Raw genomic sequence first — 72,089 nt, forward strand, 5'->3', positions numbered from 1 at the left:
ATATATACATTTTTATTTACAAAAAGAAAACCCTGTCCAAAAACATATGATAAGCATGGTACCACTCTAGAGAATTCCTAGGGCCAGAACTCTATTGTCCTTATTCTCTGTTGATTGATTTCCTGTTCTCTTAATTCTCGGGGAGTATGATCTGGATCTCCTGTACACCAGTTTAATAAAACTCCACTCTTTCACCAAGAAATGTCTCTAGTCTTGTGCTTTGGGGATCCTTTCTGTAACAGGGGCTCCTGAGGCGGAGATGTGAGTGAGTCCTGTGGGGGAAGCATGGTGGGTGTTCTGAATTGGGATACGAGCTCCTACAAGTTAGATGTGAGTGAAAGTTATCGAGTGCCGTGGTGACTATGAGAGGGAAATGTAGGGGATTGTGACAGGGACATATGGGGGTCCCCAAGGGGGATAGTAATGTTTCTATAGGGGATACATGATGGGTCCAGAGGGAGAGACATTGGCGGTTTTGAGCGGGATAATTTTGGGGCTGGGGGGTCCTGAGTTACAGAATCATAAGAAATCATTGAATCATATTGTATGCTACAATATCCTACTCAACTTTTCCTGGCTAGGTTTTGGATATAATAGTTATAAATGAACAGCTTTCCATACTCTGCATCTTTTATAGTAACATCTGACGAATGGATTCTTGTGCACCAATGTTTAAAAAAAGCTAAGCCTCACATGAGATGCAACACTGGGCAGAGGGGTGTGTATCTTTTTGGGAGGCAGAAGCTAGGGTTACAGAAGCTTCCTTTCCAGTAAAAGTTTATTCTTACCTTCATCATTTGTACTTGAAATGTAAGTGCAGGAAACTTAACTAGAGTCACGCTAGCTTTCTCGGAGTTACTGGAAACAGGTTTGATTTTTGGTTCTCCAGATCCAGAAACAGCTAATGCTAAAAAGCTTCTGGGCCCTGATGTGTAAATATCTGGGTTCAAACCTCCGATTCTCATCTACCAGGTAGAGCTTCAGAACCAGTGATGCATGTCTGTAAGTGTCTCCTTTATCTGTCTCTCTCTCTCTCTGGCTCCAACTCCCTTTTTCCTCTCCACCCATTTGAAATAGACATGGCTCAACAATAAAAAACTATTACATTGGTTCTGGCATTGTTCCTATGAAGAGACTGGGTGTAGGTTGTTTTTATTATTTATTTGACACGAGGGTTACCACGAGGACTGTGCCTGCACTCTAAATCCAGAACTCTCTGTGGACGTTTTCTCCTTTTCACAGACAATGATAGGACAGAGAGAATGTCAGTGCAGAGAGGGGGACAGCAAAAGTGAATAGCAAACATCTGCAGACCTGCTTCACGAATAAATTTTCTCTGCAGGTTCCAGATTACCCCTCCAGAGAAGATGTCTCCATGTGCCAGCCCTGGTGGGGAGCATGGAGAGGAGAGATCCCCGGTCCCAGAGAAGCTGTGCCTCCCTACTATTGACCATCGAAACGTTAGGGCCCCACTCACGCAACAGGCAAGCAGAAGAAGCACACAGAGCCCAATTGGTGTCATTGACATTTTATTTGATCACAGGGGCTGGGCCCCGAGGGGCCATAGCAGTCTAGAATGACAGTAGTGGCAGAAAATATCACAGATGCAAGAAAATCCACACAGAAGGGGGATCTCAGTTGCCGCCGACTCCTTAGATCAGAGTCTGTATCAATCTCGGGATCTCACTGTTCCGAGGGGCTGGTGTCTGCTTAGAGGAAGGAAGGAAACTTGAATAGATGTGACCAAGGCAGGTTGGTTGTCCAGGGGTTCCACTCTTCTGGAATGTGGTCATCCTTCAGTTGTGGGAGGCTACAGTGCAGCTGCCCTGTGGGCTCAGTTCTGGCAGAGCCTTGGTCCTGGGTTGTAGATGTGCTGATGCATGGAGGATGGTGCTGGAGTGCAAACACCCATGGAGGAACTGAGGAAGAGAGAAGAGTGGCAGGAAACATCAGTCAGACATCACCCACATACTTTCTCAGTGCCCACTTGCTCCCTCCCCAGGTGGCCCCATGCACCATGTCTCTTTGAGCCAGGCCAGGAGCAGGGCCCTGAGGATACTACAGGGGCCACCTGGCTGAGGCAGAAGGAGGACCCAGGAAACCCGAAAAGAGCTTCCAGGATTTGTTGGAAGCAGAGGAAGCAATGGGCAGGCACAGAGCCCAGCTCTGCCTGCTAAGGGAGTGTGGATGCTAGGCCAGCTGCTGCCTCAGTAGGATGACAGTGCAAGCCCCAGTGACAGAGAAGATACCAACCTGAGAAGATGTGGATGCTGCTTTGTTGCAGGAGTCTGTCCAGGGCATCTTGACAGGGGCAGCTCCACGGCTGTCTCCGGGGCTTGTGCTTGGGCTGCTGGGTGTCTCGGCCCAGGCCCTTCACATGGATGAGCATGTGCTCACACTGCAAGGAGCTCTTCAGGATGCCTCTGCCCCTGAGCCACTGGCTGATGGTTTTGGCTGATTTCCAGTGCCTGCTTCTCAGCTCTTCATTGGCTAACAACACCCACTCATAACAGAAGCTCAGAATCTCCAGGTCTGTCCAGGAGACAAGAGGGTGCCCTGCAAGGAGAGGGGACAGGGAGCAATTTTCGTCAGTCACATGAACAAGAGCATTTTCTGAGCCCCTCCCGGGACGCATTGGGCCAATGTAGAATATCCGCAGTGCTAGAGAGCTCAGAGACCCTGACCAGAGAAGTTGAGGGCTTCGGCGGCCTTAACTAGAGACCTGCCTCCAACACACAGTCTCTCTGGACAGTGAGGAAGCATTTCAGTCTGGACTCTGCTCCAGTTCCATGACTGGCATTGCAGACATCCTGACTGAGAGCTCACTTGTGCTTCCTCTTTTCTGGGAGGACTCTCCTTGTAGGCTTTTTCCATCTCAAGGCCAAGAGCCTTATACCCTGTGCTCATGTCCCCTGGTATGTGGGCAGTGACTGAGAGCTCCCAAGGCACTGAAGGTACACAGTGACCCGTAGAATATTCACTATATGGTTAAACCTTCCTGAAAAACATACAGGACTTAGAAGATAAATACCTGAATAATATTGCTGTCCCCGGAGTTCCTTTCTCATGCTGTTATTCTGCCAGGAAGTAATTTGAAAACTCACCGACATTTTCTAAAATAAATAAGTAAATGAATAAATCAATAAATAATAAAATCAAAGACCAACCATCTTTCAATTGAAGATGCAAATCACACTGAATTCTTCAAAACTCATCTAGAACATATGGAGTCGCATCTGCGTGTGCATGTGTTTCTCTCTCCAAGGAATTTTAAAACAATCCACCAGAGTGCCACCTTCTGTCAGCCCTGCAGGGACAAGAATTACACAGACAGAGAAAGTGACCCAGAGTGATCAAGCCTGGGCAGCAGGAGCTCAGAGGAGTGTGTGAATGTCTGAAGCCTCCGCTCAGGGTCCGCAGAGAGTGGTATTGGTCTGTATGCCTGCAAGCTCTTGCTGGTTCCCATTACTCACAGCAGTTGAAAAGCAATACCACAGAAATGTCTAAGAGTCTGGGTCTCCAGAGAGAAAATGCTAGATTCTGTTTCCTGTCTCAAAACCCAAATGTGATCCCTCCTCCCAGAATTCCCAGTGTGGATCTCCTAGTCTTTCTCTGAGTGCAGGATATCAAGCCAAACCTATCAGATCCTAAAAGGATTTCCCAGTGTGGAGAGGTCAGCGCTGTTTGTAGAGCCTTGTTTTCATGACGATCCAAAGTTTTATCCAGTCCACAGATGGCTGAGAAAAAGTCAACCTCCCCAGCAAACACAATCCCACTACTCACCAATAGCTTGGTTTTTGACTTTTTCATCATTAAAAGATTCTGATCAAGGATTGTCACACTGGATCTCTTTCCTTGCTGGAGGTGAGGCAGTCACGCGGTCCCAGAGTTGCTATATGCTCCTAGGAGGATTTGAGATCCCAGGCACCTCCTCCACCTTATAAAGGAGTTGACGATGGTGGGTTTCACACACCCTCCACACCCTCTTTTGTAATTACGTCTAGTAATCACATCAGTGACTCTGAGCAGGCTTCCTAATCCCATCTTTGCAGCCTCTGGAACCGGGTGTGATTGACAACCTTTAGCATGGTCCACCCTACTTTTAGTCCATGCTTCTCTGCCTCCTGCTCATTAGATCAAAGTCAGAGTTTCTTCTGCCTCTTTTTTTTTTAAGAAGTTGAAGCAAGACATTTATTCTTTTGCAAAAGAGCCGTGCTGCCAACAGTGGCTGTCAGGCAGTAGCATGAACCCTTCACCTGCATCCCGTCTTGTTTTTGTTTTTGTTTTTTTTTTTAATTTTGTTTATTGGGGAATTAATGTTTTACTTTCAACTGTAAATACAATATTTTGCACATGAAAAACATTTCTTCCGTTAATAATAATGATCCCAGAAGCCCTTTGGTTCCCTTTCTTGCCTGTAGGCAAAGGGAGCCTGAGGGCTTTTAAACTATAGGTAGGCTACTTAGCTTAATCCCTCAATCCTGAGCAAGAGATACAGCAGGGTAGGGGAGAGATCATACAGTGCTTATGCAAAGAGACTCTCATGCCCCAAGCATCCAAAGCTCCCGGATCAACTCAGCTTCTCTGCCAAGCCAGGCAACATTGGTGGCCCTGTGAGTTTCTAAACAATCCAGTTTATAGTCTGTAGATTCTGGAAGAGCTATCCACTATGTTCTCATCAGCAGAACAACGTGGAAAGGCTTCCACCACACAACAATACCAGTAGGACACCAAGGTGTAGATCTTCTCTTGAGTTTCCAGGTCAGTTCCCTGTCCCATGATGTCAGCACAGGGCCTCCAACCTGGTGCCCCTGCCTCTGAGCGCAGTAACAATGGAGACTCACATTTGTAATAGTTGAGTCTTAGGGGAGTCCTCTCTTCCCTTCGGCAGACTTTTTGTTTGTAAATCAGACTGGAGGTGGTGCCTCGACCAGTAATCTGCCAGAGAGTTAACAGCCACTAAATCTCTCAATTGAATTTCCTAGCCAGGGCGTCAAGTACCATGGCTAGGTAGGGTTTCAACACTTGTTTCCTGTAATAAAGGATCAATATCATTCTAGACAATCACTAGAGAATGCCAGAATTCAGGAGAAGTCCAGAAGATTCAATATGTTGCCTTCACCTCTATTTACAATGTTTTACACAAAGGTCACTTCTTCAGTACATGATTCAATGAGTGTAGCTGACTCAGTTACCCCAGCCGTTAGGAGAGGGGCAATGGGGACCCAGAACACTCTGAGTCCAGTCAGCTCTATAGACTCGAGGATCCAGTGCTTCTGGGGTGATGCTTCCCGAGGATGAGGCCCATAGAAGGCCATGCATAGATAGCTATGGAGGTTGGGACATGCCTTTCCTCTTTTGTATTTACTTGAATTCTGGATTTGCTTGTTTATACCTATCTACTTATTTCCTACGCATACAGACAGAAATTGAAAGGGAAGGGTAGATGGAGAAAGATAGAAAGACACTTGTAAGATTTCTGGAGGTGGGGCTACTAAGTAGCAGCAGCTGTCTTACTCACCACTCCCCAGTGGAGTAGGAATAGCAAAGAAGATCACCTGAGAATGCAACAAGACATGCCTAGGACAACTTTGGGAACTCACCAAGTCACAAGTGATTGCAAACGCGTGAGTCATGGACAGAAAGGGGCTACCTGTTATTCCAGAGGATAAAAGCCTGTATCTTCTTGGCAGTGACTGGTAACACTCCTACAACTTACTAGTAGAGTTGCCACCTCCAGTTTGAGTTTTATCAACAAAAATACTGCTGAAGGGAGAAGAGGATCCCTTAAGCTTCATCAAATGGATCTGTTAATCTCCATTGCCACTGTCCCATGGAGGCTAGAGTATCATCCAGGATCCCCTATGCTGACAGCAGGAGAAGAGAACAGACCAGGAAAATAAGCAGAAGATATACATTCCCAGTGGACTGGAAGTGTGGCTGTATACTAGAAGTTTCCACAATGTTTTGTTGAACTGGAAGACACACTGAATAAATCTCTCAGAATCCACAGAGTACAAAGAAGATTTTTTTCTCTCCATTTTTTATTCATTTATTTATTTATTTATTTTTATGGAATCTGTCAGGGGCAATGTGTGCTGCCTGCCCTGACTCTAGCGCCTATCAGAGTAGCTAAACTGGGCATGTGGCTTTGGAGCCTCAGGGTGTGGGGTCTCTTTGTATAACTACCATGCTATCTCTCCCCCACTCTGTTTTATCTCTTGGTGAACTGTGGGCTATTAAGCTGTACCCCTACTTAGAGTTAAAGAGCTGTCAGGCTCTCACAGCCTACAGGGAAGAAAAAGAACTTCAGAGGCTTTAACAGCCCTCTGTGTTTCAATGAAGCGATTGAGATAACATTGAAACAACTGTTACTTTCGGCAATTGTGAAGTGATTAAGTGCCTTACTTGACACAAGTCAGCCCAGGCAAGAGTGGATTGAAAAGCACTGACAGAGAGACCTCACAGGACATTATAGGCCATGGTTAAACCAAGGTGAATGATTGGAGAAATGAACCACAACAAGAGCCCAGCTAAATGTCCCCAGAAGGTAGAAACACATGAGAAAGAGGACCCCATCTAAACACTAGTTGAGTCGTTCGTCACAGGAATGAGGAAAGCATTACAAGTAAAATCATCAGAAATGGGTAAATAGCAAATGAGACTCTGAAAGAAAACACTCACTATTCCGAGGTAATTAGAGAGCAGAAAGCTGAAATAGCTGAGCTAAGTGCGCAACTGGCTGACAAAGCTAATACAGTATTAGAAGAGTGTAACAAAACAGCTGAGCTACAGAAAACCAAAGAGGAGTGCGGGAATAGAATAAATGAAACAGTTAGAACAGAATTGGCCTGAATGAGGTTGAATTAGACGGAACTAAGAACACAGTGTAAGAGATGTGAAAAAGACATTAAAAGATACTGAAATCAACAGAAGAGATATATGAGATGACTTCAAAGGACATAATTGATGCAGTATCGGCTTCCCGAAAAATGAAAGAGAATTATAAATCACACAGTAGTAAGAACTTTCACACTCTAGACAATATACAAGACATCAAACTAGGAGGCAGGTTGTGGTGCACCTGGTTTGTGCACATATTATGGTGCACAATTACCTGGGTTTGAGCTTTCAGTCTCCCACTGCTGGGAAAAGCTTTGCAAGTGGTGAGGCAGTGCTGCAGATGTCTCTCGGTCTCTCTCACTGTCTATCTCCCCTACTCCTCCTAGTTTCTGAATGCCTCTATGCAATCAATAAATAAATGTAATTTTAAAAAATATGTAAAAGCTATAAAACTTGAAGAAGTATTTGAATTGACCCAGGCATAAACATATCAATACACTTCCAGCCAAGAAGAGATCTGAAACACTGGAAAACATATGAAAAAAAATGCTCCAAGTCATTGATTGCCATAGAAATGTAACTAAAGACAAAATGAGATAACACTTCACTCCTGTGAGAATATGAAACATAAGCAAAGATAGCAGAACCAAACACAGGAGAGGTTGTGGGCACAAAGGAACACTCCTGCACTGCTGGTGGGAATGTCAATTGATTGGTCCTACTCCTGTGGAGAGCTTTCTGAAGAAATCTCATGAGCTTAGAAGTGAACCTACCCTGTAAGCCTACAAATTCCTCTCCTGGTGATATATATTCTAAGGAACCCAACACATCCATCCCAAAATATTTGTGTATATCTGTTTTCATAGCAACACAGTTTGTAATAGCCAAAATCTGGAAGCAACCTAGGTGTGCAACAACAGATGAGTGGCTGAGCAAGGTCTGGTCTCTGTACACAATGGAATTCTACTCAGCTTTTTAAAAACAGTCATGTCACTGTTTTCAGCACATCCAGGATGGAGCCTGAAGGACTCATGTTAAATGAGGTAAATCAGAAACAGAAGATGCATATGGGATGGTCCCACTCATAGACAAAATTTGAAAAACAAGAACAGGAGAGAAAACACTAATCAGACCTTGGACTGGAGTTGGTGTAGTGCACCAGAGTAAAAGTTTCAAAGGTGACCGGGGGGGGGGGGGGAGGGGGAAAGTCCTGAAACATGAACACAGAGGAGGACCTAGTGGTGGCTAAAACTGGGAATTTTTATGCATGTACAAACTCTTGTATTTACTGTCATCTACAAACCATTAACAGCCATTAAAGAAATTAAAAATAGACACTGGGAGCACTGTTCCACAGCTTGTGAAGCTTAGCCCCTGTGGGTGAGAACCAGGGGTTCAACCCAGATCTTTGTGCTCTGTAGTGTGTGAGCTCCACCAGGTGTGCCACCACAAGGACGCTTACTTCATATATATACATTTTTATTTACAAAAAGGAAACCCTGTCCAAAAACATATGATAAGCATGGTACCACTCTAGAGAATTCCTAGCGCCAGAACTCTATTGTCCTTATTCTCTGTTGATTGATTTCCTGTTCTCTTAATTCTCGGGGTGTATGATCTGGATCTCCTGTACACCAGTGTAATAAAACTCCTCTCTTTCACCAAGAAATGTCTCTAGTCTTGTGCTTTGGGGATCCTTTCTGTAACAGGGGCTCCTGAGGCGGAGATGTGAGTGAGTCCTGTGGGGGAAGCATGGTGGGTGTTCTGAATTGGGATACGAGCTCCTACAAGTTAGATGTGAGTGAAAGTTATCGAGTGCCGTGGTGGCTATGAGAGGGAAATGTAGGGGATTGTGACAGGGACATATGGGGGTCCCCAAGGGGGATAGTAATGTTTCTATAGGGGATACATTATGGGTCCAGAGGGAGAGACATTGGCGGTTTTGAGCGGGATAATTTTGGGGCTGGGGGGTCCTGAGTTACAGAATATAAGAAATCATTGAATCACATTGTATGCTACAATATCCTACTCAACTTTTCCTGGCTAGGTTTTGGATATAATAGTTATAAATGAACAGCTTTCCATACTCTGCATCTTTTATAGTAACATCTGACGATTGGATTCTTGTGCACCAATGTTTAAAAAAAAGCTAAGCCTCACATGAGATGCAACACTGGGCAGAGGGGTGTGTATCTATCTGGGAGGCAGAAGCTAGGGTTACAGAAGCTTCCTTTCCAGTAAAAGTTTATTCTTACCTTCATCATTTCTACTTGAAATGTAAGTGCAGGAAACTTAACTAGAGTCACGCTAGCTTTCTCGGAGTTACTGGAAACAGGTTTGATTTTTGGTTCTCCAGATCCAGAAACAGCTAATGCTAAAAAGCTTCTGGGCCCTGATGTGTAAATATCTGGGTTCAAGCCTCCGATTCTCATCTACCAGGTAAAGCTTCAGAACCAGTGATGCATGTCTGTAAGTGTCTCCTTTATCTGTCTCTCTCTCTCTCTGGCTCCAAATCCCTTTTTTCTCTCCACCCATTTGAAATAGACATGGCTCAACAATAAAAAACTATTACATTGGTTCTGGCATTGTTCCTATGAAGAGACTGGGTGTAGGTTGTTTTTATTATTTATTTGACACGAGGGTTACCACGAGGACTGTGCCTGCACTCTAAATCCAGAACTCTCTGTGGACGTTTTCTCCTTTTCACAGACAATGCTAGGACAGAGAGAATTTCAGTGCAGAGAGGGGGACAGCAAAAGTGAATAGGAAACATCTGCAGACCTGCTTCACGAATAAATTTTCTCTGCAGGTTCCAGATTACCCCTCCAGAGAAGATGTCTCCATGTGACAGCCCTGGTGGGGAGCATGGAGAGGAGAGATCCCCGGTCCCAGAGAAGCTGTGCCTCCCAACTGTTGACCATCGAAACGTTCGGGCCCCACTCATGCAACAGGCAAGCAGAAGAAGCACACAGAGCCCAATTGGTGTCATTGACATTTTATTTGATCACAGGGGCTGGGCCCCGAGGGGCCATAGCTGTCTAGAATGACAGTAGTGGCAGAAAATATCACAGATGCAAGAAAATCCACACCGAAGGGGGATCTCAGTTGCCGCCGACTCCTTAGATCAGAGTCTGTATCAATCTCGGGATCTCACTGTTCCGAGGGGCTGGTGTCTGCTTAGAGGAAGGAAGGAAACTTGAATAGATGTGACCAAGGCAGGTTGGTTGTCCAGGGGTTCCACTCTTCTGGAATGTGGTCATCCTTCAGTTGTGGGAGGCTACAGTGCAGCTGCCCTGTGGGCTCAGTTCTGGCAGAGCCTTGGTCCTGGGTTGTAGATGTGCTGATGCATGGAGGATGGTGCTGGAGTGCAAACACCCATGGAGGAACTGAGGAAGAGAGAAGAGTGGCAGGAAACATCAGTCAGACATCACCCACATCCTTTCTCATTGCCCACTTGCTCCCTCCCCAGGTGGCCCCATGCACCATGTCTCTTTGAGCCAGGCCAGGAGCAGGGCCCTGAGGATACTACAGGGGCCACCTGGCTGAGGCAGAGGGAGGACCCAGGAAACCCGAAAAGAGCTTCCAGGATTTGTTGGAAGCAGAGGAAGCAATGGGCAGGCACAGAGCCCAGCTCTGCCTGCTAAGGGAGTGTGGATGCTAGGCCAGCTGCTGCCTCAGTAGGATGACAGTGCAAGCCCCAGTGACAGAGAAGATACCAACCTGAGAAGATGTGGATGCTGCTTTGTTGCAGGAGTCTGTCCAGGGCATCTTGACAGGGGCAGCTCCACGGCTGTCTCCGGGGCTTGTGCTTGGGCTGCTGGGTGTCTCGGCCCAGGCCCTTCACATGGATGAGCATGTGCTCACACTGCAAGGAGCTCTTCAGGATGCCTCTGCCCCTGAGCCGCTGGCTGATGGTTTTGGCTGATTTCCAGTGCCTGCTTCTCAGCTCTTCATTGGCTAACAACACCCACTCATAACAGAAGCTCAGAATCTCCAGGTCTGTCCAGGAGACAAGAGGGTGCCCTGCAAGGAGAGGGGACAGGGAGCAATTTTCGTCAGTCACATGAACAAGAGCATTTTCTGAGCCCCTCCCGGGACGCATTGGGCCAATGTAGAATATCCGCAGTGCTAGAGAGCTCAGAGACCCTGACCAGAGAAGTTGAGGGCTTCGGCGGCCTTAACTAGAGACCTGCCTCCAACACACAGTCTCTCTGGACAGTGAGGAAGCATTTCAGTCTGGACTCTGCTCCAGTTCCATGACTGGCATTGCAGACATCCTGACTGAGAGCTCACTTGTGCTTCCTCTTTTCTGGGAGGACTCTCCTTGTAGGCTTTTTCCATCTCAAGGCCAAGAGCCTTATACCCTGTGCTCATGTCCCCTGGTATGTGGGCAGTGACTGAGAGCTCCCAAGGCACTGAAGGTACACAGTGACCCGTAGAATATTCACTATATGGTTAAACCTTCCTGAAAAACATACAGGACTTAGAAGATAAATACCTGAATAATATTGCTGTCCCCGGAGTTCCTTTCTCATGCTGTTATTCTGCCAGGAAGTAATTTGAAAACTCACCGACATTTTCTAAAATAAATAAGTAAATGAATAAATCAATAAATAATAAAATCAAAGACCAACCATCTTTCAATTGAAGATGCAAATCACACTGAATTCTTCAAAACTCATCTAGAACATATGGAGTCGCATCTGCGTGTGCATGTGTTTCTCTCTCCAAGGAATTTTAAAACAATCCACCAGAGTGCCACCTTCTGTCAGCCCTGCAGGGACAAGAATTACACAGACAGAGAAAGTGACCCAGAGTGATCAAGCCTGGGCAGCAGGAGCTCAGAGGAGTGTGTGAATGTCTGAAGCCTCCGCTCAGGGTCCGCAGAGAGTGGTATTGGTCTGTATGCCTGCAAGCTCTTGCTGGTTCCCATTACTCACAGCAGTTGAAAAGCAATACCACAGAAATGTCTAAGAGTCTGGGTCTCCAGAGAGAAAATGCTAGATTCTGTTTCCTGTCTCAAAACCCAAATGTGATCCCTCCTCCCAGAATTCCCAGTGTGGATCTCCTAGTCTTTCTCTGAGTGCAGGATATCAAGCCAAACCTATCAGATCCTAAAAGGATTTCCCAGTGTGGAGAGGTCAGCGCTGTTTGTAGAGCCTTGTTTTCATGACGATCCAAAGTTTTATCCAGTCCACAGATGGCTGAGAAAAAGTCAACCTCCCCAGCAAACACAATCCCACTACTCACCAATAGCTTGGTTTTTGACTTTTTCATCATTAAAAGATTCTGATCAAGGATTGTCACACTGGATCTCTTTCCTTGCTGGAGGTGAGGCAGTCACGCGGTCCCAGAGTTGCTATATGCTCCTAGGAGGATTTGAGATCCCAGGCACCTCCTCCACCTTATAAAGGAGTTGACGATGGTGGGTTTCACACACCCTCCACACCCTCTTTTGTAATTACGTCTAGTAATCACATCAGTGACTCTGAGCAGGCTTCCTAATCCCATCTTTGCAGCCTCTGGAACCGGGTGTGATTGACAACCTTTAGCATGGTCCACCCTACTTTTAGTCCATGCTTCTCTGCCTCCTGCTCATTAGATCAAAGTCAGAGTTTCTTCTGCCTCTTTTTTTTTTAAGAAGTTGAAGCAAGACATTTATTCTTTTGCAAAAGAGCCGTGCTGCCAACAGTGGCTGTCAGGCAGTAGCATGAACCCTTCACCTGCATCCCGTCTTGTTTTTGTTTTTGTTTTTTTTTTTAATTTTGTTTATTGGGGAATTAATGTTTTACTTTCAACTGTAAATACAATATTTTGCACATGAAAAACATTTCTTCCGTTAATAATAATGATCCCAGAAGCCCTTTGGTTCCCTTTCTTGCCTGTAGGCAAAGGGAGCCTGAGGGCTTTTAAACTATAGGTAGGCTACTTAGCTTAATCCCTCAATCCTGAGCAAGAGATACAGCAGGGTAGGGGAGAGATCATACAGTGCTTATGCAAAGAGACTCTCATGCCCCAAGCATCCAAAGCTCCCGGATCAACTCAGCTTCTCTGCCAAGCCAGGCAACATTGGTGGCCCTGTGAGTTTCTAAACAATCCAGTTTATAGTCTGTAGATTCTGGAAGAGCTATCCACTATGTTCTCATCAGCAGAACAACGTGGAAAGGCTTCCACCACACAACAATACCAGTAGGACACCAAGGTGTAGATCTTCTCTTGAGTTTCCAGGTCAGTTCCCTGTCCCATGATGTCAGCACAGGGCCTCCAACCTGGTGCCCCTGCCTCTGAGCGCAGTAACAATGGAGACTCACATTTGTAATAGTTGAGTCTTAGGGGAGTCCTCTCTTCCCTTCGGCAGACTTTTTGTTTGTAAATCAGACTGGAGGTGGTGCCTCGACCAGTAATCTGCCAGAGAGTTAACAGCCACTAAATCTCTCAATTGAATTTCCTAGCCAGGGCGTCAAGTACCATGGCTAGGTAGGGTTTCAACACTTGTTTCCTGTAATAAAGGATCAATATCATTCTAGACAATCACTAGAGAATGCCAGAATTCAGGAGAAGTCCAGAAGATTCAATATGTTGCCTTCACCTCTATTTACAATGTTTTACACAAAGGTCACTTCTTCAGTACATGATTCAATGAGTGTAGCTGACTCAGTTACCCCAGCCGTTAGGAGAGGGGCAATGGGGACCCAGAACACTCTGAGTCCAGTCAGCTCTATAGACTCGAGGATCCAGTGCTTCTGGGGTGATGCTTCCCGAGGATGAGGCCCATAGAAGGCCATGCATAGATAGCTATGGAGGTTGGGACATGCCTTTCCTCTTTTGTATTTACTTGAATTCTGGACTTGCTTGTTTATACCTATCTACTTATTTCCTACGCATACAGACAGAAATTGAAAGGGAAGGGTAGATGGAGAAAGATAGAAAGACACTTGTAAGATTTCTGGAGGTGGGGCTACTAAGTAGCAGCAGCTGTCTTACTCACCACTCCCCAGTGGAGTAGGAATAGCAAAGAAGATCACCTGAGAATGCAACAAGACATGCCTAGGACAACTTTGGGAACTCACCAAGTCACAAGTGATTGCAAACGCGTGAGTCATGGACAGAAAGGGGCTACCTGTTATTCCAGAGGATAAAAGCCTGTATCTTCTTGGCAGTGACTGGTAACACTCCTACAACTTACTAGTAGAGTTGCCACCTCCAGTTTGAGTTTTATCAACAAAAATACTGCTGAAGGGAGAAGAGGATCCCTTAAGCTTCATCAAATGGATCTGTTAATCTCCATTGCCACTGTCCCATGGAGGCTAGAGTATCATCCAGGATCCCCTATGCTGACAGCAGGAGAAGAGAACAGACCAGGAAAATAAGCAGAAGATATACATTCCCAGTGGACTGGAAGTGTGGCTGTATACTAGAAGTTTCCACAATGTTTTGTTGAACTGGAAGACACACTGAATAAATCTCTCAGAATCCACAGAGTACAAAGAAGATTTTTTTCTCTCCATTTTTTATTCATTTATTTATTTATTTATTTTTATGGAATCTGTCAGGGGCAATGTGTGCTGCCTGCCCTGACTCTAGCGCCTATCAGAGTAGCTAAACTGGGCATGTGGCTTTGGAGCCTCAGGGTGTGGGGTCTCTTTGTATAACTACCATGCTATCTCTCCCCCACTCTGTTTTATCTCTTGGTGAACTGTGGGCTATTAAGCTGTACCCCTACTTAGAGTTAAAGAGCTGTCAGGCTCTCACAGCCTACAGGGAAGAAAAAGAACTTCAGAGGCTTTAACAGCCCTCTGTGTTTCAATGAAGCGATTGAGATAACATTGAAACAACTGTTACTTTCGGCAATTGTGAAGTGATTAAGTGCCTTACTTGACACAAGTCAGCCCAGGCAAGAGTGGATTGAAAAGCACTGACAGAGAGACCTCACAGGACATTATAGGCCATGGTTAAACCAAGGTGAATGATTGGAGAAATGAACCACAACAAGAGCCCAGCTAAATGTCCCCAGAAGGTAGAAACACATGAGAAAGAGGACCCCATCTAAACACTAGTTGAGTCGTTCGTCACAGGAATGAGGAAAGCATTACAAGTAAAATCATCAGAAATGGGTAAATAGCAAATGAGACTCTGAAAGAAAACACTCACTATTCCGAGGTAATTAGAGAGCAGAAAGCTGAAATAGCTGAGCTAAGTGCGCAACTGGCTGACAAAGCTAATACAGTATTAGAAGAGTGTAACAAAACAGCTGAGCTACAGAAAACCAAAGAGGAGTGCGGGAATAGAATAAATGAAACAGTTAGAACAGAATTGGCCTGAATGAGGTTGAATTAGACGGAACTAAGAACACAGTGTAAGAGATGTGAAAAAGACATTAAAAGATACTGAAATCAACAGAAGAGATATATGAGATGACTTCAAAGGACATAATTGATGCAGTATCGGCTTCCCGAAAAATGAAAGAGAATTATAAATCACACAGTAGTAAGAACTTTCACACTCTAGACAATATACAAGACATCAAACTAGGAGGCAGGTTGTGGTGCACCTGGTTTGTGCACATATTATGGTGCACAATTACCTGGGTTTGAGCTTTCAGTCTCCCACTGCTGGGAAAAGCTTTGCAAGTGGTGAGGCAGTGCTGCAGATGTCTCTCGGTCTCTCTCACTGTCTATCTCCCCTACTCCTCCTAGTTTCTGAATGCCTCTATGCAATCAATAAATAAATGTAATTTTAAAAAATATGTAAAAGCTATAAAACTTGAAGAAGTATTTGAATTGACCCAGGCATAAACATATCAATACACTTCCAGCCAAGAAGAGATCTGAAACACTGGAAAACATATGAAAAAAAATGCTCCAAGTCATTGATTGCCATAGAAATGTAACTAAAGACAAAATGAGATAACACTTCACTCCTGTGAGAATATGAAACATAAGCAAAGATAGCAGAACCAAACACAGGAGAGGTTGTGGGCACAAAGGAACACTCCTGCACTGCTGGTGGGAATGTCAATTGATTGGTCCTACTCCTGTGGAGAGCTTTCTGAAGAAATCTCATGAGCTTAGAAGTGAACCTACCCTGTAAGCCTACAAATTCCTCTCCTGGTGATATATATTCTAAGGAACCCAACACATCCATCCCAAAATATTTGTGTATATCTGTTTTCATAGCAACACAGTTTGTAATAGCCAAAATCTGGAAGCAACCTAGGTGTGCAACAACAGATGAGTGGCTGAGCAAGGTCTGGTCTCTGTACACAATGGAATTCTACTCAGCTTTTTAAAAACAGTCATGTCACTGTTTTCAGCACATCCAGGATGGAGCCTGAAGGACTCATGTTAAATGAGGTAAATCAGAAACAGAAGATGCATATGGGATGGTCCCACTCATAGACAAAATTTGAAAAACAAGAACAGGAGAGAAAACACTAATCAGACCTTGGACTGGAGTTGGTGTAGTGCACCAGAGTAAAAGTTTCAAAGGTGACCGGGGGGGGGGGGGGAGGGGGAAAGTCCTGAAACATGAACACAGAGGAGGACCTAGTGGTGGCTAAAACTGGGAATTTTTATGCATGTACAAACTCTTGTATTTACTGTCATCTACAAACCATTAACAGCCATTAAAGAAATTAAAAATAGACACTGGGAGCACTGTTCCACAGCTTGTGAAGCTTAGCCCCTGTGGGTGAGAACCAGGGGTTCAACCCAGATCTTTGTGCTCTGTAGTGTGTGAGCTCCACCAGGTGTGCCACCACAAGGACGCTTACTTCATATATATACATTTTTATTTACAAAAAGGAAACCCTGTCCAAAAACATATGATAAGCATGGTACCACTCTAGAGAATTCCTAGCGCCAGAACTCTATTGTCCTTATTCTCTGTTGATTGATTTCCTGTTCTCTTAATTCTCGGGGTGTATGATCTGGATCTCCTGTACACCAGTGTAATAAAACTCCTCTCTTTCACCAAGAAATGTCTCTAGTCTTGTGCTTTGGGGATCCTTTCTGTAACAGGGGCTCCTGAGGCGGAGATGTGAGTGAGTCCTGTGGGGGAAGCATGGTGGGTGTTCTGAATTGGGATACGAGCTCCTACAAGTTAGATGTGAGTGAAAGTTATCGAGTGCCGTGGTGGCTATGAGAGGGAAATGTAGGGGATTGTGACAGGGACATATGGGGGTCCCCAAGGGGGATAGTAATGTTTCTATAGGGGATACATTATGGGTCCAGAGGGAGAGACATTGGCGGTTTTGAGCGGGATAATTTTGGGGCTGGGGGGTCCTGAGTTACAGAATATAAGAAATCATTGAATCACATTGTATGCTACAATATCCTACTCAACTTTTCCTGGCTAGGTTTTGGATATAATAGTTATAAATGAACAGCTTTCCATACTCTGCATCTTTTATAGTAACATCTGACGATTGGATTCTTGTGCACCAATGTTTAAAAAAAAGCTAAGCCTCACATGAGATGCAACACTGGGCAGAGGGGTGTGTATCTATCTGGGAGGCAGAAGCTAGGGTTACAGAAGCTTCCTTTCCAGTAAAAGTTTATTCTTACCTTCATCATTTCTACTTGAAATGTAAGTGCAGGAAACTTAACTAGAGTCACGCTAGCTTTCTCGGAGTTACTGGAAACAGGTTTGATTTTTGGTTCTCCAGATCCAGAAACAGCTAATGCTAAAAAGCTTCTGGGCCCTGATGTGTAAATATCTGGGTTCAAGCCTCCGATTCTCATCTACCAGGTAAAGCTTCAGAACCAGTGATGCATGTCTGTAAGTGTCTCCTTTATCTGTCTCTCTCTCTCTCTGGCTCCAAATCCCTTTTTTCTCTCCACCCATTTGAAATAGACATGGCTCAACAATAAAAAACTATTACATTGGTTCTGGCATTGTTCCTATGAAGAGACTGGGTGTAGGTTGTTTTTATTATTTATTTGACACGAGGGTTACCACGAGGACTGTGCCTGCACTCTAAATCCAGAACTCTCTGTGGACGTTTTCTCCTTTTCACAGACAATGCTAGGACAGAGAGAATTTCAGTGCAGAGAGGGGGACAGCAAAAGTGAATAGGAAACATCTGCAGACCTGCTTCACGAATAAATTTTCTCTGCAGGTTCCAGATTACCCCTCCAGAGAAGATGTCTCCATGTGACAGCCCTGGTGGGGAGCATGGAGAGGAGAGATCCCCGGTCCCAGAGAAGCTGTGCCTCCCAACTGTTGACCATCGAAACGTTCGGGCCCCACTCATGCAACAGGCAAGCAGAAGAAGCACACAGAGCCCAATTGGTGTCATTGACATTTTATTTGATCACAGGGGCTGGGCCCCGAGGGGCCATAGCTGTCTAGAATGACAGTAGTGGCAGAAAATATCACAGATGCAAGAAAATCCACACCGAAGGGGGATCTCAGTTGCCGCCGACTCCTTAGATCAGAGTCTGTATCAATCTCGGGATCTCACTGTTCCGAGGGGCTGGTGTCTGCTTAGAGGAAGGAAGGAAACTTGAATAGATGTGACCAAGGCAGGTTGGTTGTCCAGGGGTTCCATTCTTCTGGAATGTGGTCATCCTTCAGTTGTGGGAGGCTACAGTGCAGCTGCCCTGTGGGCTCAGTTCTGGCAGAGCCTTGGTCCTGGGTTGTAGATGTGCTGATGCATGGAGGATGGTGCTAGAGTGCAAACGCCCATGGAGGAACTGAGGAAGAGAGAAGAGTGGCAGGAAACATCAGTCAGACATCACGCACATCCTTTCTCAGTGCCCACTTGCTCCCTCCCCAGGTGGCCCCATGCGCCATGTCTCTTTGAGCCAGGCCAGGAGCAGGGCCCTGAGGATACTACAGGGGCCACCTGGCTGAGGCAGAAGGAGGACCCAGGAAACCCGAAAAGAGCTTCCAGGATTTGTTGGAAGTAGAGGAAGCAATGGGCAGGCACAGAGCCCAGCTCTGCCTGCTAAGGGAGTGTGGATGCTAGGCCAGCTGCTGCCTCAGTAGGACGACAGTGCAAGCCCCAGTGACAGAGAAGATACCAACCTGAGAAGATGTGGATGCTGCATTTCCCAGTGTGGAGAGATCAGAGCTGTTGGTAAAACCTATGTATTCATGACTATCTTAATTTTTGTCATGTCCATTGATGGCTGAGAAAAAGTCAACCTCCCCAGGAAATACACTCCCACTACTCACCAACATCTTGTTTTTTTACTTTTTCTTCATTAAATTATTCTTTTAGTCCATGCTTCTCTGGCTCCTGCTCATTAGATCAATGTCAGAGTTTCTTCTGGCTCTTTTTTTAAGAAATTGAAGCAAGACATTTACTCTTTTGCAAATGGGCCATGCTGCCAACAGTGGCTGTCAGGCAGTAGCACACACCCTTCACCTGTGTCCCATTTTTTTAAAAAAATTTCGTTATTGGGGAATTAATGTTTTACATTCAACGGTTAATACAATAGTTTGCACATGTATAACATTATTTCAGTTACTTTTAATAATCCCAGAAGCCCTTTTGTTTTTCTCTTCCCTGTAGGCAAATGGAGCCTGAGGAAATTTAAACTATAAGTGGATACTTAGCTTAATCCCTCACTGATGATCAAGAGATAAAGTAGGGTTGGGGAGAGATAAAACTGTGCGTATGCAAAGAGACTCTCACGCCCCAAGCATCCAAAGCTCCAGGCTCTACTCAGCTTCTCTGTCAAGCCACGCAACATTGGTGGCCCTGTGAGTTTCTAAACACTCCAATTTATAGTTGTAGGTTCTGGGACAACTATTAACTATGTTCTCATGAGGAGAACAATGTGTAAAGGTTTCCACCACACAGCACTACCAGTAGGCCACCAAGGTGTAGATCTTCTCCTGAGTTTCCAGGTCATTTCCCTGTCCCATGTTGTTAGCACAGGGCCTCCAACCTGGTGCTCTAGCCTCTGAGGGCAGTAGAAATGGAGACTCACATTTGTACTAGGTGAGTCTTAGGGGAGTCCTCTCTTCCTTTAGGCAGTCTGTTTGTAAGACAGACTGGAGTTCATGCTGCAATCAGTAAACTGCCAGACACTTACCAGCCACTAAATCTCTCAATTGAATTTCCTAGACAGGGCGTCAAGTACCATGGCTAGGTAGGGTTTCAACACTTGTTTCCTATAATAAATGATAAGTATCATTGTAGAAAGGGATGCATTGGATCGACCTTCTCGTGGTGCATCCCGTGAGTACCCAATCATTGGGGAAACTGACGATCCTTCCTAGCCGACTGAATCCACATGGATCCCAGTCACTTTCAAAGCCAGCAACAAGCAGCTCCTGACAGCTTTCAACCTGACCTGTTGACTGGCTACGGAAGAAGGGGAAACGCTAGAAGAAGAAGAATTCTAGAAAAGCATTAGAAAATGCAAGAATTTAGGAGATTTCCAGAAGATTCAATATGTTGCCTTCAAATATGCTTACAATTTTACACAAAAGTTACTTATTCAGTACATGACACATTGTGTGTAATTGACCCAGTAACATCATACATTAGTATAGGGGCATTGAGGACCCAGAACATCCTCAGTCTATTCAGCTCTATAGACTCGAGGATCCAGTGCTTCTGGGGTGATGCTTCCAAGGATGAGGCCCATAGAAGGCCATGCATAGATAGCTGTGGATATTGGGACATGGCTTTCCTCTTTTTTATTTACTTGAATTCTGGACTTGCTTGTTTATACCTATCTACTTATTTACTATGCATACAGACAGAAATTGAAAGGGAAGGGTGGATGGAGAAAGATAGAAAGACACTTATAAGATTTCTGGAGGTGGGGCTACAAAGTAGCAGCAGCTGTGTTACTCACCACTCCCCAGTCACATAGTAATAGCAAAGAAGATCCCCTGAGAATGCAACAAGACATGATTAGGACATGACAAGGACAACTTTGGGAACTCGCCAAGTTACAAGTGGACATTGAGTGCCTGTGGAACCTCCAGGGGCTGGACACCTGGTTCCATGAGATAAGAGCTCCTGGGGCATGCTGCCATCAGGGTGCCAGTTGCATAGAGGGAAAGGGTTGCTGCGTGTGAGTCAGGAACAATAATTGAGGGATTCCTGTGCCAGGCTACTGCTGGAGAGTTTGTGGATCCCTGCAAATGGCCACCACTCACGGGTGTAAGAGAGAAAGGTACCTCAGGAATATGAAGTTCCTACTTTGGCTTTTGCCAGAGAGTCCAGGAGGAGGCAGAGCTGGAGGATAGGTGATGGGGAACCAGAAGTAGCAGCAGGGGGTCTGATGGTTTCGTGCCCAAACTGCCTCACAACTGCCACAGCCTGCTGGGGAGGTGCCTGCTCGGGGTTGATGGAGTGGAAAGTGGGGTGTGGGTTTGCACAAGGGTGGGGGGGGCAGTTGAGCCAGGGTCAGTCACTAAGTCCCACGGGCCTGGCAGGGTCTGCCATGGCTGGGCTTTGTAAGCACAGACTGAGTCTTTTTAATACATAGGCTGGGTCGTTGATATGTTGACTCTTTCAAGATTCTTGACCACCGAGAACAGAAGCAATGGGTGGTACAGATATATACAAATTATTTCAAAGGACATAAATTATGGTGTTGTTGGGTATTATACAGCAAATACTTACAAATGGATTTTTAGAAGTTAAGACAATTATCAAATAATGTGATGATAACAGTAACTATCCATTGTCTTCATGAATCCTTAGACAGCAGGAACCTCACATTGCCACTATAGAGCCTATACTTCCCCCAGTTCTGGATCCTTAGCATGGGGCATACTTTCCTGCATGCTTCTCTCAATTCATACCAAATAATATTACATTCGCCCATCCCAAACTAGTCAACACAGTGAGTACTACCTCAGCATGCTTCACTTCAAACACTGTCCAGAGACTTCAGGTGGGTAATGACAACCCTTCAACTTCATTACTTGTTTGAGATTTTTCTTTCATAGTATTCTCTAATTCCATTCCAGGTGGTTCACGTCCTAACAAAGTCCCACAACCTACATATAGACAGGTCCTGTGAGATAGAGCATATGTTTACATGTATCCATAAACTAGGGCAACACATATATCTGAAAGCAAAAGTACACAATAGTCTGCAGTGAGTACCCCCAACACTTCATTTACACTATTCCTGGCTTTAAGTCCATGATTTCTCAACAGTTTGTTTGGTTTTGTATGTTAATTCTCTTTTGAGCCACCAGGTTCCAGATGCTAGCATGATGCCAATGAGAATTCTCTGGACAGATGACCCGGACCTGTGTCCTGGAACTCCACTTCCCCAGAGATCCAACCTACTAGGGAAAGAGAGAGGCAGCCTTGCAATATAGATCAACCAGTCAAAGCCCTTGTTCAGCGGGGAAGCAATTCCAGAATCCAGACCTTCACACTTCGGCATCCAACAATGACCTTGGGTCCATACCCCTAGAGGGGTAAAGCTATCATGGGGAGGCATGTGATACAGAAGTCTGGTTGTGGGAATAGTATGGAGTTTGATACCTCTTATCCTATGGATTTGATAATGTCTCATTTTTTTATTTATTTTTTATTTAAGAAAGGATACATTAACAAAACCATAGGGTAGGAGAGGTACAACTACACCCAACTCCCATCAACCAATCTCCATATCTCATTCCCACTCCTGATAGCTTTCCCATTCTCTATCCCTCTGTGAGCATGGACCCAGGGTCTTTGTGGGTTGCAGAAGATGGAAGGTCTGGCTTCTCAAGTTGCTTCCCCGCTGAACATGGACATTGACTGGACGGTCCATACTCCCATTCTGCCTCTCTCTTTCCCTATTAGTGTGGGTCTCTGGGGATGCAGAGGTCCAGGACACATTGGTGGGGTCTTCAGTCCAGGGAAGCCTGGCCGGCATCCTGATGGCATCTGGCACCAGGTGGCTGACAAAAGAGTTAACATACAAAGCGAAATAAATGGTTGAGCAGTCATGGACCCAAAGGTTGGACTAGTGGAGAGGAAGTGTTAGGGGGTACTCACTGCAAACTCTAGTGTACTTCTGCTCTCAGGTATATATTTTGCACTAGTTTGTGGATACATGTGAACATATGCACTCTCACAGAACCTGGTCTGTATTTAGGTCTGGAGACTTTGTTAGAAAGTGAACCACCTGGGATGGAATTAGAGAATGCTATGCAAGGAAAGGTCTCACCCCAATAATGAAGCTGAGGGTTGTCATTCCACACGTGAAGTCGCTGGACACAGTCTGAGCTCAAGCATGTTGAGGTGGCAATCCTTGCGTTGATTAGGTTGTGATCGGCCGATGCAATATTATTTTATATGGATTGGGATAGGCAGGTGGGAAAGTGGGCCATATCCTAAGCTTCCAGGACTTGGGGAAATGTAGGCTCTATAGTGGAGATGTGAGGTTCCTGCTGTCTTAGGTTTCAAAAAGACAATGGATAGTTAATATTATCATCACATTATTTGGTAATTGGGTTAACTTTGAAAAGCCCTTTTGTTAGGGTTTGTTGTATAGTACCCAGTATCTTCTACATAGCTGTGCCATTGGTTGCTTCTGAAGTTGAGAAAGAAGATCTGAAAGGGAAACTAAAAGCAGGATCTGACTAAATTGAAACTAGGGCACCAATGTAAAAACCCTGTGGTGAGGGGTAGACATTCAGCTTCCTAGGCAGGTAGGGCGTAGGGGTGGGTGGGATGGGACACAGTCTTTTGGTGGTGAGAATGGTGTTTATGTACACTTCTAGTAAAGTGTAGTCATATAAATCACTAGTTAATATGAGAGGGGAAATTAATTGTATGTCTTGAAGTTTTTAAAACATAGACTGAGTCTTTTGAATATATAGGCTGTGTATTTGATATGCAGACTCTCTTAAAAGCCTAGACTAATGTCTCCTTTTTTAAATAAACAACAACAATAAAAAAGAAATTTCCAAATCCTCTTCCACTCATAGGGGTTCTCTCCAGTAGGTATTCTCAGATCGATAACTGAGAATTTGATTTGTCTAAAAGGGTTGCATTAAAAGGGTTTGTGTCTTGCATGAGTCGACAAGTTGCACAGACTGTGAGAACTCCCAGTGGTAATGCAGTTCACGGTGTTATGAATTCACCCATAAGTGATTTTTATGTCTGACCATCAGCCAATTCCGGAGGAAGTAGAGTCTTAGGATTCTTGATTTCAAAGTGTGCCTTGAAGGTCTTAGGTTCTGACAATTGTGTCCTACCGAGAGTGCTGGAATGTATTAAGGTATTTTTGGCTGCAATCTTGTGATCATGTCCTTTTTCTTTTGTACAGCTTGCTTTGAACATTTTTCTGCTGGGACTTAATCTTGTGCTGTGCCCCCCGAGAAGCCAGCCCGGATTAAACAACATATGGCGCCTACAATGTGGGACCCGACCTGCGCATCTGTCAGATAACTGAAGACAATTTCACTAACTATGCACTATAGCCTTCTCTTCTGCTTGTGAAGATATCTCCAAAGGCGTCTGCCCTTTCTTCAGAAATCAGGAACAACTTGGGAGCCAAGAGTTGAGCTCTCTCTACACTCTGAGAAAAAAATTTAAGTATATCAGTAAACTTATTTCCCAAAGCAGTGAATATCTGAATACCCTTTAGTTCTCAACAGAACAAAGGCAATCACTTTATGAGACAATCAAGTAAAATATCACATATTTTGTAACTTGAAATGGTATTAGATCTGATTCAGAGTATAGAACAAGTAGTAGGGAGAAAACTCACAGGACTGTATAACTGCATAGTTGACTATAATTTTCTTTTCAGGTTAATTTTTTTTTCAGGCTTATAAAGTGCGAATAGAGGGCTAGACAGTGGTGCACCTGGTTGGGTGCAAACATTGCAGTGTGCAAGGACCAATGTTCAAGCTCTGCCTACTCACCTGAAGGAGGGAAACTTCACAAGTGGTGAATCAGTGTTGTAAATGTCTCTTTCTCTCCCTTCCACTTTATCTCCCCTTTCCTTACTAATTACTTGGTGTGCATATCCAATAAAGATAAAAAGAAAGTTATGAATAAACACCAAAATTTTAAGAGCCAAGTATACATAGAATTTTCTTTTAAACCATTAAAACTTTTTATTGATGTGAGGTAGCTACATGTCACTTGCTTATATATTTCTCCAAAACTTTTTTCTTGGTACAAATGACTTGCATAATGTTTAAATGTAGTTTCAAAAATATATTTTACTAAATTAATCTGAAAGTTGGATTTTATGGCTGCAATTCTGACAACAGTTAACATGCTTCTCAGTGACACTCATGAAAACTGGTAGAAGTTATAAATCACAACAAAGACAATATTACTAATAATCCTTTGCTCTTATACATTCTCAATCTTATAGTAATAACTTAACGACATATGTTGGTATGTTCCCTTCCCCCTGACCTCTGAGAAGAATTGGTTTGCCCCTTGATAGTTTTGTGCCCCACTTTCTCCCCGCCCCCTATGCTAAGGATGGGCAGAGTCCCAGCAGCAGTAGTGCAGAGAGGATGATGGAGAAAAGCACATGGTGTGGTGATTTGCCCGTTCGTGAATAAAGATTAAACTGCGTTCTCAGCCCAGCCATGTGTCTCTGGTCGTCTCTGTTACCCTCCTGTGAAGCCATCCCGGATTAAACAGCATATGGCACCTACAACGTGGGACCGGACCTGCGCATCTCACAGGTAAGTGAAGACAATTTGGCTACCTATGCACTATGGCCTTCTCTTCTGCTTGTGAAGAGATCTCCAAAGGCATCTGCCCTTTCTTCATGAGACTGTTTTGCTGTCTCTGGAACATTTATCTCAGGACCACTCTGTGGTTTCTGCCCAATGCCAGCCTGCAGGAGCCCAACGCCAGCCCACATGAGCTGGCTTTCCGCTGTGTGGTGCGGGGCACTGGTCGTGGGCTCCCTCCACACTGCTCGGCCACTGTGAGCAGGGCACCAGACATGGCAGGGCCATGGGGCAGGGCCGTGGCAGCCTATCATGGCTGCCACCCCAGGGCACCTTGGCCCACGCCTTCTGCACGGCTGGCCCACCCGCCCTCATGCTATGAAGTCTGGACAGATCCCGGACCACCTGGAGACCACAGGCACCCTGCTGAAACTGGGCCCCCTGGCCGAGATCTCCAGCTTGGGTCTGAAGAAAGACAAGCTAAAATACGCAGAGATTCATTCAGAGATCACAACCTGCAATTCCTAGAAGTGAAGTTGCCCAAGAGGCCATTGCTGGACAACGCACTCCCAGAACGGCTAAGACAGTATAGATCTAAATTTGTGTTTAAAATGACATGTCTTCATAACAAAAGTTTCTCTCCTTGTATATTGAAGACCATGTGTATGTGTGTCTTTAAAGTTTGGTAACATTAACTTTAAGGTTAAGAATATAACTTTAAGGCCAAATTCTTACCAGGCAAAGTTAAATGAAAAAGGTTTTCAACATAATTCTTATAAAGATAAAATTAACTTACATTTAAAGTCTGAGGTAAAAATTAGTTAACAATCAATATATTTTAACTAAGTTGGTCTAAACAAAACCTGCACACACCTAGGGTGTGTCTCCATCTTAAATGGGTGTAACAAAAGGTTAAATAGACTTGTTGATATGTAAAACTCTCGATTACCTTTCCTATTAGAAATGCTAGATTACACAATGGCTATGCTAATGATACTCATGCCTGAGGTTTTCTTTCCTTGATTCTCATGTTTACCTTTTCACATTCTATTGTTTAAACTTTAACCAACCTTAAAATCATTCTAAAAAAGACTTCTAATTGTAATAGTTATCAATTGTGATAAACTTTTAACCTGCTACAAGTTTGTTTCATAGTAAGTAAATTGCAGCTGTCAAGTTCTCTACAGAAAAGCAGAATTCTGGCAGCGGACCTTCCTCATACACCGCTCCACCCCCTGGCATTCTTCCATAGACATCTGCTTTCTACTGGCACTCCTATTGGACTCACTGGTACACGCTTAGACACTTTGCACAAAAGTGCAAAAGTGCTGCTATATTTCTCAAACACTGACTGCAGCCAGCTGCCCTTGTGACTCTAGGCCATTCCCCGCCCCCATGCTGTAAAATGCCCATCAAGGCAAGTACGCCCCCCAGAGGCAGGAAATGTTTTTTTTAAGCTGATAAAGTTTTGCCCACAGAGGCAAAAAAAAAATGGCCCCTTCAGGCCCTACCTTGGCAGCACACTGGTTCTAGTTACTTGCTTAGGTGTTTCTCCATGTTTGTGCCAGTTAATTTTTTGAAAATACCTGTACGATGTAGGTTTCTGTTCACCCCACACCCCTGGTACTGTGGTCATTTAGTTAAAAACAGAAGGGGGAATTGTTGGTATGTTCTCTTCCCCCCAACCTCTGAGAAGAATTTTCCCCTTGCTAGTTTCGTGCCCTGTTTCTCCCCACCCCCTATGCTAAGGACTGGCAGAGTCCCAGCAGCAGCGGCAGAGAGAGGATGATGGAGAAAAGCACATGGTGTGGTGATTTGCCCGTTCGTGAATAAAGATTAAACTGCGTTCTCAGCCCAGGCATGTGTCTCTGGTCGTCTCTGTTACCAACCCGTGAAGCCAGCCCAGATAAAACAACAACTGCAAAGAAAATTTATTAGTGAAGCAGGTCTGCAAATGTTTCCTATTCACTTTCGTTGTCCCCCTCTCTGCACTGAAATTCACTCTGTCCTAGCATTGTATGTGAAAAGGAGAAAATGTCCACAGAGAGTTGTGGATTTATAATGCAGGCATAGCCCTGGTGGTAACACTGGTGTCAAATAAATAATAAAAACAACCTACACTCAGTCTCTTAATAGTAACAATTCCAGAACCAATGTAATAGATTTTATTGTTGATCCACGTCTATTTCAAGAAAAAAAAAAGAAATGCAAATGGGTGGAGAGAAAAAAGGGAGATGGACAGAGAGAGAGACAGATAAAGTATACACTTACAGACATGCATCACTGGTTCTGAACCTTTACCTTGTAGATGAGAATCAGAGGCTTAAACCCAGATATTTACACATCAGGGCCCAGAAGCTTTTTAGCATTAGCTGTTTCTGGATCTGGAGAACCAAAAATAAAACCTTTTTCCAGTAACTCCAAGGTTGCGTGACTTTAGTTAACAAAAAACAGCTTCCCTTAGAAAATTAGTAGAAGAAAAACGAGAGCATTTGCAATTAGTTAAAGAATTGAGGGCTCTTGATTCGGTATTAACTTCCCTCTCTTTGCCACCCACCTCGCCCAAGGCTAAAGGGAAAATAAAATCTCAAAAATTTGTCCTGGCCTTTCCCGTCACCAGGAGCAGATCTACTGTTCCTCGAGATAGCACGAATAAGACCATGCCTCCCCCTCCGAGGGAGAGGATGACTCCTCGGAAGGGGAAGACAATGAGAGGACAGCTCGCTCTGACAACGGAGCCTCCGATGATGAGAATGAAGTTTGGGGGGTTCAGAGAGTGACGGAGACGCTGTAAAAAATCAACAATATTGCCGTCTAGGGTTTAAACATGTAAAAGATCTGAAAATGGCAGTTACCATTTATGGCCGATGGCTCCTTTTACCTTATCCCTAATTGAAATTTTGAGTGAATGGTGGCTTGTACCCAATGACTGGTGTTTTCTAGCCTGCGCCACCATAACGGGGGGTGACTATATGCTTTGGAAGACTGAATTTGCTGAAAACTGCAGGGAAATAGCTCTCCGTAATTCTGAAAGCAAGGCTTCAAAGAAATGGACCAGAGAAAAAACTCTTAGGAAGGAGCCCTTATGACACCAATGAAAGACAGGCCCAATTCCCCCCAGGTCTTCTGGCTCAGATTCAATGGGCGGGTCTCAAAGCCTGGAATGGGTCCCCCCTAAGGGGTCGGCGACCACTTCTCTTGCTAAGATTCGCAAAGGTCCTGATGAGCTCTATAGTAGTTTTATCAGCCGACTTACTGACGTGGCTGAAAAACTTATAGGCCAAGACGAAAAAGAAAGTGCCTTTGTTAAACATCTCGCATTTGAAAACACAAACCCCGCCTGTCATGCTGCCATACGCCCCTATCGCTGAGGTGCCCACCTTTTTGATTATATCAAACTATACGCGGGCATTGGGTCTGCCCATGCGATTGGACTGGCTATTGGTGCTGCCCTTAAAGACCTTACATAAGGTGGTCAGCCTAAGACTTGTTTTAATTGTAGACAGCCAGGACATTTCAACCAAGAATGCACATCCCTAAAAACAGCACACGCACGGCACACCACTCTATGCCCCTGATGCAAGCAAGGAAGGCAATGGATCTCAGAGTGCTGCTTTCAGACAGATGCCCACTATAATACTCTCCCCCCAAAACAGGGAAACTTCCAGAGGGGCCAGCCCCTGGCCCCAAACATGAGACAAATCCCTGGGGCTGTCAGGTTAGTGTCCCCCAAACGCCAATTCCTCAGACTCAGTCTCCAATCTCCCCTGAGCCACCACAGGCAGCACAGGATTGGATCTCTGTTCCTCCACTAACACAATATTAACACCCGAAATAGGAGTTCCTACATACTGGAGTTTTGGGGACCCTACCTTCTGGTACTTTTGGACTCATTCTTGGCCATGCTAGTTCAATTCCCCATGGTTTAAATGTCTCCCCAGGAATAATTGATAATGATTATACAGGAGAAATAAAAATTTTGGCCTCGTCCACTTCTGGTCCCCTAACCATAAAAACAGGACAGAGAATTGCTCAGCTGCTATTATTTCACCTTACTCATCCTAATCAAAACTTTTTCAAAAATCCAGAGGCATCAGTAATTTTGGCTCTTCAGATGCTTACTGGGTCCAACAAATTACTCAAGATAGACCCCTCCTCAAATTAAAACTAGACGGTAAAAGCTTTGAAGGACTTGTAGACACCGGAGCCGATGCCACGGTAAACTCTGACAAAGATTGGCCTTCTTCTTGGCCCCGCACGGCCTCCTTGACTCATCTCAAAGGCATTGGCCAAACCTCCAACCCACAGCAAAGTTCCAAGGTCCTTATATGGACATATGAGGAAGGTAATATTGGCACTGTTCAACCCTACATTGTGCCTGCCCTGCCTGTTAGTCTTTGGGGAAGAGATATCCTTGCCCAACTAAATCTTATCATGTGTAGCCCAAATGAAATTGTTACCCACCAAAAGTTAAAACAGGGCTTCCGCCCTGGACAAGGTTTAGGAAAATATTCTTAGGGAATAAAAGATCCTATTTTGGTGGTTTAAAAGAATGACCATTCTGGACTAAGGAGAGAAAATTTACCCTAATGGCTGTTGACATTCCTGTACCCCATGCAGACAAAAGTACTTGGAAATCTGATGAGACTGTGTGGGATGATCAATGGCCTTTGACCTCTGAAAAATTGGCTGTGGTGACAGAGTTAGTACAGGAACAACTTGCCGCTGGCCATATTGAGCCTACCACCTCCCCTTGGAATACTCCTATTTTTGTTATTAAGAAAACATCTGGCAAGTGGAGACTGTTACAAGATTTGAGAGAAATTAATAAAACTTTGCTTACTATGGCAGCCTTACAGCCTGGATTACCCACCCCTGTGGCCATCCCTACTGGGTTTTTTAAGATAATCATTGACCTTAAAGATTGCTTTTTCACCATTCCCCTACACCCTGAAGACAGTCAGCGGTTTGCCTTTAACCAACCAGTTACTAATCTCAAGGGGCCTATGTCATGTTTTCAGTGGTGGGTCATCCCTCAGGGTATGGCTAATAGTCCAACGCTATGTCAAAAGTTTGTGGCACAAGTGATTGATACCTTTCGCATTTTGTGGCCTTCTATCTATATTATTCATTATACAGATGACGTCCTTTTAGTGGGACCTGACAGTACCCAAATAGTTTACTGTTGTCGAGAACTATCAGAAAATTTGGCAGATACGGGACTCCAGGTTGCCTCCGATAAGATTCAGCTTCAAGACCCTTAATTTTAATTAGGCTTTGAGCTTTGCCATCAAAAAATTGCTACCCAAAAACTTGAGCTTCAAGTAGGCCACTTGAAAACTCTTAATGATTTTCAAAGACTATTGGGTGACATAAATTGGATTAGGCCATATCTTAACCTTACCACTGGAGAACTTAGGTCACTTTTTGAAATTCGTAAGGGAGATTCCAACCCTTTTTCACCCCCCACTCCTTGACCCCTGCAGCTACATGCTTTATGGTTGGTAGAAGAAGCCATTCAGAAACAGGGAGTCTCCTTTATTTCCTATGCTTTGGGTTCATCTTCCAGTTTCCCCCCCTAAAGTACTTGCTCCCTACACCTCCCTGGTTGCTGAGCTTATTCTTTCAGGACGCGAACAGAGCCGCCAGTCCTTTGGTAAAGATCCTGAAAAAATAATCATACCATATTCCAAAAGTCAATTAAAATGGCTCATGCAAACCACAGATGAGTGGCCCATTGCTTGCTCCTCCTTTTTGGGAGAAAATGATAATCATTACCCTGTTGATAAATTACTTCAATTTGCGAAGGTTCATTCCTTCATTTTCCCAAAGTACACTTCCCCCACCCCTTGTCAAATGCCTGCTTAGTATTCACTGATGGCTCCTCTAATGGAATGGGCGCCTTTGTTATAGATGGACAGGCAGCCTCTATTTGCTCCCCCTTCAAATCGGCTCAACTTGTTGAGCTTTTTGCAATAATACAGGTTTTTCAAAAATTAAAAAATCATCCTTTTAAATTGTACACTGACAGTGCCTATAATGCTCATTCAGTTCCCATTCTTGAGACGGTTTCCTATATTAAACACTCCACAAATGCCGCCCCTCTTTTTTCTCAGCTTCAAAAATTGATCGCCTCTAGATGTCAACCCTTTTTTGTCGGACACCTTTGTGCTCATTCCGATCTGCCTGGCCCCCTCTCGAAGGGAAATGCTTGTGCAGATGCTGCCACCCGCTTGACTTTTCCAGTACTGATAGGTTCTGTAGATCAAGCTCAAAAGAGTCTTGCTTTACATCATTTCAGACCCTTCACCTACTTTTTAAGATCAATCGTGAGCAAGTTCGTCAAATTGTTAAACAATGCCCGCTTGTGTCATACTTCTACCCACACCCCACCTGGGTGTTAACCCCAGAGATTTGGTCCCAAATGAAATATGGCAAATGGATGTTACACATGATCCTGAATTTGGCAACCTTAAATATCTTCATGTGACTATAGACACATTTAGTGGATTTATCTTTGCTTCCTTACATACTGGAGAAGCTTCTAAAAATGTTATAGCCCATGTTTTAAATTGCTTTTCTGTCTTGCGAAAGCCCATATCAATTAAAACTGATAATGTCACAGGCTATACTGGACAAAAGTTTCAAGAATTTTGCCACAAGTTACAAATTAAACACATTACTGGCATTCCTTATAATCCTCAAGGACAAGGCATTGTCAAACGTGCCCACCAAAATATCAAAAATTCTCCGCATAAATTAAAGAGAGAGGAATTATACCCCCAGAAGCGGTCCCCTAGAAATATTCTTCATCATGCCTTGTTTGTTATTAATTTTCTAAATTTAGACACCCATGGCAAATCTGCTGCTGATCGCCTCTGGCACCCTGAGACAAATAAAGATTATGCCACAGTCATGTGGAAAGACCCGCTCACCTTCAAATGGAATGACCCAGATCCAGTCCTCATATGGGGGAGACGTTCAGCCTGTCTTTCTGACACCAAAGAAGGATCAGCTAGATGGCTGCCAGAAAGGCTGATAAAACTAATTAATAATAGAAATGAATCCAGGGAGAAATCTTCTCCCTGAGAAAATTTACGCTTCTCTTTTTCAGGAAAATGATGGGATTCAAAATACCGACAGATGGTCCACTTGTGCGGATGGACACCCACAGTAGCGCCTGACAAGAAAGGAGCCACCTCCCCGTTTGCTTGGCAATTTTTCCTGACAAAAAACTACACCAACTATGCTAAAAAACAAAATTATGGTCATCTTTTAGTCACGGCTGATTGCCCACCTCAAGGGTGCCAATCTACCATTTTTGCTAAATTTCACAGATTTTAAGGCACAGCCCAGAAAGGTTGCCACTGCCCGGTGCTTGTTGTTTGACCAGTGTCAGTCCTATTGCACAGATAGATGGGTTGAAGAAAATGTGGGCTGCCCCTATAAATGATGTAACATCCATAATGTTAAGACCCTAAGAGGTGGGGAGAATACAGGTCCATGAAATATGATGAATGACATAGTGGGGGATGTATTGTTAAATGGGAATCTGGGGAATGGTATACATGTACAAACTATTGTATTTACTATTGAATGTAAAACATTAATTCCCCAATAAAGAAATAAATTATTTTAAAAAAAGACCCTAAGAGGTTATGAAGTTATTTCCCAGCTTCCCTATAACAGCCATACATTTTTTTGCTGCTCCACAGGCTATACCTGGTTTGTTTGGGATTCCTGCTGGACCATGCCAGTCAAAGGAGCCATGTATATAACCAAAGATGAAACCTGGCCTAGTAGCCATATTTTTATTTGGCATGCTCTTTTTCAAGTTCAAACAACCCTTCATGCTGAAATTCAAATACGTGAGAAGGAGCTACATACACAGCTCTCAGCTTTAGCTACACACCACCCCTTTTGCTGGATACTTCTAGTAAGAGAAGGCCTAATGCTTGCCAATATCACTGGCCTTGACAATGTTTCTGAATGTTATCTTTGTGCTGCGTTAGTACGTCTCCCTTTGAGGGCAATTCCATATCCCACCTCACTGAATACTTCTGGCACATCTGGTAAGGTCTTTTCTCCCATTTTTGAAGTTTCCTTGTTCCTAACTCCTGAACAGGAACAATTTAGGTTTTTTTATTCCAATGCTAGTACCAGGTTGTGCAATCAGACTGCCTTACCTGCTGCAGATCTTATTGCCCCTGATAAGTTTTTCTTTTGGTGTGATGGTACCATTTTAAAAAATATTTCTAGCCAAATATATGAGAGATTGTTATGCCTTCCAGGTACCTTAGTAACCCCATAGACCCTATTTACTCCTGCTGAGTATTTAGGTTGGGACAGCCCCTCGTCCCCTAGAATAAAACGGGATGTTTTTCTTCCTTTAGTGGCTGGTGTTTCTTTTGGAACATCTGTTGTGGCTGCAGGTCTGGCTTAAGGCGCCTTCAGTCACTCCCTTCTTACCACTTCTAAGCTCTCTCAACAAATATCGCTGGCAGTGGAAGACTCAGCCAAATCTTTGGCCTCCCTACAGAGACAACTAACCTCCCTTGCCCAGGTTGCCTTATAGAACTAGCGAGCTTTGGACCTCCTGACCACAGAAAAGGGTAGCACCTGTTTTTGAAAGAGGAGTGCTGCTTTTATGTTAATGAGTCTGGTTTAGTGTAGACCCAGGTTCAGCAGTTACACAAGCTTAGTGTTGAATTACAAAAACAAAAATTTTCTGCTGCTGCTGATAGTTGGTGGAAATCCTCCATGTTCTCCCTTTTGATGCCCTTTATGGGACCCCTGATTAGTCTTTTGTTAATGATTACCTTGGGGCCTTTTATTTTTAATAAGATTACTGGCTTTATAAAACAACAGATTGACTCCCTGGCATCGAAACCCTTAACATATATTACCACAGACCTGATTAGGCTGACAGAGGCTTGGCTGAACCTGAGGGTGACAGACCTCTTTTAGGAGCTGCATGAAACTCAGATTTATGCACGCCAGCCTTGGTATGGCGTGGGCACCGGTAAGGGCATGCAGGGATAATCAATGCCAGAACCAATGTAATAGATTTTATTGTTGATCCATGTCTATTACGAAAAAAAAAAGAAATGCAAATTATGGAGAGAAAAAAGGGAGATGGAGCCAGAGAGAGAGACATAAAGTAGATACTTACAGACATGCATCACTGGTTCTGAAGCTTTACATTTTAGATGAGAATCAGAGGCTTGAACCCAGATATCTACACAATAGGGCCCAGAAGCTTTTTAGCATTAGCTGTTTCTGGATCTGGAGAACCAAAAATAAAACCTGTTTCCAGTAACTCCAAGATTGCGTGACTCTAGTTAATAATCCTGCACTTACATTTCAAGTAGAAATGATGAAGGTAAGAATAAACTTTTACTGTAAAGGAAGCTTCTGTAACCCTAGCTTATGCCTCCCTAAAAAGATACACACCCCTATGCCCAGTGTTGTATCTCATGTGAGGCTAAGCTTTGCCAAAAACTGCTATGCAGGAAAAATAACAGTTACTAAGGCAAACAGACCATGAGCAGTGGGTTCAAGGCCCATTGCTTAAACTGCAGGCTTTGCTACTGTAATGACGCTTTACTTTCAGGCCTGCACCCCATATTAAATCTTGTACTGTCCCTTTGTTTGGTGCCAGAGGTATCACAAATCTCTGAGCTCCTGAACAGCACATATATAAAGGACTTTTTCCGGCTTCCACACACCTCGGCAATGCGGCTATGCGCGACCTGATGATTAATAGAGTTCCTTGACTTATTCACATAAGTGGGTGTGCCATCACCCAGAACCTTTTCCTTTCTTTCTCACTCACTCTCCATAAATAAATATATAGAGACATTTTTTAAAAGAAGAAATATTAAAAAGAGGCAGGGGATGAAATTATCATGGCCTGGTAGATACTAGACCACTTGAAGTTATCTTGTGTACCAATATCAGTATCAATATCACTAAATATTTATCCAAGGTAATTAAAAAATTACTTTAGAAAGATACATTAGCACCTTTCCCTAAGGAAAGAATGATGTTCTGACAGAACACACAAAAGACAAGTCTGAAGGCGCCAAATTCTAACCAGAATTTCAGAAGGCCCCAGTTTATCACAGAAAATAAATAGCAATAATAAAATTATTAAACAGAAAAAAAACCTACCCACATTTTCTCTGTTTTTTAGGTTTCATTTCTTTGTTACCATTTTGGCGACATGTGTTTATGATGCCACCATGATAAGAAGTGGGTTTCATGCTCGTAAAGGTTGTTGATCCAACCTTGTTCTAGGGACTGCTAGGATGGGATTAGGAAAATCTCCTCCAAGTCCCTGATGTGATTCCCAGACTTAATCCCCAACAAGGTGTGGAGGGTGTGTCCAATCTATCATGCTCAACTGCTTTATAAGGGGGTGGGAATGCGTGGGATTTCACGCCATCTGAGAAGCCGACAACAGCAGGCACAACTCTGCACTCTAGCACATCCCGAGCTCCACCATCAGAATCCAGCAGATACTGAAAGTTTCTAATCCTAGCAGATGATGGATCAGGACCTTGTGGTGATGATGGCAAACTCAGGAATGAAACAGGTGGTGAGTTGGAAGGAACTGTTTTCCTGTGGGACAGTGGCTATGCTCTTTTGCATGGGATGGCTAGAGGGGTCAAACTGTTGATAGGTTCCAACGAATTTTTGAAAGACTTTCTTTCATCTGTCAAAATCAAATCTCTCTATTGAAAGTGGTCTCATCACTAGGCCTTTCGTTTCTTTCTTCTATTTTAAATTTAGAGGTTGATGGAGTAACTGTGTACGTAATTCTTTTGCTACTACTCCTGTCACTGAAGGCCATTCAATAATGACTATACATTTTGCAATCTCATAGATGTAAGTGGATTTCCCTACACACACAATTTATGTGCAGTACTCTATATTCCCGATATGAATGTAACCAATCTGTACTGTTCCTTCTACATTTTGCTTGATTCACTAAGCAAAATCCTTATGCTACCATCCAATATTTCCCAAAGGAAACAAGATGACCCTTTTATTGCTGAATACTACTTGGCTTTTAATCGCTATTATCAGTTGTTTTATTAATTATGATAAAATCCTCAAGACTGCATCTCTTATGGAGGTACACATTTATCCCATTTCTTTTTCATGTAGAAAGTGAACCAAGAAAGGAAGAGCCTATGCAAGCATGCCGAGGAAACCACCAAGGCAGCAATGCCCTCAGGTACTGTTCTCTCAGTCATATGTTGGTTAGCCTCTGTTTCTCTCAGCTCCACCATCTATCTTATGATCTAATTTCCTCTTCTAGGCCCTGCACAAGGGCTGTTCTCATAGTGAGGTCATCTCAGTATGCTGGGAGCTCTCTGGCAACATCTCTGAACCTGTTTCAGGATGTATCAGGAGGCATGGAAATACCTCATGTAGGAGAGTGCCTTGGATTGAGCCAGAGCAGGAGAGGCCTTGCCAAGACTCAGTAAAGCAGGAATATTTTCTCAGAGCTTATCTCGGCATAGTCCAGCATGGAACATGAACACGGTCTAGACACCAAAGTTTCCCAACTGGGCAGGTACAGTGAGTGTCCCGGGAATCAGGGATAAGGTAGACTGCATTGCTACCACCTTGGGTGGTTGGTTGGAACTCTGAGTGACAACTGAGGAAATTCAGGTAGAGGCTTTATTGCTGGAGCCAAGAGGGGCTCTGAGAAACCACACAGTCAGAGGTGCATGTATGGGGCACTGGGCTCACTCCAATTCTTCCATCCTTCCAGGTCGCAACCTATGGACAGAGTATGCTGTCCCCACTTGGACCACAGAGGACATCCGGATCTTCCTACAGGAATGGGAATCGATGAGCATGAGAGACGTGGCTGGGAACATGAGAGCAGCACGCATGATGGCTCACAGACTGAAGACCAGGGGCCTATTCAAGACCTGCAGGCAGTGCTTCCTGCTCTTTCAAAGTCTGCAGGATATATATCACACATTTCAGGAAATCAACCAGAAGCCCCGCACACAGCCCTTGCTGTGTCCCTTTGGACCAGCCCTGAAGAGGATCCTGCAAGACAGAAGGGAGCCTGACCTTTCTGGTATGTATGTGTCTTCTCTTTCTTGGAAAAGGTTGAGGGCAGGGAGGTGGTGGAGATTCTCACTGGCTCCTGCACTAGCTGGAGGACTGGGAGCTCTCACAGCCTCTAGCTGCCTGTCCCAGCAGCTCCTCAGAGAGGAGCGCAGAGCATGTTCCTGTTTGAAGATCCTTTCTCCTCAAGGGAATCAGCAGGTTGTGCTTGGGGATAGTGTTCTGGGACAGGATGGCTTGGCTGTTGCTGAGCTCAGTACTAATGTGCCTTTCATTCTCTACTAGGACCTCTCTGGGTGGATGGAGTCTATCTACCCCCTCTCCCTGATGTCTTCCATCCTTGGACACAGCCTTTGATCACTGCCATCCCTGAAAGCTTGGAGAAGCATCCCTGTGCACCTCCACAATGGAAGGACCCTCAGCTAAATGACTGGAAACCATGGAAGCCCCAGAACACGGCCCCAATAAGCACCCATTTATTTACAGCTGCTCTTCCTGGAACCTGCTACCCCCAGTGGTCATCCTCAGAATGACAATAACACACATCCAAAAGAGACCATCAACATCAGGGGAGATAGCCCAAATGACAGCGCATTACACATGCAGGCCTGACTCAGTGTGGCTCTAAATTGTGTCCTTGTGTCCCATACGAAACTCTTCTCTCTGTTGTAACGAAATACATCTTGTACTTTTACTGGGTTTTCTGTATTGCACAAGGCAATGGACTTTGCATGTGACGTGTTCTGTTCCTTGTGTAGTAGGTAGGGGAGGATCTAGGCTGGGATAAGAATGTTTTGTAGAAAACTGAGAAATTTGTACTTGTATTAATGATAGTGAAACACTACCTCCCCTTTAAAGAAATAAAGCTATCTAATAATACAGACCATGTTCACCTTGATTTTAATGATTTTTTGCAGGAGAGAAAATACATTGCTACCCAAATATGGCCTCTTCTATTTCCAATCCAATGTCTAGTCTTTAGCTAACTTATCAAGTTTATAGCTGATTTATGTAATGAGGTGCTGATTCAAACCATGAATCTGAGGTGTAGAACTGACCAGATTATAATCCAAGAATCAGTGATTGGTTTCATGAACTCTGAACTATCAAAAATGGTAAGGGTAGGGTGGTCAGGCGGTTGGCTACCTGGTTAACAGCCCATGGTATGAAGAACATGAACCCATACAAGGACCTCGACTTGAGAGCCTGTAGTCCCACCTGCAGGTGCCTCTCTTCCCAAGCAGTGAACCGAAGTCCTTCTCTCTTTCTCACTATCATCCCCTCCTCTCTCAATTTATTCCTTTTTTTATCCAAAAAATTGAGAAAAAAAGTTTAGGGTGAACTCTGGTTGGAATTTCAGGGAAGGTGCTATTTCAGGTCCTGTAGTAAGAATCGAGAATGATCCATTTCCCAAGGTTTGGACATAGTTAGATGCTAGGAACCCCTACTTACACACTATCCTTTGATTTGTGGTAAAAGCGTAACATCTGGAGCTTTCTCTGGGTTTATCTTTAACAAGAGCCATCCATGAGGGCAGTCCATAGTAAAAGCTAGAGCATCCATCACTGAGGTGTCCTGCAATTCCTGTACGTATATTGAGCAGTGTTGGGAGAGAGAGAGAAAGACAGAGAAACAGGAAGAGATAGACACAGACAGAGGCAGCAGGCAGGGGCAGAGAGGGATTATGGAGAGTATATATCTCTACCACTACATTATTTTCCCCATAAAGAAGATTAAAATAAAACTTTAAAAGATGGGAGGCGGTGAAGGGGGCATGCTCCTGCCTGACAGCCACTGTTGGCAGGATGCCCTTTTGCAAAAGAATAAATGTCCTGCTTCAATTCTTTAAAAAAAAAAAAAAAAGCAGGAAACTCTCACTTTGATCTAAATTGCCAGATTGTTACCAGTCACTCCCAAGAAGATATGGGCTTTTCACCCCAGGAATCACTCCTTAGCCCCTCTCTGTCCACAAGCCACAAGGCTGCATTGAATCGGGAATTCATGGGTGCACAACGTGGTCCTAGTGTAGTCTAATTTAATTTTGTTTAAGAAAGCCTCTGTAATCAATCTTTGTGACTTTTAATTAGGTATTATGCTAAATGTTGCTAAATGAAGACCTGGGTGAAGATTGTTTTATTAGCTTAGTCAGAACTCACTGTCTCTCCAAGTTGAATGTGCCAATACTTCATCCCATAACATACTGTGAAGTCCATGGGAATGTTTATTTGTAAAAAGATTGGTATTGAGACTATATTGGAGGAACATTATATATATATATATATGTATATATATAATTCATAAATATAAATATATATATAATTTATAAAAAGAAGACACTGAAAAAAATGTTTTGTTTTTGAAATACCAAGGTGCTAAGCCCCTTTCTGATTTCAGAGCAACGTGTTCTGAAATTTAATAGTCTCTGTCTTTGGGACAAATTGCTACAACTGCTGCAGGGTTTGGGGGCACAAGACACAGAAGTGGGAATGGTGTGGATTATACTTATTATGGATAATATTATTAATCACCATTCATTCATGTAAGAAAAACCTGGCACAGCTCTTCTTTTCCTGCACCACATAAGACATTAATATAGCATAATGGTTATGCTAGACACTTTCATGCCTCAGCCACCAAGCCCCAAATTCAGTCCCTTGCAACACCATGAGACAGCTGAGCTGTGTGTCTCTGTGTAAGTTTCTCTCACTGACTTTCTCTCTGTCTCTTGCCTACAGAGATGCTCCTGAGTCACAGTGCCAGGGGTACAAACCCACAGCTGCTGGTGTTCTTTTTTAACATGCTCTTTGTAGGACAGAGTGAACAAAAACGGGGGGGTGGAAATGGAGAGGGAGAGAGAAAGATAGACAGCTGTATCCCTACTTCACCATTTGCCTGTGTCCCCCCACCAGCCCCTCAAAGTTGAGGATCATGGGAGTTGAACTGTGATTCTTTCATGGATCTATGTGCTTCATAATATGTGTTACATGACATTTCCAGATGTTTTTCCTGTTTATGCTTTTTAATATGTGCTTTATAATCTGATTATGATGCAATTGTAAGTAGACTTCACTCCAGAACAGAAAGATTGAAAACATAATTAAAGGGTTAAGGATGTGTAGAAATGCTGAGATGGCACAGGTGGTTAGGACAGTGATGTAGGCTGCCCTTCCCTGAGTGAGAAAGTGACAATGAAGTAGTGTACAGAAATCAATGGCAACTTTTTGTATCAGGCTCCTTTTAACCACCTGTAACCCCTTCTTCCATTTGGTGTTTTTAAAAGCCCTGGCCCATTGAAAGCCAGCTTCTGCTGTGTGAACCTGGGATTTTGGAGTTTCAGACATTAGAGTCTGTTTGAATACCCACTTTGCTATCTCCCCCTACCTATGAATCATTTTTGTCAACTTTTCTTGATCTAGAATAGGGAAATTTTACAACACATCAGGGCCCAGTAGCTTTTTAGCATTAGCTGTTTCTGGACCTGGAGCACCAAAAATAAAACCTGTTTCCAGTAACTCCGAGAAAGCGTGACTCTAGTTAATAATCCTGCATTTACATTTCAAGTAGAAATGATGAAGGTAAGAATAAGCTTTTACTGTAAAGGAAGCTTCTGTAACCCTAGCTTCTGCCCCCCTAAAAATATACACCCCCCTGTGTCCAGTGTTGCATCTCATGTGAGGCTTAGCTTTGCCAAAAACTGCTATGCAGGAAAAATAACAGTAACTAAGGCAAACAGACCATGAGCATTGGGTTCTAGGCCCATCGCTTAAATTGCAGACTTTGCTACTGTAATGACACTTTGCTTTCAGGCCTGCACCCCATATTAAATCGTGTACTGTCCCTTTGTTTGGTGCCAGAGATATCACAAATCTCTGAGCTCCTTACCAGCTTATATATAAAGGGATTTTTTTCAGCTTCCACACACCTGGGCTACGGGCATCCTGATGATTAATAGTGTTCCTTGACATACGCACATAAATGGTTGTGCCATCACCCAGAACCTTTTCCTTTCTTTCTCACTCACTCTCAATAAATAAATATATATAGACATTTTTTAAAGAAGAAATATTAAAGAGAGGCAGGGGATGAAATTAGTATGACCTGGTAGATACTAGACATCTTGAAGTTATCTTGTTCACCAATATCAGTATCAATATCACTAAATATTCATCCAAGGTAATTAGCACCTTTCCCTAAGGAAAGAAGGATGTTCTGACAGAGCACACAGAAGACAAGTCTGAAGTTACCAAATTCTAACCAGAATTTCAAAAGGCCCCAGTTTATCACAGAAAATAAATATCAATACTAAAATTATTAAACAGAAATAAAACCTTCTCAAATTTTCTCTGCTTTTACGTTTCAGTTCTTTATGTTACCATTTTGGCAACATGTGTTTATGATTCCACCATGATAAGAAGTGGGTTTGATGGTCCTAAAGGTTGTCAATAAAACCCTGTTCCAGTGACTGCCAGGATGGGATTAGGAAAATCTCCTCCAAGTCCCTGATGTGATTACCAGACTTAATCCCCCAACAAGGTGTGGAGAGTGTGTCCAACCTATCATGCTCAGCTGCTTTATAAGGGGGTGCTTTATAAGGGGATGGGAATGTGTGGGATTTCAAATCCTCCGAGAAGCAGACAACAGCAGGCACAACTCAAAACTCTGGGACATCCAAACCGATGTGAAGCATTCCAACAAATAAACTCTCACTTTGATCTAAATTGCCAGACTGTTACCAGTCACCCCCAAGAAGACATGGGCTTTTCACCCCAGGAATCACTCCTTAGCCCCTCTCTGTCCACAGGCCACAGGTCTGCATTCACTCGTGAATTCATAGGTGCACGAAGTGGTCCTAGTATAGTCTAATTTAATTTTGTTTAAGAAACCCTCTGTAATAAATCTTTGTGACTTAAGTATTATGCTAAATGTTGCTAAATGAAGGCCTGGGTGAAGATTGTTTTATTAGCTTAGTCAGGACTCATTGTCTCTCCAAGTTGAATGTACCAATACTTCATCCCATAACATTCTGTGAAGTCCCTAGGCATGTTTACTTGTAAATAGATGGGCATTGAGACTGTATTGGAGGAACACTGTTGAGTTGATGAGACATTTGGCCACACTTGAAGGTTCTGGATGTGGTGTGTCTGTGATTCAGGCACACTTTGTGTGGTGCTCTGGATCCTTTCATAAGGTGTGGAGGATACAGTGTGGGCCTGTTGTGATCACACCATAATCAACTCCACACTTGTCTCCTGGATCAGCCCGCAAACCACAGTGACCTCTACCCTTGATTCCTGGATCAACCGGCCAGCCAAACCATCTGTGAGGACCCCCCAGTGGACAAGGAAACCCAATTTTACCAATGCTTATATCATTTAAACTATTACACAATTAAGAGAGCCAGTTGGTCTGCCCTAGTGAGCTGCACAGGTAGGTTACCATGTGTAAATATCTCACTTCAAGCCTCTGATTCTCACCGACAAGGTAAAGCTTCAGAATCAGTGAAGCAGGTCTGTAAGTGTCTACTTTATCTTTATCTCTCTCTGGCTCCATCTCCCTTTTTTCTCTCCACCCGTTTCCATTTCTTTTTTCCTTCAAATAGACATGGATCCAGAATAAAAACTATTACATTGGCTCTGGCATTGTTACTATGAAGAGACTGGGTGTAGGTTGTTTTTATTATTTATTTGACACCAGGATTACCACCAGGGCTGGGCCTGCACTATAAATCCACAACTCTCTGTGGACGTTTTCTCCTTTTCACATAAAATGTTAGGACAGAGAGAATTTCAGTGCAGAGAGGGGGACAGCAAAAGTGAATAGGAAACATCTGCAGACCTGCTTCACTAATAAATTTTCTCTGCAGGTTCTGGTTTACCCCTCCAGAGAAGTCTCCATGTGACAGCCCTGGTGGGGAGCATGGATGTACTGGGGTACTGGCTGCCCTGGGGTCCTCATCCTCACATGGGGTCCTGAGGAGAGCCGTGGAGGGTCCTGAGGGGAAGTGGGGACCATTGAGGGTGTGACGTGGGAGGTTCTGAGGATACACATGAGGAGTCCTCAGTGGGAGGCATGTTGCGGTCCTGAGGGTGATGGGGTACTGAGAAGGAAACTTGTTCGGTTCTGAGCAGAGTCATGAGGGTCCTGCCGGGAACAAGTGGGATGTACTTAAGAGGGATATGGGGTTTTTCCGAAGGAGAATGGGGGGTCTGTTGACGAGGCATGAGGCTCTTAATAGGTATAGGGGTCTTCAAGAGTCCTAGGGGTGCTAAGGGAAAAGACATGGAGTCCTAAGCAGGAGGAAAGGGCAAATCCTGAAAGAAGTTATTAGGGACCTGAGCAGGGAGAACTGATGGGGTCTGGGGGCTGGAGATAGGAGCGTCAGAGACCTTAAGTGAGTACCTTGTGGTCCTCAGGGGATAGGGCACAATGGAAGAACCCTCAGCTAAATGAATGGAAACTCCAGAACATGGTCCCTATAAACATACATTTCTTTCCAGCTACTCTTCCTGCAACCTGCTGCCCCCAGTGGTCATCCTCAGAGTGACACTAACACAGATACAAAAGAGACCATCACCATTGGGGGAGATGGCCCTACTGACAGGGCATTACATTTGCAGACCTGTCTCAGAGTGTGGCTCTAAATTGTATCTTTGTGTCCCATAGGAAACTCTTCTCTCTGATGTAATTAAACATATCCTGGACATGGTCCATGACTGCACCAAAGTAATGGACTCTGCAGGTGTCACATTCTGTTCCTTGTGTAGAAGGTGGGGGAGGATCTAGGCTGGGGTTAGAATGTTTTGCACAAAACTGAGAAATTTCTACTTGTATTAACGACAGTAAAACACTATCTCCCCTTTAAAGAAATAAAGTTATCTAAAAAAAATACAGACCATTTGTACCTTGATTCCAATTATTTTTGCACAACAGAAAATACATTGCTAGTCAAAGAAGACCCCTTCTGTTTTAAATTCAATGTCTGACATTTAACTAAAATGTCACATTTGTAGTTGATACGCCTACTGAGGCTGTGTGTTCAAACCATGAGTTTGAGGTGCAGAATTGGCCAGATTATTATCAAACGATCAGGGACTGGTAAAGAACTCTCAAGCATTGAGAATGTTAAGCATGTGGGTGGGTGAGGGGCAGACAGTGTTGTAGCAGGTCAACAGCACATAGTGTGAAGCACAAGGATCCATGCAGGGGTCTCTGTTCCACTGCCCAGATCCCCACCTGAAGGTTCATCTGAAGCAGGTTTGCAGATGCATGTTTTTCCAACTTCCTCTCTATCATGCCCTCCCCTCTCAATTTATTTATGTCCTATACAAGAAGTTGAGAAAAAAAATGGGAAGGCTGAACTCTGGGTGGAAACTCACAGAAGTTTCTACTTCAGGTCCTGTAGTAAGAATCTGGGGTGATCCCTCTCCCATCTGCCATGGTTTGAATGGATTTAAATGCCAGTCAACACTGCTCTCACACTGTCCTTTGATTTGTGGTAAAAGCATAATATCTGAAGCTTCCTCTGGGTGTGTCATAAACCTGAGACTGTGAGGACATTCTATGGTAAAAGATAGGGCATGCTGACTAAGGTCTCCAACAATTCCTGTACATATATATTGAGCAGTGGTGAGAAAGGGAGAGAGAGAGGAACAAGAAGAGATATACACCAAGGGAGTAAGTAGGGGGAGAGAGAGAGAGAGATTATTTAAAGAGTATATATCCCTATCTAACTAACTCTTTGTGTAAAATTGAGTGTTCCATTAACCAGGTATGTTTTTGTGTCATTTATTTCATTGAACTCTAGGATCATTTTGATGATCAAATGTTGATTTCCAATTTCTCTTTGCCCAGATTTGTTTCCCAAGCAATGAAACACACAACAATTAGTGTTCATCATGGGAAAGACAGGAAAACTCTCAAATGCTTGGGACACTGTACTTAGCACGCTAGCCCAGTATCCAATTCCAAACCTCCAATTTTTTTTTCTAAATCAGATATTGGTCTCTACATCCCCAGCGTCATGGGGATGAAGGGAATACCTAGGTGGGTTGTAGGGATAGATGACATTTCCCAGGGATTGTACCTAAACCCAGAGTGTGGGTCAGGGATAGATCGCATAATGTTTATGCAAAGAGGATTTCCTATATGAGGATCCAAATTCAAACCAATCCAACACAAAGTGTCCTGTTAAATATAAATAATTAAATAAATAAGTGTAGGTTGTAGCTGATGTCTGATGAAGAAAGACAACATCCAGTTGCAGCATCCTGAACTCCTTGACAGCAAGAAACAGATATCAAATGTGTGTGTGTGCAGAAATGAAAAAGAAGGTTTTGGGAGCTTAGAAGAAGCCCAGAATGAAGAGAATTTGGAAACTCTAGAGATGTTACAGACTCTTTTCTTTAAATGTAATACAAAACAAGAGAAAGTAATACAGGAAGAGAGAGAAAGAGAGAAAGAGAGAGAGAGAGAGAGAGAAAGAAAGAAAGAAAGAAAGAAAGAAAGAAAGAGAGAGAGAAAGGAAGGAGGAACACAGAATTAAGGATACTTGATTATAGGCATCTGAGGGCATTTTGCTGCAGTCACCTTTCTGCATCTTCCAGACAAATCTATGTCTCTTTCCACATTATCACAGACATATCCAGACACACTGAGTGATCATTTATGGACAACTAGAAAACAGCACTACAATGTAACAGGAAACCTTGGTTAGGTAACTCAAAAAACCCTGTCAAGAGAATGAGAATTGCCAAAGAGTGGATTCTGTGAAGTATATTTTCTGTCCCTTACAAGATTCCTATATTTAACTTAAATAAGAGTATTTCAGTTTCTTTACCACATTTGAAAATTTCTGGTAGAGTCTGGGGTGGGGGTAACAATGATTATGCAAATAGAGTCTCAAGCCTTGGATCCACTGTCCCAGGTTTAATCTCCAAAAGCAACACCACTTGAATCTGAAGAGAACACCGGTCAAAATCATAAAATGGGGAAGAGGAGATAACATAATGGTTATGCAAAGAGAATCTCCTGCCTGAGGATCCAAAGTCCCAGATTCACTACCCTGTACCACCATAAGCCATTATTGAGCAGTGCGCTAGTGAAAAAGAAAAAAAAGAAAGAGATAAATAAATCATAAAACGTGGGCCAATTGGTGGTGCCTCGGGATTAAAGAGTACCTAGTAGATAAAGACCTCAGGCTTGGAATGTCAACTTTTCAGCTTCATTACTTGGCTGAGACCCTTCCCAGCTCAGAGGACCCCTTAGCTTCCTTTTGAGTGGCACACTTCTTAACAATACCTCAAGACCTAGATATACACCCGGGCCCATGAGATAGGGCATAAATATGTACATCTATCCGTGAGTTACGGGAAAAGATATATCTGAAAGGAAAAGCCCATAGTAGTCTGCATTGAGTCAATAAGTGAAGCAAGCAAGTAGAAAGAACTAAAAAGACACCTTAAAGTTTCTAATGAAATAGTTTCTACTTAGACTCCTCATCTACCTTATATTCCATGTCCCACAATCACTGTAAAGCTTACTGTCTCTCACAAAGTAAGGTTTACAAAAATGAAACAGGGCCAAGACTGGCATGCAATGACGCTTTAGTCACAGCCAGGTCACCCCATCTCCGTGGGCCCTGGTCAGCGTTCCCACACAGGCATGATGGACCTAGACCTCTAACATATCACTCTCACCACTGTCACTGGTCATCTCCACCAGAAACAACATAATGGACTGGAGCCCTTTGTGGGCCCTTGAAAGACTTGCCCTCAATGTGGATCAATAATGGTAGGCACTCTTTCATTCTCTGAAGGGATTTTGGACAACATACTCTACTTACTACCAAAGGAGGATGGGCCTGGAAATTAGTGCAGGCTGGAATGTTTCTTGTGATGACCACAGAATGTGAGCTCAGACCTACAGGGATGCAGAGGTTACACAGGTTCCTGTGCCAAATATAGGCCCCAGATCAAACCGATGGAGTTTATGGCTAACAATACTTATATACTTTTTCCATGTGTAGGGCCTGCTATCTTCCCTGATGCAGCTTTTTGGTCCTTTTTCCAAGTGTGACACCATCTCCCCAGACAATAACTTAGGTCACCTGCATGTTAAATGTCAAGTTCAGTCAGGAACCAGTAGGGTCAGGGGCCGATTGGAATATACCTAGAATAGAACTACTAGCATTTTCCAAAATGGAGCCCCTAAATCTTCATCTGAAATATTCTTGTCTTTATGTTAATTGTCAGTCACCAATTTTTCTGCCTTATATCTTACTTCTTCCTCAGACTCCAGACAATATCATGATGTCAACTGGACTTCCCTGGGTAGAGGACCTCACCAATGTGTCCAGCTTCCCCAGATCCCCACTCCACTAGGGAAATAGAGACAGGCTGAGTATGGATAGACTATCAATGACCATGTTCAGTGTGGAAGCAGTTACAGAAGTCACACATCCTATCTTCTGCACCCTGTAATGATCCTGGGTCCATACTCCCAGAGGGATAAAGAATAGGAGAGTTATCAAAGGAGGGGGTTGGATACGAATTTCTGGTGATGGGACCTATGTGGAATTGTATCCCTCTTATCCAACGGTCTTGTCAATACTTCCCATTAATAAGTAAAAAAAAAAGTAGAAGAAATATTAGAGAGAGTCAGAAGATGAACTTAAGGTCTTGGTGCATAGTGGACAACTCTAAGCTATCTTTTGGATGAAATATATTTTCCAATCTCATCCTAGGTAATTAAAAATTACTTGAGAATGGTATATTAACACATTTGCTCTAATGATAGAAGGCTGTTCTGGTGTCTTTTCAGATCTTTCTGCTTGCTTGCTTCATTTATTGACTCACTGCAGACTACTGTGCACTTTTGCTTTCAGGTCTATATTTTGCCCTAGTTTAGGGATACATGTGTACATATGCCCTATCTCATGGGACCTGGTGTACATTTAGGTTCTGGGGTTTTGTTAGGAACTGAAACACCCAAAATGGAATTAGAGACTCTTATGAGAAAGGAAAGGTCACACTCAAGTAATGAGGCTGAAATGTTGACATTCCACACCTGACGTCTCTACTCTTTAGTCACTCTCAGGCCACTTCATCATCTGGAGCCCTAGTCAGGGAGTCCTGAGATTCCCACACAGACATGGTGAGCCTAGACCTTGAATATATCTCTTTCCCTAGAGTCACTTGTCATCTCCATCAGGAACAAAGCAGTAGACCCATTTGTGGGCAACCATAGGACCTTTCCCTCAATGTGGTACAGAATGTTCCATCCTCTGAAAAGAGGCTGGATAACAAACTCTATCTACCACCAGAGGAAGATGGGTCCTGAAATCATGGCAGCTTGGAATGTTCCTTCTCATGACCACAGAATGTGAGCTCAGACCTAAAGGGATGCAGAGGTTACATATGCTCCTAAGCTGAATATGGGCCCCAGATCAAATCACTGCGGTCTACAGTCAACAATATTTATACACCTTTCCCGTATATGGGAGCTACTTTCTTCTCTGATGATTCTTTATAGGCCTTGTTCCAGCCTTGAAATCATCTCCCCAGACAATGACATGAGTCAACGTGCATATCACATGTCAGGCTCAGGCAAAAACTAATGCAGTCATGGGCCATTTGGAATATACCTAATATAGATCTACTAGCTATTTCCAAAACTGAGGCCCTCAAATCTTCATCTGCACTATTCCAGCTGTAAGGTTCATAGTTAGTCAACAAGTTGTATGCCTTTATATGTTAACTCATTTTTCAGCCACCAGGTTCCAGATGCTAACATGATGCTAACCAGACTTCCCGGGACAGACAACCCCAACAATGTTTCCTGGTGCTCTGCTTCCACAGAGTCCTGCCTCACTAGGGAAAGATAGAGACAGGCTAGGAGTATGCATCGACCTGTCAACACCCATGTGCAATCAGGAAGCAATTACAGAAGCCAGACCTTCCACCTTCTGCACCCCATAATGACCCTGGGTCTATACTCCATGGGGTTAAAGAATAGGAAAGCTATAAGGGGAGAGGGAGAGATAAGGAGCTCTGGTGGTGGGAATTGTACCCCTCTTATCTTATGGTCTTGTCAATGTTTCCATTTTATAAATAAATACATTAAAAAGAAAAGAAAAAGGAGAGATTGGGTTCTCTTTAGTGACCTAATTTGAAATTTTCTAATTGGCACTGGCATAGGGTTACATAATAATTAGGTAAAACAATAGGCTTAACTATCACAGGTTTAACCTGCAGAACCACCATAGGTTCAATCTAAAAACTACTCTAGTTAAAAATCATTTAAAAATTTTGAACATCAAAATTTCACATATTTAAATTTATTAACCCTGGTCCTGATGCACCCAAGGAAGAGCATATGTTACAGTAGAGTGGACGCAAGTTCATGCCCCAGCTCTCCAAGTACAGGATGTCTCTCTGTCTGTCTCTTCCACTATATTTTATCCTCTTCCTCCATCCTGTCAAATAAAAAAAAAGTTTTGAGGTAGATAGAATAATGATTATGTAAAGAATCTTTCATGAAGAATAATGATTAACTGAAGAATCTTTCAAGAAACCTCCTCCTGTAGGTGAGAAACAGGGGCTTGAGCCCAGATACTTACACATGGTAAACTGTGTACTTTATGTGAAGTGGACCACCTGACCCTTTTAATGTAACAGCTTAAAATATATAAAGATTGGATACACTGGATTTCCTTGTCCCCTGGGGGTTGGGGGGGGTAGTCCTCACAGACTTTCAGACTGGCAGGTAGATCCAGAAGACCAGGGTGGAGGTCACTGTAGTGGGATCACGACAGACCCATACTCAAGTCACCACACTTACTAGAGCACTGCACATATTAGTCCTGAACCACAGCCACACCATCTCTGAGCTATGAGCATCTCCTTCACTCAGGAGCATCCAGAAACATCCAGAGTGGCCAACTCTTTCATCAACGTAACAATGTTCCTCCAATACTGACCAATTGCCCACCTAACTGCAAATAATCACCCCCAGGGACTTCATAGAATGTTATGGAATAAATTATTGACTCATTTAACTTGGAGAGACAGGGAACCCTAACTAAACTAATGAACACACACTTCACCCAGGCCTTCCTAGTGGCAAGGCAGTATTTAGCATAATACTTAATTAAAAGTCACAAAGGTTGATTACAGAGGATTTCATAAACAAAACAAAAGTGAGAGCATTCTCTAATTTTCAGTAGAAACAACAAAATCCAGAACTCACCAGATATTCTTTCAAGGAACTAAAATGGTTTAACTGCAAATGTATGTCATCAAAAACAACGAAACTTAAAACAACAGCAACAAAAGCAAACGCAATTACATAGTTCAAACAACAAAATCAATTAGAATATAGATGCCATAAGTAGATCCAAGATGATGCAAACATTGAGATATAAATCTGTTTCAGAATTTTATTTAAAGAACAACCATATCCTGTAAAAATTAGCGTATCTTGAAATTTTCAAATTCATAAAAATAGGAATGATTCAAAATTAGTAGAAGCTAGTGTGGAACCAAGGTTAAAGAGTTCTATGATTTTAATATTCTTAAATAATGCTTAATTATAATTATAAGACTATCAACTAGTTCGAAGAACAGAACATAAATACCAAGAAGGTAATAAACAAAAAAGGAAGAAGAAATTATAAACTAAGTGCAGTAATGATAAAAAATAAGTTGAAGACACTTAAGGAAAATTGATGAAGTGCAAAATACATTCTGTGACACTTCTACATTGGTGAAATAGGAGGTGAAAAGTGTTAGACAGGATTTGAATAAAAAGGAACTGTGGTGCCCTCTTGGTGAGACTAGGACCTGAAGCAACCACTAGAGAACAGTCAGGAGAATCCTTACTCACATAAACATGAAAAGGCTAATGACCTAACGCCAGGCAGTGCTGCATCTTGTTAAGTGCTCACATTACCATAGGTAAGGAAACAGGTTTGAGCCTCTGCTCCCAACCTGCTGGGGAGACACTTCATGAGTTTTGAAGCAGAACTGCAGGAATCATTCTCGCTTCCCTGTCTCCTCTTGCCCCTCAATTTCTCTTTGTCCTATCCAATACGAAGTAAAAAGAAAGGAATGAAGGAAGAAGAGAAAAGAAAGAGAGAGAAAGAAAGAAATGGAATGGTTCCCAGGAGCGGTCAATTTGTAGCGGCAGCACCCAGAGCCTCAAGGACCCAAACTTGGGACTGAACAATAGCACTGGCAAACACACATCCAAAGAATATCCGAAGGGACAGGTGCACCCCATGTGCGGAGCTGCACTGTGCACACTCACAAGGAGTGGAACCCGCTGACATGCCCTCTGGTGGATGACTGAACAGAGAAGCTCTGGGCATGGACTACACAGAATGCTACTCTGCAGCTGAAGGGCTGATGTACCTCTTGGAACAAAATGGGTGGAACTGAGGTAATAACACTCAGCGAATGGTTTCACTTCAGGCGTGTTTGGCATCCGGACAACTGGAGCACATGAACTAGCATAAATGAGTCAAGGAAGAAAGAGCAAATTGTTTTCAAAACTCTGAGAACCATGGCGGCTGCCTGAGGGTGGCTGCTGTGGACTGTGGTTGGTGGGCGACGTGGAGCTGTAATCCGCCATCTTCTCCTCCTGTAAACCATCATGGACCTGCTAATAAGATGTGGAGAAGGAAACACAAAGAAGAGCTGTGAGAGCTGCGGAGCTGCGGGCAGCGGCGGGGCCTGCACAATGCAGGTGCAGTGAGGTGAGGAGCTTGTGAGCAGCTGCGTCCCCAGAAGGGCCTCGGGGCCCAGGCAGCTCCCTGCCAGTGGGGCGGGTAACAAGACATGTTGCAGAAGCTGAGTTCAGTGAGGACCTGGGAGGGACATGGCGTCTGGGCAGAGCCCGGGTCCTTGTCACGTGACACAGACCCCACCAAAGCCCAAGGCAGCAGCGGTGCCCCTGATCCCCACACAGGCCCCAGCATCAGGGGCCAACTCACTTTTCCTGAAGGTCCGGGTGTGCTTCAGTGTCCTCACAGCAGCCTCTACCTGTCCTGCACGAGGTCGTCACCCCGGGGTCCTCGAATACCCTGGGATTCTCGCCATCACATGGGGTCCTTGTCACTCCGTGGTCTGCAGGGACTGTCCCGGAGCATAGGTGGTCTAGGGAACACCTCGGTGCCCCTGTCCGGGGCATAACTCGAAGTTCCAGCAGGTCGGGTCCACCTTCTATGAGAACCCAGCCCTGGAGGGAGGCCAGGGGTCCTGAGGGGGTGACTCGGGGGCCCTGAGGGGGATGTGGGGTCTTCTGATGGGAAGTGGGGGACAATGAGAGGGTGAAATGGGTGGTTCTGAGGAGGAGACATTTCAGTTCTCAGGGAAACATGAGGGGTCCTGGGTGGGAGATATGTTGGGATCCTGAGGGGGCTGGGGTACTGAGAAGGAGACCAGTGGGGTTCTGAGGGGAGGCATGGGAGTCTTGAGGGAACTACTGGGGAGTACTTAAGGGAGACATGAAGGTGTTCTGAAAGTGAATGGGAGCTCTGTTGATGAGGCATAGGGCTCTTAATGGTTATAGGGGGTCTTCAAGGGGACTAAGGGAGCTAAGGGGCAGACATGGAGTCCTCAGAGGGAGGCAAAGGGAGATCCTGAAGGAAAGTGTTGGGGTTCTGAGGAGCAAGAACTTATAGGGTACGGGGGATGGAGGTAGGAGTATCAGGAGACCCTAAGTGGGCACCTTGAAGTCCTCAGGGGATGGGCACAAAAATACCATGAGGTGGTTAGAGAGTCCTAAAGAGGCACATGGGGGACTGAGCAGAGAGAGCATGAGGGTACTGTGCTGGGTGAGGAGTAAGGAGTTCTGAGGAGACTTAGAGGGTACTGAGGAGTGCTCTTCAGGGTCCTGAGGAGATAGGTGGCCCTAGAATGTAACAGTGGGTCCTGCGAGAGGTGGTGTGGAGAGGGAGTCTTTCATGGGGCCATTGGAGACTACAGAAAGGGCACCTCAGGCTTGAGGGAGGCATCATGGAGGATTCCTCAGTTAGGAGAATATGACAGGAAGCCATAGAGTTCTTCTGGGGGAAGGAAAACACAGGCTCCTGCAGAAAACTAGGCTGTGTGTTGGAGCACTACTCCTTCCAGATAAGAAAGTCCCAGGAGGCCCTGAAGCAGGGCATCTATACAGAATAAACAAACAAACAAACAAAAACAGATGACCCAAAATTCACTCTCCCCACCGTGAGCCACGTCAAGTCTAGCATTGGGTAGTGCCAGGGATGAAAACTGGGGACTCACTCTGTAAGTCCTGTACTCTACTGCTGCACTCTCCCTGCCCTCATCCCAGTGAATAAGGCAGGTATCATTTAGAAATGACACTGGGACAGCACACTGTAACATGCAGACCATGGCAGAAAGAGGATGCTGTAAGAGTGTGCTCATCTAACGAAGGTTTGGGGATGCAGCTGGGTGACTCATGAGGTGAAATCTATTGGATTATTTTGCCTAGAACAGAAATTAGATTTCTTCACAAGTCGGAGAGACTTGTAGATACAGAATATCTGAATAGAACTTTGAGGTCTCTGAAAAGTGAAGTTGGAGCTGACAGAATCATGCAGTTTTGTTGGTTTTTCAGGAAGCAATAAATCAGGGAAAATTCTTGGGCATCTTGAACATACATTTAAATCTTCAGTTTAGAAGAGTATATTCATGTATTCAGATGCTATTAACATTAGCATATTGAACTCACCAAGTCACAAGTAAATGCAAATGTATGAGTTGTGGACAGAAAGGGGCTACCTGTTATTCCAGAGGATAAAAGCCTGTATCTTCTTGGGAGTGACTGGTAACACTCCCACAATTTACTAGTGCCATCTCCAGTTTGAGATTTATCAACAAAAATACTGTTGAAGGGAGAAGAGGATCCTCTAAGTTTCACCACATGGATCTGTTAATCTCCATGGCCACTGTCCCTTGGAGGCTGGAGTAGAAGCCAGGATCCCCTGTGCTGACAGCAGGAGAAGGGAAGGGACACGGAAACTAAGCAGAAGATATACACTCCCAGTGGTCTGGAAGTGGGGCTGTATAGTAGAAGGATTCCACATTGTTCTGATGAACTGGGAGACACACTGAATAACTGCTTCAGAACCCACAGAGTACAAAGAAGACTTTTTTGAAACTCTCAGGGCCAAGGTGTGCTGCCTACCCTGACTCTAGCTGCTATCAGAGTAGCTAAACTGGGCATGCTGCTTTGGACCCTCAGGGCTTGGGAGTCTCTTTGCATAACCACCATGCTATCTCTCCCCCACCCTGTTTTATCTCTCTGTCAGCTGTGGGTTATTAAGCTAAAAACCCTACTTAGAGTTAAGAAACCCTCAGCCTCACATAGCCTACAGGGAAGAAAAGGAACTTAAGAGGAATTAACAGCCCACTGTGCTTCAATGAAGGGATTGAGATAACATTGAAACAAATGTTCATTTCCACAATTGTGAAGTTATTAGGTACCTTTCTTGACACAAGTCAGCCCAAACAGGAGTGGATTGAAAAGCACTGGCAGAGAGCCCTCACAGTACATTATAGGCAATGTTTAAACCAAGAACAGTGATTGGAGAAATGAACCAGAACAAAAGCCCAGCTAAATGTCTCCCAAAGGTAGAAACACAAGTGAAAGAGGACCACATCCAAACACTAGTTGAGGCATTAGTCACAGAAGTGAGTAAAGGATTGCAAATAAAGCCATCATAAATGGGTAAAGAGCAAATGAGACTATGAAAGTAAACACTAACTATCTCGAGGTAATTAGAGAGCTGAAATCTGAAATAGCTGAGCTAAGGGCACAACTGGCTAACAAAGCTAATGCAGTATTAGAAGAGTGTAACAAAATAGAGAACACAGAGACGAGAAGCAGCCAGATCGAGGTTGAATGTGAGAAAACTAAGAAAGCAGTGTAAAAGATGTCAAATAGACATTAAAAGATATTGAAAACAAAAACAGACACATATGAGACGGCTTCAAAGGCAATAATTTATGCAGCATTGGCTTACCACACTCCCTTAGCAGGCAGAGCTGGGCTCTGTGCCTGCCCATTGCTTCCTCTGCTTCCAACAAATACTGGAAGCTCTTCGGGTTTCCTGGGTCCTCCTTCTGCCTCAGCCAGGTGCCCACTGTAATATCCTCAGGGCCCTGCTCCTGGCCTGGCTCAAAGAGACTTGTCTCACGGGGCCACAGGGGGGGAGAGAGCAAGTGGACACTGAGAAGGGATGTGGGTGATGTCTGACTGATGTTTCCTGCCACTCTTCTCTCTTCCTCAGTTCCTCCATGGGCATTTGGACTCCAGCAACATCCTCCTTGCATCAGCACTTTTTTTTTTAATTTAAGAATGTATTAATTAACAAAACCATAGGGGAGGAGGGGTACAATTCCACACAATTCCCACCACCCATTCTCCATATCCCACCCCCTCCCCTGGTAGCTTTCCCATTCTCTATTCCTCTGGGAGCATGGACCCAGGGTCATTGTGGGTTGCAGAAGGTAGAAGGTCTGGCTTCTGAAATTGCTTCCCCGCTGAAAGTGGGCGTTGACTGGTCGGTCCATACTCCCAGTCTGCCTCTCTCTTTCTCTAGTAGGGTGGGTCTCTGGGGAAGCGGAGCTCCAGGACACATTGGTTGGGTCTTCAGTCCAGGGAAGCCTGGCCGGCATCCTGATGACATCTGGAACCTGATGACTGAAAAGAGACTTAACATACGAAGCCAAACAAGTTGTTGATCAATCAGGATCCAAAGCTTGGAATAGTGGAGAGGAAGTGTTAGGGGGATACTCACTGCAAACTCTAGTGTATTTCTGCTTTCAGGTATATATTTTGCAGTAGTTTACAGATACGTGTGAACATATGCTCTCTCTCACAGAAACTGATGTATATCTAGGTTTTGGGACTTTCTTAGAAAGGGAACCACCTGAGATGGAATTAGAGTATACTATGAAAGGAAAGGTCTTACGCGAGTAATGAAGCTTAAGGGTTGTCATTCCACATGTATAATCTCTGGACACATTCTGAAGTGAAGCATGTTGAGGTGGCAATCGTTATGTTGGTTAGGTTGTGATCAGCAGATGCAATATTATTTTATATGGATTGGGAGAGGCATACGGGAAAGTGGGCCCTATCCAGTGGTTCCAGGACTGGGGGAAGTAGAGGCTCTATAGTGGAGATGTGAGGTTCCTGCTGTCTTAGGGTTCCAAAAGACAATCGATAGTTAATGTTATCATGCCATTATTTGGTAATTGGGTTAACTTTGAAAACTCCTTTTGTTAGGGTTTGCTGTACAATACCCAGTATCTTGTATATAGCTGTGCTGTTGGTTGCTTCTGATCTACTTGGTCTAGGCTTTTAAGAGAGTTCACATATCAATTACACTGCATATATTGAGAAAAGATTCAGTTTGGGTTTTGAAAAAATTTGAGACATACAATTAATTTCCCCCCTATCGTATTAACTAGTGATGTATATGACTACATTTTATTAGGAGTGTACATAAACACCATTCCCAAAAACAAAAGACTGTGACCCATTCCTCCCACACACTCCCACCCCCCACTGTCCCAGGAAGCTGCATGTCTACCCCTCACCTCAGGGTTATTACTTTGGTGCCCTACTTACAATTTGGTCAGGTCCTGCTTTCAGTTTCCCTTTCAGATCTTCTTCTTCAACTTCTGTTGATGAGTGTGATCATCCCATACACATCTTTATCTTACTGACTAGCTCACTTAACATAATACCTTCTAGCTCCATCCAAGATGGGTCAGAGAAGGTGGGTTCATTGTTCTTGATAGTTGCATAGTATTCCATTGTGTATAAATACCACAGCTTTCTCAGCCACTCACATGTTGTTGATTTTCTTGGATCTGTGATATTTTCTGCCACTACTGTCATTCTAGACTGCTATGGCCCCTCCAGGCCCAGCCCCATGTGATCAAATAAAATGTCAATGAAACCAATTGAGCTCTGTGTGCTTCTTCTGCTTGCCTGTTGCATGAGTGGGGCTCTAACATTTCGATGGTCAAGAGTTGGGAGGCACAGCTTCTCTGGGACCAGGGATATGTCCTCTCCATGCTCCCCACCAGGGCTGTCACATGGAGACATCTTCTCTGGAGGGGTAATCTGGAACCTGCAGAGAAAATTTATTCGTGAAGCAGGTCTGCAGATGTTTCCTATTCACTTTTGCTGTTTCCCTCTCTGCACTGAAATTCTCTCTGTCCTAGCATTATCTGTGAAAAGGAGAAAACGTCCACAGAGAGTTGTGGATTTATAGTGCGGGCACAGCCCTGGTGGTAATCCTGGTATCAAATAAATAATAAAAACAACCTACACCCAGTCTCTTCATAGTAACAATACCAGAACCAATGTAATAGTTTTTATTGTTGAGCCATGTCTATTTCAAATGGGTGGAGAGAAAAAAGGGAGATGGAGCCAGAGAGAGACAGATAAAGGAGACACTTAGAGACATGCATCACTGGTTCTGAAGCTTTACCTTGTAGATGAGAATCGGAGGCTTGAACCCAGATATTTACACATCAGGGCCCAGAAGATTTTTAGCATTAGCTCTTTCTGGATCTGGAGAACCAAAAATAAAACCTGTTTCCAGTAACTCTGAGAAAGCTAGCGTGACTCTAGTTAAGTTTCCTGCACTTACATTTCAAGTAGAAATGATGAAGGTACAAATAAACTTTTACTGTAAAGGAAGCTTCTATAACCCTAGCTCTGCCTCCCTAAAAGATACATACCCCTGTGCCCAGTGTTGAATCTCTTGTGAGGCTTAGCTTTGCCAAAAACTGCTATGCAGGAAAAATAACAGTGACTAAGGCAAAGAGACCATGAGCAGTGGGTTCAAGGCCCATTGCTTAAACTGTAGGCTTTGCTACTGTAATGACACTTTACTTTCAGGCCTGCACCACATACTAAATCATGTACTGTCCCTTTGTTTGTTGCCAGAGGTATCACAAATTTCTGAGCTCCTGAACAGCACATATATAAAGGACTTTATCTGGCTTCCACACACCTCGGCTACAGGCAACCTGATGATTAATAGAGTTCCTTGACATATGCACATAAATGGGTGTGCCATCACCCAGAACCTTTTCCTTTCTTTCTCACTCACTCTCCATAAATCAATATATAGAGACATTTTTTAAAAGAAGAAATATTAAAGAGAGGCAGGGGATGAAATTATCATGGCCAGGTAGATACTAGACAACTTGAAGTTATCTTGTGTACCAATATCAATATCACTAAATATTCATCCAAGGTAATTAAAAATTACTTTAGAAAGATACATTAGCACCTTTCCCTAAGGAAAGAAGGATGTTCTGACATAGGGCGCAAAAGACACATCTGAAGGCACCAAATTCTAACCAGAATATCAGAAGGTCCCAGGTTATCACAGAAAATAAATACCAATGATAAATTATTAAACCGAAATAAAATCTTGTCAAATTTTCTTTGCTTTTTAGGTTTCAGTTCTTTATGTCACCAGCATTACACATGCCAGAGCAATGCTCTCATTTGTTCTCTCTTCACTCATTAAAAAAAGCTTTATTTTTCACTAGAGAAGTTATGGCGGTGCATTTTTGCATAAAACACAAAAATATGTCCTGACATTTCGGACAACCTAATATACATGAATGGGTAAGATAGCATAATGGTTATGTGAAATACTTTCATGCCTGAGGTTACAAAGTCCCAGATTCAATCCTCCACACAGCTATATACCAGAGATCAACAGTGAATGCTCCAGTCTCTCTCTGTCTGATACAATTAAAGCAAAGAAAATAGATTTATATATTTGTCTTTTAGTTAAAGAAATAAAAGATAAAAGCTGTGTTCCCCTACCCTTCACCCATCTTAATCTCTTCTGTCAACTTAAGTCTTTCAGACAGGCTACCATCCCATCTCCACACATGGGGACCAACTCATTATCCTTCCAATGCCTGGCCTCTTCCCCAAACCTGCCTATCAAACTATCTTCACAGGTCACACAAAACCCAAAGAATTTCCTGTCATTTGGCTCTAACATGTGGCGGAGTGTGTTACCCTTCTGGAGCAATATTGCCATCGGAAAATTGCATTTCTCATCCTAATTCCCAGAGAGAGGCCCTTCCAATTAGTAGTAAAGTTAACCCTAAAATTAGAGTATTTTATTTGTTCCAACTCTATGATCTGGATTGGTGGAATTGAGAGACTCCTAAAAATTCAGATCCCATACAGTTGATTTCAGCCAATCACAGATAGAATCTTTAATGTGGGTCTTAGGGAATAAAACCCTAGGCCTTTATAAGATCTGACTTGGGTCTCACATACTGCTAGAAGCAGACAGGAGCAGACACATCTCTGCACTCTGTGACCTCCAGGCCTTCTTCCAATATCAGAGCAGAGGCAGTGTGGAATCTCTGCACATTTGGACCAGACCTCATCCCTATAGTCCAGAGTCTCCAGAACTCCAGACCTCCAGCAGAGCAGAGAAAGTTAATACTCTCTGTTGACCTAGGAGTAGACCCTGTAAGAAGACAGACAACTCAAATAAGAATGATGGTGAGTTAGCAGGAGCCTTCCCTATTTGCTTGTGGGAAGATTTTTTTTTCTTCATTAAAAAATGTGTATTGGATAGGTAGCATAGGATTAGGAAACAGTCACTCTAACCTGATTTTGCAAAGTACAATGATCAATCCCACAAAGCTGAGCAAAATTCCGGTAAAAAAATAGAAATAAAAAAGAAAAGTTACTTAAAAAGTGTCTGATCCTCTAGGAGGTGTTTAATGTATAAAGGGTTGGACCCTCAAGCATTAGGCCCTGATTTTTAGACCCTGCAACTCATAGGCCTATCATGTTTTGTTCTCTTCCTTTCTAATTATCATTAATAAATAAACCTTTTTATTTAAGCTAGAGTCATATCTCATTGTGTAGCATAGCGCTTGAAAAATAACTAGTACTAGAATATCTCCCCACTCTTTCTTGCTCTCTCACTCTTCATCTCACGAAATGAGGAAAAGTATAGCCTGGGATATTAAAAATGTTCTTGGAAAGGGGATCAGTGAGTTAATTGCACATGGCATGAAGTGCAAAGACCCGCTCAGGATACTGGTTTGAGCTCTTGATGCCCCCAAGCAGTGGGTGTCACTTAATAAGTGGTAAAGCTCCCCACCTGCAGGGGGAAAGCTTCACAAGTGGTGAAGCGGGGCTGCAGGTGTCTCTGTCTCCCCCTTTATCACCCCCTTTCCTCTCAATTTCTGGCTGTCTTATCCAAATAAATAAAGATAATTTAAAAAAGAAAAAAAATAAGTGGTAAAGCAGATGCTTATCTTCTGTCCCCTGTCATTTTCTCTCTTTCCTATCAATAACAACAGGATTAAGAACAATAAACAATGAAGGCAACAAGAGGGAAAAAATCGCCTCCAAGGCAAGTGCGTTCATAGTGTATGTACTGAGCCCCAGCAATCATGCTAGAGAATAAGAAAAAAATAGTCTTGGAGCCAGAAAAAAAAAAAAAAAACAGTAACGAAATAATCGTTGAAGGGATTAGCTTAATTGGCAGACATACAGGCTTGTCAACACTGAGGCTCCCAATTCGATCCCCAGCACTGCACGTACCAAAGTAGTAAACTTTTTATATAAAAAAAAAAGAAAAAGAAAGAAAATGTGGCCTGGGCAGAGAGCTGGCTCTCTTAGTAGGGCATTCTTACAGCTTACGTTCAAGTCAGGGCATCACAGGGGAGTGTCATGGAAATGGAAGAAGCCCCAGTGCTCCTCTACCCTGGAGTTACCTGAAAAAGAGAAAGGCTTGAGAATTGTGTCATTACTCCTGTAGGAGACCTTGGCCTTGGGGATGACAAAGAAAAATAAAATGACCTGAAGCCTATCCAGAGCCATTTACAGCATCAAAGTCTCACTAGGAAGACCCAAGACTGCTTTGGAACCCCTCGCCTCACTTGTTTGCTCTTAATGAGCAGTAGTCTGAGCTGCTGTGAAGCCTTCTATACTTTCTTTCATTCTTTCCTATTTATTTATGTATTTATTTTTACCAGAGTATTGCTAAGCTTTGGCTTATGGTGGTGTTGGCCAGGGAGGGGTTGAATATGGGACTTAGAGCCTCAGGCAGGAGTCTCTTTGCATAACCACTGCACTCTCTCCCTCACCTCTGAAAACTGGTTCAGTACTCCTTAGCCCAGAGCAGAAGGGATTAACAGAATGGAGCATTCTGTTTTCACAAGGCTCCCTGGAGGAGTTTCAGCAATGTTCTGCTTTGCTGTCATCTTTTAAATTCATTCATTATATTATGTCATGTCATATCATACCATATCATATCATATCACATTAATTATGAGAAATATAGGAGAGAAAGAACTAGACATCACTTTGGTAAATTTGCTGATAGATATCCAGTTCAGGATCTCATACTTGACAATCCAATGCTTTATAAACTAGACCAAATCCTGAACTAGACCACTAGACTTATTATTTTCAACACATAGACTGAAATGGAGTAAGTTGGGGCCAGCAAAACAGGTCACTGACAGTCCACTGCTTTTCCATATCTGTTTCCAGGTACAAAACCTTCCTTTACCACATTGAAGGAAATTTTGCTCTTGTTCATTCTGCCTAAAGTAGGCCAACCTGAGTAGAAAAATCTTTCAGAGAGCATCAACCACAAAATCTGTTTGATTTTTATTTTCATTCTTCTTCTTCTAGCGTTTGCCCTTCTTCTGTAGCCAGTCAACAATGTCAGGTTGAGCCTGATGTAAGGTTTCAAGACCTCCTTTGAATCTGGAGAGGTGGCAGTCATTGACTATGTGGGTCATAGTCTGTCTGTAGCCACAGGGGCAGTTCGGGTCATCTCTGGCTCCCCAGCAATGGAACATAGCAGCGCGTCAGCCATGGCCTGTTTGATAGTGATTGAGGTGGGCCCAATCATAACGTGCTAGGTCAAAGCCGGGTTGACGCTTGCAGGGGTCTGTGATGAGGTGTTTGTTCTTTACCTCAGCTGACTGCCAACTCTGTTTCCAAGAGACTGGAACAGAGAAGTTCAGTGTAGGCATAGGGGACCAGATTGGGTGATGAGACGTCAAGCGTTGGACAGGGTGGGCGAAGATATCCGTGTATATTGGCAGGTCCGGTCGAGCGTAGATGTGGGAAATTAACTTAGATGATGCCCCATCCTGACGAATATCTGGCGGGGCGATGTTGCTAAGAACTGGCAGCCATGGGACCGGGGTGGAATGGATGGTTCCAGAAAATATCCTCATGGATACTTTCATTTAAGAAATACATTACATACTGGATGAATTTAATTTAATTTAATTTAATTTGGCGATTACAAAGTTTGGGCAAGTGTGACCTATGCAAAGCATTCTAACCTTGGGAAAACAGCACTAAAAAGAATCCAGATCATTCTGATGACCTACAATAACCTCCATGCAAATCAGGTTTGCTTCACGGGGGACTCATAGGCGGACTATAGGGTCCTGACCCTGCAGTGCTTAGCCCTGCACCCCTAACCGGTGCCCACACCATACCAAGGCTGGAGTGCATAAATCTGAGTTTTATGCAGCTCCTAGAAGAGGTCTGTCACCCTCAGGTTCAGCCAAGCCTCTGTCAGCCAAATCAAGTCTGTGGTAATATATTTGTAAGGGTTTGGATGCCAAGGAGTCAATTTGTTGTTTTATAAAGCCAGTAATCTTATTAAAAATAAAAGGCCCCAAGGTAATCATTAACAAAAGACTAATCAGGGGTCCCATAAGGGGCATCAAAAGGGAGAACATGGAGGATTTCCACCAACTATCAGCAGCAGCAGAAAATTTTTGTTTTTGTAATTCAACGCTAAGCTTGTGTAACTGCTTTACCTGGGTCTCCACTAAACCAGACTCATTAACATAAAAGCAGAACTCCTCTTTCAAAAACAGGTGCCACCCTTTTCTGTGGTCAGGAGATCCAAAGCTTACCGGTTCTGTAAGGCAACCTGGGCAAGGGAGGTTAGTTGTCTCTGTAGGGAGGCCAAATATTTGGCTGAGGCTTCCACTGCCAGCGAGAATTGTTGAGAGAGCTTAGCAGTGGTAAGAAGGGAGTGACCCAAGGCGCCTCCATCCAGACCTGCAGCCACAACAGATGTTGCAAAAGAAACACCAGCCACTAAAAGAAGAAAAACAGCCTGTTTTATTCTATGGGACGAGGGGCTGTCCCATCCTAAATACTCAGCACGAGTAAATAGGGTCAACTGGGGTACTAAGGTAACTGGAAGGTATAACAATGTCTCATCTATTTGGCTAGAAAGATTTTTTAAAAGGGTACCATTGCACCAAAAGAAAAACTCATCAGGGACAATAAGATCTGTGGCAGGTAAGGCAGTCTGATTGCACAACCTGGTACTAGCATTGGAATAACAAAACCTAAATTGTTCCTGTTCAGGAGCTAGGAACAAGGAAACTTCGAAAATGCGAGAAAAGGCCTTAGCAGATGTGCCAGAAGTATTCAGTGAGGTGGGATATGGAATTGCCCTCAAAGGGGGACGTCCTAACGTGGCACAAAGATAACATGCAGAAACATTGTCAAGGCCAGTGATATTGGCAAACATTAGGCCTTCTCTTAATAGAGGTAGCCAGGAAAAGGGGTAGTGTGTAGCTAAAGCTGAGAGCTGTGTATGTAGCTCCTTCTCACGTGTTTGAATTTCAGCATGAAGTGTTGTTTGAACTTGAACAAGAGTACGCCAAATATAAATACGGTTGCTAGGCCAGGTTTTGTCTTTGGTTATATACATGGCTTCTTTGACTGGCATGGTCCAGCAGGAATCCCAGGGATCCCAAACAACCCAGGTATAGCCTGTGGAGGAGGGAAAAAATTTATGGCTGTTATAGGGAAGCTGGGCAATAACTTCATTACCTCTTACGGTCTTAACATTATGGATGTTACATGATTTATAGGGGCAGCCCACATTTTCTTCAACCCATCTATCTGTGCAATAGGACTGACGCTGGTCAAACAACATGAACAGGGCAGGGGCAACCTTTCTGGGCTGTGCCTTTAAATCTGTGAAATTTAGCAAAAAGGCAGATTGGCACCCTTGAGGTGGGCAATCAGCTGTGGCTAAAAGATGACCATAATTTTGTGTTTTAGCATAGTTGGTGTAGTTTCCTGTCAGGAAAAATCGCCAAGCAAATGGGGAGGTGGCTCCTTTCTTGTCAGGTGCTACTGTGGGTGTCTATCCGCACAAGAGGACCATCCCCAGGAACACTGTTGGTATTTTGAATCCCATCATTTTACTGAAAAAGAGAAGCGTAAATTTTCTCAGGGAGAAGATTGCTCCCTGGATTCATTTCTATTATTAATTAGTTTTATCAGCCTTTCTGGAAGCCATCTAGCTGATCCTTCTTTGGTGTCAGAAAGACAGGCTGAACCTTTCCCCCATATGAGTACTGTATCTGGGCCATTCCATTTGAAGGTGAGTGGGTCTTTCCACATGACTGTGGCATAATCTTTATTTGTCTCAGGGTGCCAGAGGCGATCAGCAGCAGATTTGCCATGGGCGTCTAAATTTAGAAAGTTAATAACAAACAAGGCATGATGAAAAATATTTCTAGGGGACCCCTTCTGGGGGTATAATTCCTCTCTCTTTAATTTATGGGTAGAATTTTTGATACTTTGGTGGGCACGTTAGACAATGCCTTGTCTTTGAGGATTATAAGGAATGTCAGTAATGTGTCTAATTTGTAACTGGTGGCAAAATTCTTGAAACTTTTTTCCAGTATAGCCTGGGGAATTATCAGTTTTAATGAATCTTGGCTTGCCCAAGACAGAAAAACAATTTAAAACATGGGCTATAACATTTTTTGAAGCTTCTCCAGTATGTAAGGAAGCAAAGATAAATCCACTAAATGTATCTATTGTTACATGAAGATATTTAAGGTTGCCAAATTCAGGATCATGTGTAACATCCTTTTGCCATATTTCATTTGGGACCAAACCTCCGGGGTTAACACCCAGGTGGGGGGTGGGTATAAGTGTGACACAAGCGGGGCATTGTTTAACAATTTGACGAGCTTGCTCACGAGTGATCTTAAAAAGTAGGTGAAGGGTCTGAACATTTAAATGATGTAAAGCATGACTCTTTTGGGCTAGATCTACAGAACCTATCAGTACTGGAAAAGTCAAGCGGGTGGCAGCATCTGCACAAGCATTTCCCTTCGAGAGGGGGCCAGGCAGATCGGAATGAGCACAAGGGTGTCCGACAAAAAAGGGGTGACATCTAGAGGTGATCAATTTTTGAAGCTGAGAAAAAAGAGGGGCGGCATTTGTGGAGTGTTTAATATAGGAAACCGTCTCAAGAACGGGAACCGAATGAGCAATATAGGCACTGTCAGTGTACAAGTTAAAAGGATGATTTTTTAATTTTTGAAAAACCTGTATTATTGCAAAAAGCTCAACAAGTTGAACCGATTTGAAGGGGGAGCAAATAGAGGCTGCCTGTCCATCTATAACAAAGGCGGCCATTCCATTAGAGGAGCCATCAATGAATACTAAGCAGGCATTTGACAAGGGGTGGGGGGAAGTATACTTTGGGAAAATGAAGGAATGAACCTTCGCAAATTGAAGTAATTTATCAGCAGGGTAATGATTATCATTTTCTCCCAAAAAAGAGGAGCAAGCAATGGGCCACTCATCAGTGGTTTGCATGAACCATTTTAATTGACTTTTGGAATATGGTATGATTATTTTTTCAGGATCTTTACCAAAGAACTGGCGGCTCTGTTCGCATCCTAAAAGAATAAGCTCAGCAACCAGAGAGGTGTAGGGAGCAAGTACTTTAGGGAGGGAAGTTGGAAGATGAACCCAAAGCATAGGGCCATGTTGCCAAAACACTCCTGTAGGTGTATGTGAGGTGGCACAAATGACAAACAGAAGTGGTGCTTCATAGGAAATAAAGGAGACTCCCCGTTTCTGAATGGCTTCTTCTACCAACCGTAAAGCCCATGTAGCTGCAGGGGTCAAGGAGTGGGGGGAAGAAGGGTTGGAATCTCCCTTAAGAATTTCAAAGAGTGGCCTAAATTCTCCAGTGGTAAGATTAAGATATGGCCTAATCCAATTTATGTCACCCAATTGTCTTTGAAAATCATTAAGAGTTTTCCAGTGGCCTACTTGAAGCTGAAGTTTTTGGGTAGCAATTTTTTGATGGCAAAGCTCAAAGCCTAAATAATGTTAAGGGTCTTGAAGCTGAATCTTATGGGGGGAAACCTGGAGTCCCCTATCTGCCAAATTTCGTGATAGTTCTAGACAACAGTAAAGTAGTTGGGTACTGCCAGGTCCCGCTAAAAGGACGTCATCTGTATAATGAATAATATAGATAGAAGGCCACAAAATGCGAATGGGATCAATCACTTGTGCCACAAACTTTTGACATAGCGTTGGACTACTAGCCATACCCTGAGGGGGGACCCGCCACTGAAAATGTGACATAGGCCCCTTGAAATTAGTAACTGGCTGGCTAAAGGCAAACTGCTGTCTGTCTTCAGGGTGTAGGGGAATGGTGAAAAAGCAATCTTTAAGGTCAGTGATTATCTTTAAAAACACAGTAGTGATGGCCACAGGGGTGTGCAGTCCAGGCTTTAAGGCCCCCATAGTAAGCAAAGTTTTATTAATTTCTCTCAAATCTTGTAACAGTCTCCACTTGCCAGATGTTTTCTTAATAACAAAAATAGGAGTATTCCAAGGGGAGGTGGTAGGCTCAATATGGCCAGTGGCAAGTTGTTCCTGTACTAACTCTGTTGCCACAGCCAATTTTTCAGAGGTCAAAGGCCATTGATCAACCCACACAGGCTCATCAGAGTTCCAAGTAATTTTGTCTTCATGGGGTACAGGAATGTCAACAGCCATTAGGGTAAATTTTCTCTCCCTAGTCCAGAAAGGTCATTCTTTTTAACCACCAAAATAGGTTTTTTATTCCCTGTAAATATTTTCCTAAACCTTGTCCTGCGCAGAAGTACTGTTTTAACATTTGGCAGGTAACAATTTCATTTGGGCTACACATGATAAGATTTAGTTGGGCAAGGATATCTCTTCCCCAAAGACTAACAGGCAGGGCAGGCACAACGTAGGGTTGAACAGTGCCAGTATTACCTTTCATCTGTCCATATAAGGACCTTGGAACTTTGCTGTGGGTTGGAGGTTTGGCCAATGCCTTTAAGATGAGTCAAGGAGGCCGTGAGGGGCCAAGAAGAAGGCCAATCCTTGTCAGAGATTACTGTGGCATCGGCTCCGGTGTCTACAAGTCCTTCAAAGCTTTTACCGTCTAGTTTTAATTTGAGGAGGGGTCTATCTTGAGTAATTTGTTGGACCCAGTAAGCATCTGAAGAGCCAAAATTACTGATGCCGCTGGATTTTTGAAAAAGTTTTGATTAGGATGAGTAAGGGGAAATAATAGCAGCTGAGCAATTCTCTGTCCTGTTTTTATGGTTAGGGGACCAGAAGTGGACAGAGGCCAAAAATTTTATTTCTCCTGTATAATCATTATCAATTATTCCTGGGGAGACATTTAAACCCTGGAGAGTTGAACTAGCACAGCCAAGAATGAGTCCAAAAGTACCAGAAGGTAGGGGCCCAAAAACTCCAGTATGTAGGACCTGAACTCCTATTTCGGGTGTTAATATTGTGTTGGTGGAGGAACAGAGATCCAATCCTGCGCTGCCTGTGGTTGCTCGGGGGAGATTGGAGACTTAGTCTGAGGAGTTGTCGTTTGGGGGACAAACCTGACAGCCTCAGAGATTTGTCTCATGTTTGGGGCGAGGGGCTGGCCCCTCTGGAAGTTTCTCTGTTTTGGGGGGAGAGTATTATAGTGGGCATCTGTCTGAGAGCAGCACTCTGAGGCCCAGTGCCTTCCTCGCTTGCATCGGGGGCATAGAGTGTTGGGCTGTGGGCGAGCTGTTTTTAGGGATGTGCATTCTTGGGTGAAATGTCCTGGCTGTCTACAATTAAAGCGAGTCTTAGGCTGACCACTTTGTGTAAGGTCTTTAAGGGCAGCGCCAATAGCCAGTCCCATCGCATGGGCAGACCCAATGCCCGCGCATAGTTTGATATAATCAAAAGGTGGGCACCTCGGTGATAGGGGCGTATGGCAGCCTGACAGGCGGGGTTTGCGTTTTCAAATGCGAGATGTTTAACAAAGGCACTTTCATTTTCGTCTTGGCCGATGAGCCTTTCAGCCGCGTCAGTAAGTCGGCTGATAAAACTACTATAGGGCTCATCAGGACCTTTGCGAATCTTAGCAAGAGAAGTGGTCGCCGACCCCTTAGGGGGGACCCATTTCCAGGCTTTGAGACCCGCACATTGAATCTGAGCCAGAAGACCTGGGGGGAATTGGGCCTGTCTTTCATTGGTATCATAAGGGCTCCTTTCTAAGAGTTTTTTCTCTGGTCCATTTCTTTGAAGCCTTGCTTTCAGAATTACGGAGAGCTATTTCCCTGCAGTTTTCAGCAAATTCAGTCTTCCAAAGCATATAGTCACCCCCCCCCCCCCACTTATGGTGGCGCGGGCTAGAAAACACCAATCATTGGGTATAAGCCACCGTTCACTCAAATTTTCAATTAGGGATAAGGTAAAAGGAGCCGTCGGGCCATAACTGGTAACTGCCATTTTTAGATCTTTTACATGTTTAAACCCTAGACGGCGATATTGTTGATTTTTTACAGCGTCTCCCTCACTCTTTGAACCCCCCCCAACTTCATTCTCATCATCGGAGGCTCCGTTGCAAGAGCGAGCTGGCCCTCATTGTCTTCCCCTTCCGAGGAGTTATCCTCTCCCTCGGAGGGGGAGGCATGGGTCTTATTTGTGCTATCTGGAGTAACAGTAGATCTGTTCCTGTTGACGGGAAAGGCCAGGACAGATTTTCGAGATTTTGTTTTCCCTTTAGCCTTGGGCGAGGCGGGCGGCAAAGAGAGGGAAGTTAATGCTGAATCAAGAGCCCTCAATTCTTTAACTAATTGCAAATGCTCTCATTTTTCTTCTACTAATTTTCTAAGGGAAGCTGTTTTTTGTGCTAGTTGAGTTTTAGTCTTGGTGGTATAGTCAGTGATGTTGGCCAAGTCGTGGACTGGAGCACAAAATGGAGGGGTGGTGGTGTAGGGAGGCAGTGTGGACAAAGAAGAGCGTAGGGGTGGCCAGTCAGGATTATGATATTTGGCCTCTCTTCATCAAGGGATAAGGTCTCTTCAGGAGAAAGACTATCATCAGGCCCATCTTTGGTGGGGGGGGGTTCTTAAGGTTATCAAAGAGGGGTAAATTTTAACAGGAGGGAATTTAGCAGGAGCCGTTTTGATCGCAGCGGCCTCAGGGGTGGGGTCTCCTGAATCAGGCATGGGAATAGAGACGGACTCACAAACAAAAGGTGGCCAGGAGTGTCACTGTAAGATTTTTTTCTCCCTCTCTCATGACTCCCTGTACATCAGGGCAATGTTTATGGACTTTGAGTATATCATTTAGTAAATTCCAATAAGAAAAAGCCTGGACTGGAATCTTTTCTGGACCAAAGGTCTCATAAAAATCTCTTAAACAGTTTCCTACTCTGGCCCATCTTTTTTCATCAATAGTCCCCTCTAAGGGAAACCACGGACAAATATCACTCACAAAATAAAAACTTCTTGAGATCCTTTTTCTTAACCCTTACTCCTGGTGTCTTGAGGGACTCTTTGAGGCCCTTAAGCAACAAATCATGTTTACTCAGTGCTTGTCCCATAATTGCGTCGCTCTGTCTTACCTCAAAATGGATCAATTTCACAGACGGGTGAATCTGTGGTGATCACCATGCGGATCTTCACTCACTCCTTCTCTGAAGTGCGGTCCTATGCTTCGTGGTCGTGATCGACCACTGGGAAGCTATGTTCTCTCGGACCCCAGACACAAAAAGGCCCACGTTGGGTGCCAGGTGCCCTGGCCTGTGGGGTTATCGACAGAAACCTAGGGTAGGGGGCAAGAGAATGGAAAGGACAAGAGACACGAAGAACGAGAGCAAGACAGGAGGTCTTCTCAAGCTCTGAAAATTTTATTTTGCAGCCACAATATAAGCACAAAGAGGAAGTTCTGCTAAGGGAGTGGGGGAGGGAGGTGGGTGAGCAACTTTCCAAAGAGCTAAATGGTAATCTCAGTTCAAGTGGTCAGAATGCCCTCTCACCAGCTATATGAGAGTCTTAGCTAAGGCCTTGGCTCCCAGCAGTGCCCTACTTTCAATTTAGTCAGATCCTGCATTTAGTTTCCCTTTCAGATCTTCTTTCTCAACTTCAGAAGCAACCAATGGCACAGCTATATATAAGATACTGGGTGCTATACAGCAAACCCTAACAAAAGGACTTTTCAAAGTTAACCCAATTACCAAAAAATGTGATGATAACATTAATTATCCATTGTCTTTTTGAACCCTAAGGCAGCGGGAACCTCACATCTCCACTACAGAGCCTATATTTGCTCCCTCCTCCCCCAGTCACCTTTGAAACTTTTACTTTGGTGCAATACGCTAACTCCAGTCCAAAGTCTGCTTAGTGTTGTCTCTCCTGTGCTTGTTTTTCAAATTTTGTCTATGAGTGAGACCACCCCATATGCATCTTCTGTTTCTGACTTACCTCATGTAAGTGACTCCTTCAAGCTCCATCCAGGATGGGCTGAAAATGGTGAAATCAACATTTTTAATAGCTAAGTAGTATTCCATTGTGTATATAGACCAGACCTTGCTCAGCCACTCATCTGTTGTTGGACATCTAGGTGGATCGTTTTAAAAGTCCTTGGAAAGAGAAACACATGCACAGGCAAATGCGACTCCATATGTTCTAGATCAGTTTTGAAGAATGCAGTATGATTTGCATATTCAATTGAAAGATGTTCGGTCTTTTATTTTATTATTAATTACTTAATTTTAGAAAATGTCAATGAATTTTGAAATTACTTCCTCACAGAATAACAGTATGCGAAAAGAAATTCGGGGACAGCAATATTATTCAGGTATTCATCTTCTAAGTCCTGTATCTTTTCCAGGAAGGTTTAAACATATAGTGAATATTCCAGGGGTCACTGTGTACCCTCAGTGCTCTGGGAGCTATTAGTCACTGCCCACATACCAGGGGACATGAGCATAGAGTATATAAGCCTCTTGGTCTTAGAGTGAGAGACCCCACAAGGAGAGTCCTCCCAGAAAGGAGGAAGCACAAGTGAGCTCTCAGTCAGGATCTCTGCAATGTCAGTTATGGAACTGGAGCAGAGAACAGACTGAAATGCTTCCTCACTGTCCAGAGACTGTGTGTTGGAGGCAGGTCTCTAGTTGAGGCTGAATCCCTCAACTTCTCTGGTCATGGTCTCTGAGCTCTACAGCACTGTAGATATTCTGTATTGGCATAATGCGTCCAAGGAGGGGCTCAGAAAATGCTCTTGTTTATGTGACTGACACTAATTGCTCTCTGTCCCCTCTCATTCCAGGGCACCCTCTTGTCTCCTGGACAGACCAGGAGATTCTGCGCTTCTGTTATGAGTGGGTA

The 72,089-nt window shown here is 43.7% G+C and overlaps 1 protein-coding gene across 1 annotated transcript; it reads left to right on the forward strand.

Moving 5' to 3' along the window:
- The first annotated feature begins 29,156 nt into the window (after positions 1-29,156).
- LOC132540276 (endogenous retrovirus group K member 6 Pro protein-like) lies at positions 29,157-29,982 on the forward strand. Its single transcript, XM_060197044.1, has 2 exons — positions 29,157-29,182; positions 29,553-29,982. The coding sequence occupies exons 1-2, from the start codon at positions 29,157-29,159 to the stop codon at positions 29,980-29,982; spliced, it is 456 nt and encodes a 151-aa protein (XP_060053027.1).
- Positions 29,983-72,089: the final 42,107 nt, after the last annotated feature.

The sequence above is a fragment of the Erinaceus europaeus genome, chromosome 9 (assembly GCF_950295315.1).
Source record: "Erinaceus europaeus chromosome 9, mEriEur2.1, whole genome shotgun sequence".
NCBI lineage: Eukaryota > Metazoa > Chordata > Mammalia > Eulipotyphla > Erinaceidae > Erinaceus > Erinaceus europaeus.

Excerpts from the sequence above, each read along its gene's own strand:
- LOC132540276 (XM_060197044.1), top strand. The coding sequence starts at position 29,157 with ATGAGACAAATCCCTGGGGCTGTCAG. Across the intron at positions 29,183-29,552 it reads CAAATCCCTGGGGCTGTCAG|AGGCATCAGTAATTTTGGCT; the intron begins GTTAGTGTCCCC and ends TCAAAAATCCAG.